Source organism: Pecten maximus, chromosome 5, assembly GCF_902652985.1.
Source record: "Pecten maximus chromosome 5, xPecMax1.1, whole genome shotgun sequence".
Taxonomy (NCBI): Eukaryota; Metazoa; Mollusca; class Bivalvia; order Pectinida; family Pectinidae; genus Pecten; species Pecten maximus.
Window position 1 is genome coordinate 18,480,919 of NC_047019.1, and position 65,478 is coordinate 18,546,396.

General features: G+C 35.6%; 3 protein-coding genes across 6 annotated transcripts; all 3 read right to left on the minus strand.

Annotated features, from left to right (window-relative positions):
* Positions 1-5,379: 5,379 nt before the first annotated feature.
* On the minus strand, positions 5,380-11,561 carry LOC117327399 (WW domain-containing oxidoreductase-like). Its single transcript, XM_033884353.1, has 8 exons — positions 11,461-11,561; positions 9,967-10,052; positions 9,568-9,775; positions 9,383-9,417; positions 8,910-9,110; positions 8,436-8,586; positions 8,011-8,137; positions 5,380-6,691 (listed from the first exon to the last, which is right to left on the minus strand). Exons 1-8 carry the CDS (start codon positions 11,534-11,536, stop codon positions 6,589-6,591), a joined length of 987 nt encoding a protein of 328 aa, XP_033740244.1. The 5' UTR covers positions 11,537-11,561; the 3' UTR covers positions 5,380-6,588.
* A 3,096-nt stretch (positions 11,562-14,657) lies between these two features.
* LOC117327400 (dehydrogenase/reductase SDR family member on chromosome X-like) lies at positions 14,658-28,387 on the minus strand. Its single transcript, XM_033884354.1, has 8 exons — positions 27,420-28,387; positions 22,407-22,492; positions 21,106-21,313; positions 19,188-19,222; positions 18,207-18,401; positions 17,340-17,493; positions 16,825-16,957; positions 14,658-16,172 (listed from the first exon to the last, which is right to left on the minus strand). Exons 1-8 carry the CDS (start codon positions 27,493-27,495, stop codon positions 16,037-16,039), a joined length of 1,023 nt encoding a protein of 340 aa, XP_033740245.1. The 5' UTR covers positions 27,496-28,387; the 3' UTR covers positions 14,658-16,036.
* Positions 28,388-30,462: 2,075 nt separating this feature from the next.
* LOC117327401 lies at positions 30,463-50,673 on the minus strand. Of its 4 annotated transcripts, XM_033884355.1 has the most exons (9): positions 43,906-43,994; positions 43,585-43,639; positions 42,691-42,793; positions 41,514-41,555; positions 37,785-37,925; positions 36,496-37,332; positions 34,579-34,662; positions 32,615-33,418; positions 30,463-31,304 (listed from the first exon to the last, which is right to left on the minus strand). In XM_033884355.1, exons 4-9 carry the CDS (start codon positions 41,521-41,523, stop codon positions 31,234-31,236), a joined length of 1,947 nt encoding a protein of 648 aa, XP_033740246.1. In that variant the 5' UTR covers positions 41,524-41,555; positions 42,691-42,793; positions 43,585-43,639; positions 43,906-43,994; the 3' UTR covers positions 30,463-31,233. The 4 variants fall into 4 exon arrangements, with proteins under 4 accessions (XP_033740246.1, XP_033740249.1, XP_033740248.1 ...); XM_033884358.1 differs by lacking the exons at positions 43,585-43,639; positions 43,906-43,994 and adding an exon at positions 50,409-50,673; XM_033884357.1 differs by lacking the exon at positions 43,585-43,639 and having other exon boundaries at positions 43,906-43,999.
* Positions 50,674-65,478: the final 14,805 nt, after the last annotated feature.

Sequence of the window (65,478 nt, forward strand, 5' to 3'; positions counted from 1 at the left end):
TCATCTTGACCAGTAACGCCACCTGTCGCGTCATTTCCGGGGACAAAAGAATATTATACGGCTATGCCGGAAAAAATATTTCAACGTTGGAACACAACTGTATTTGATACATATATCAATAGCATTTTAAGTACATGTTATGTTTTGTAATAAATTGCTTAGTGTACGTAAAAGTACACGTAACGATGTAGTTTATCTTGAAGTAGGTAGGTATCCATAAGGAGTGCTACGAAAAATTAGAATTATGAAATATTGGATAAAACTGAGAAACTCCCGAAATTATATTTCACAGTCTTGCTATGACGACATGTTAGAAAGTAATGAATACTTGAGAGAAATAACTAAAATTCGACTATCGTCACACACTCTAAATATTGAAAAGGGTAGAGAGTTTGTCATATATTTAGGTGACATGAACGATACTGAAGACGAGTTCCTTTTTGTATTACTGTGCCATTGTTTTGCAAATTTAAGAAATGCATTTGCCAAAAGTTAGTTTGTAACAAATTCAAGTGTGTACCAATGAGAGGAATTACTGTATACCCTTTATAGTCCTGAAGAAAGCTTGCTAATAACCTTTGACCTTCCAGTTACGCTGATACTTATTACATACCATATAGATAATCACATAATTAACATGACATTTTTATGTTTTATACAAAACATTTTAAACGGATGCGGTTTAATGTACATGTATATATGGAATTCACAGTTTCAAGGCAATTTGAATCCTAAATGGGTAAAAGTTAAAGTAAAGCAAACGGAGGTTGGAGATGTCGTCCATTTTCCGCACCAGGATCTTGCTGGACTGGATATGCAGTATTTTTATAGAAAATCCTTCCGTTATTTGTAGGTACATATGTATGATTATGCCGTGTTTGATATAGTGATAATTATGGCATACTGTTTCTGTATACTATGACTATATTGTCTGAAATATCAAATTATTTAGAATATTTCGGCGTCAATTATATTGTATATAGTACCTCTTGTTACAAGAGTTGAAATATTGAAAATAATAAATCTTATAAAACGAACAGCGACTGTTTCACACTCTTATCCTCATCCTTTCCTTACAGGACATCTTCAATGAATGAAAACACTCACTTGATAGTTAAGTAGGAACTCCAATGGCTGTCTTCATTTAATGGAGGATATGCAAAAGTAGATTGTAGATGATACGGTGTACTAACACTGTGATACAATGTACTAATACTGTATCACCTTACATTTGCATCACGTCAAGCATAGGAAAGGCCAATTGGTGCTTCGGGGACCTTTGATTACACAGTGGTACATATTCGCACCTGTGCTTGAAAATAAAAATGCAGTTGTTCTTGCAAAAACCTAGACATTTATACAAAAGGAAATCGCTTTTCCTTTATGTACATATATTTTCGATATATTTTTAAATCCCTGCAGCCGTTTCATGTTTAACAAATGTGTTTAAATACGTTTCAGAGTATTCTAAACATTCAAATATCAATTGTGTTTCAAGAAATAAAAGTGAAGTACTGGGATGAATTGAATTTTACTTCATTCCCTGAACAAAAATGTAGGAGGTAACTCTTGTTTTGTCCCCTCGGGTGGACTAAGTACAGTTCACCCCTCCCCAGTACTAATCCCTACCCAAGTCAGTACCTCTATATACTAATCCCGGCAAGTTATCTCCACCGGACACTCCAACCGCCCAGGTAAACGGTGACGAACTACAGTCAGCACTCAATGTATGTAGTATTGATTATTTCTATTCTTTTTACATTTTATTTGAATTAAGTAAAAACATGGCATCATCTTAAAATCACCAAAACCATAATTAAAACAATACCTTGATGTACATCGTACAAACCCTTCACCGACACAATATCTCTTCTTTTGCAAAATTATTTCGTTGGCATTTCCCATTTATATAGATATCAGTCAGGTTTCCAATCAGGGAATATTACTGTTAATCTGTAACAGAACGTGGGAAACCGCCTCTGTCTAGTTGTCTGTGACATTTACAAGACATTCAACAGAGTGTCAACTGTGGCATGGGGGATTGTATCACATTGCCTTTGCTACCTCCCGCATTGAACAATTCTAATTCAAATAATTTTGTATTTTTTCGAATATTCGTAAATTGCGTCTCAATTAATTTATTTTGTAAAATGTATAATTTCATGAAAAAAAAAAATTCCGAGAGGAACTTATGTTTTTGCGAAAGGAAATAACTGCTACGTATTTCTTAAGCGTGTGAATTTTTTTTTTTTTTTTTTTTTTTTAATTTATTTTCTTGCTGAAAGAAATCACATTAGAAGTATACGGTTAACTATATATACATATTGCTTTAAGTTTTATTGGTTTACTTAAAGAGGTAAATATTTCATTTTACAAAAACAATTAAATTGAAGCGCATGCACATCATCAAAGAAAAGAGAGAGAGAATAACAAGGCAGTAAGTCGTAACCTCAATGTCACGGAATTAATTACACAAAAACAACCGAGACCAAGATATGAACAAACTATAAATTAACGTAGAAATCATTAAGATGTAGAGGGCTAAGCACAGTTAAGAATTTTTCTTTTATTCGATGACACTCGCTATTTACCCTGGTCATCCCAAGAGTAACTCAGGTTCACTCATACGTAAACCAGGACCCGACATCGGCCATCTATTTTTTGTCCTACATCTTTAAGTGCAGTTCTATCCAGAACCGCGATTTAGGAAAAAAAGATAATTTCATCAAACTTCGTCTCTCAATTTACCATAAAATATTATACATATTAATTTGTTTATCTTATGTGCCTCATAACAATTATATAATAAAGTTTTACATGTATTTATAAATAAATCATACATATGAATTAATTTTCGATATAACTAACTTATTTATAGAAACTGATATTAATATAAATCATTTAAAGGTCAAATTTAAATCATATTATAATTATATTCAATAAATTATAGTTTGCTCCAAGGGAGGTTAAAAATACTATGGGCATCTGGTTTACAATTTGTGCATATGACATAAATGCTGCTCAGTCGTATTACACTAAGTAACTATATATTTTACTTCAATTACGGACTTAAATAGACTTTTCTGACGCCAATCAAAACAGAAGTAAAAGGGAGCTAACTCGTTACATGACATTCACTGTGAAGATGTTTTTCCCCTCTTTGGAATATTATTATGCTATCTATAAGAAATGTGGATATGTATGAGCAAGACAACACTCGCCATTTATCCCGGCCGTCAAATGCGCATAATGGAAAGGTCAATTTACGAAAGCAACACTGACGTTGACATCGCACATAAAGTCGAAATATCCATATTTCCATTTTTCTTAAACTTTTTAAAAGTGTTTTAAATGCAATTCTTTGCAGAATTGCGATTTTAACAAATACCGATTTTCAACAAAACTTGGTGGGCCGATAAGCCATCATATTTAATTCATTTGTTTATTTTTGTTTTTGATGTGCCTTGATATAATTGCATAATAGAATTTTGCATTTATTTACTAGCAATTTATAGATATAAAACGTTATTAATATTGCTATTCAATTCATAAAAACTGGTAATACTGTACATTATTTAATGGTCAATGATAATTTATATTGTAATTATTCAATTAAATTATAATTTATTCCAAGGGAGATAACTCTTGGAAAAATGTAAACTATCTTATTCGATTGAAAAATGAATAACAAAAAACTATAAGCATAAAGTTAACATTTTTTGTATCTGATACAAGTACAGCTTAGTCGTATTACACTAAGAAACTATATATTTTACTTCAACTACGGACTTAGATATACTTTCTTCCGCCCATGAAAATAGTAGTAGAAGGGAGCTAACTCGTAGCATGACTTTAACTGTGAAGTCTGAAGATATTGTTTATACGATAAGTAAGACTACATAGCAGTTTTAAATGACATTTTGTTTATGTTACTGGTCGTAAATACTTCAGGCAACAATGCAACCATTCAACGTACCATTATCTGCACAAGGAAATCTCGAACATGACATAATAAGATAGTGATTATAGGAATAACCAAAATTTATTTACAGAGTGAGGAGCCGCCTGGTACAGACGGGTCATTCGTATATCAAAATCTTATTGAAATTCAGCTCACAGACGACATTAGTTATCCGAGAAATATCTATAACAATACCACGGGTTTCAGTCTGTGGATAGTAAAAACCCATACAATATTAGATATGGATACTATAATGACTATAACATTGGTTCAGGGTACCGACATTAATTCGTCTCCTTAATTATTTATAATTAGCGTAAGGACGACACTGGCTAAGACTTCAAATATTATAATATACAAAACAAGACCGATAGGTCAATAACAGTCTCCCACTGAATGTTTATATGTCAATAATACACAGATGATACATTCGTGATAGTAAAGGTATACGTATCCCAAAGTATGAAGTTCCAGTGACAAATAAGTGTATAAGATATACAGCCCGGAGAAGAAAGTCGAAGGACGAACGGACGAGAAGGGCTCGGAGGGGGAGTTAATTGGGGATGCCGGGAGGATATGGAGAGGATGTGAGGAGGATGTGGAGAGTGTGGCGGGAGTATGTGGAGAGGATGCCGGGAGGATGTGGAGAGGATGTGAGGAGGATGTGGAGAGGGTGCCGGGAGGATATGGAGAGGATGTGAGGAGGATGTGGAGAGTGTGCCGGGAGTATGTGGAGAGGATGTGAGGAGGATGTGGAGAGTGGCCGGGAGGATATGGAGAGGATGTGAGGAGGATGTGGAGAGTGTGCCGGGAGGATATGGAGAGGATGTGAGGAGGATGTGGAGAGTGTGCCGGGAGTATGTGGAGAGGATGTGAGGAGGATGTGGAGAGTGTGCCGGGAGGATGTGGAGAGGATGCACCAGGAGGCTGGGGAGAGGATGCGCCAGGAGGCTGTGGAGAGGGTGCCGGGAGGATGTGGAGAGGATGTGAGAAGGATGTGGAGAGGGTGCCGGGAGGATGTGGAGAGGATGTGAGGAGGATGTGGAGAGGGTGCCGGGAGGATGTGGAGAGGATGTGAGGAGGATGTGGAGAGGATGCGCCAGGTAGCTGTGGAGAGGGTGCTGGGAGGATGTGGAGAGGATGCCGGGAGGATGTGGAGAGGGTGCCGGGAGGATATGGAGAGGATGTGAGGAGGATGTGGAGAGTGGCCGGGAGGATGTGGAGAGGGTGCCGGGAGGATGTGGAGAGGATGTGAGGAGGATGTGGAGAGTGGCCGGGAGGATGTGGAGGGTGCTTGTATGTAACGCCTACAAGTGAAAAATATCACTTTTAAAAAAAGGATGAATAATTTTTGATATCTCACTGAAAAATGTAGTTTCTTGAATACGTATAGCTGCGTTTTTTGTTTTTGTTTTTTTTTGTTTTTTTTTTTTTGTTTTTTTATATTTTATTGATAAAAGTCCGTATTCGCCAAATAAATATCTATTTTCTATGAATCCCAGAATTAGTAATTCTAAAAATTACAACCAATTAGGTAATTCACTTTAACGATTGTATTTCAGAATATCTTATATAAGTACATGTTTGTATATATATAAAAAGATTGGTTAACAGGAAACACTTATAAAATGATCCTCATAACGTATAATAGTTTATAGTACATACACATAACAATCATAATGCATTTAAAATATTGATCATGCAAGTATTTAATATATTTTGGACAAATAATTTGGTGACATAATGATAAATCATCGTCGAATTAAGATTTAAAATGGTTGCCCTTAATAGTTGCAGATAAACAGTACGACCTAGTTGTTAGCTAGAGCAGGACGTCAACATCAACCGAATCAATGATTATATAAACGCACGAGAAAGAAATTGAAAATGAACGTATACATTTATCCCATAATATCTGAAGATTTTTTTTTATCTTTTTAGTATCCAAACAACGTTTATTCTGTGGCTCATTGATATATACGTTGAGTTTAGTTGATCAATAATGCTCTATTCAGTTACACTTGTTCCGGTTACTGACTTACAGGTAGGGCATAAAAATGTCTTCTGTCCCCAGGTCGGGGCACACCAGTCTCTAATTTACCTAGTAAATTAGGTATCAGTTCCGCGCTATCACAAGAAGACAAACACGAACATACTGCAGCCTCTTCAAACACACATGGGTCAGTCAGGAGGCCAATAATATCAGCAGATGTCTAGCGTCAGATGAGTTAGACGTCAAAACTTCATTTAAATATCAGAAAGGCTCACGATTAATGCTAGATGAAAGTTAATGTTCTAAAGATGTCTTAAGTCTCATTAATGGATTGGAATACGCCACCATAATTAATACTGACTAACCATCAAGGAAGATAATGAAATATAATGTTTATACATGTATCACAGTTTTTTGGTTATCCAGAACCTTTTGGAAGTTCCCTTTGATTGATGTGTCTTGTTGAACAACGTACTATGTTTATCAAACTTCCTACCTCAGATACGGCCATAAACTTTAAAGAATGCTTCACGTTTGTCACAGTCTTTACGTTTTGCGATAGAGTTAACTAACTGAGGAGTTGTCTCCCTTATCCATGTAGAGATATACATGTAACGTGTACACTGTACACGATTTATTCTCCTTCTAAACACTGGATTATGTCATCAGGGAGAAAGTCGCCTTTCTTAAGACAGTCCTGTGTGTATGCCCATAAAGATTCTTGGTTTTGTTTATTCCTGTTGAAGAAAAAAACAACATTTTGAAACTAAAACAATAGAACAAACAGTGCGAACATTTTTAGTTCATTATACTCATATACATAATGTAGTACATGCATTGCCAGGCTACCAAATATAAACAGAACATTGGATTATCGTAATGTCTTCTAAGGGCCTTCTGACCTACTACCCTAAGTTGTGTCATTCTAACTCATCAGAATTTGAGAATGTTTAACCCAGATTCGACGAAGATTGCCATGGTCAGTGTTGTCGGTATGGCAGAAGACGCATTCCCTTCTGGAACACTTGACACTATCGTTGTAGTTAATCAGCGGTCTCCGTGCGAATGTATATATTTTGTTTGTGTTTTGCCCTTCGTTTGATTGATTATAAGTTTCGATCTCGTTTAAATGTCGGTTTTCTCTGTTGTTTTTGTTATTGTGAACATAACGTGAACAATTACGTTTTGTAATAAAATAAGTATCCTCGCCGCCTGTTTTTTATAGAATTTATAAGCAATATCAGCTAAAAGGTCTCGTATACTAACTACTGGAAATTGTCATGAGTTGATTGCACACATAAACAATTGAATAGTGACACAGGAATTTTTTTTTCTGACGAAAATATAATTGCACCATTCTAAAAAAGAATGCTATTAACACCGAAAATTATAAAAACAATACAATCACGAAGTAAAATTGAACTTCTTTGGGATGTAATTAATTAGTGATCAACTTTAAACTTAAAAGATAAGATTAGAAGCTCAAACTTGTTCATGGTGGATATAGTTGAAGTTGTAAATTTGATATTGTATAATATCCCCAGTAGCCTATTCTTGTTTTCAGTTTACCATAATATCTCATTGTCAGTGATGTAGTATATTTCAACAGAACTCCCTCACACAAATAGAGGGCACATTCATTTTAAATCAATTACTTCACTTAACGGGGTGGCAGCAGTTTTATGATAAAAATTGAATCATTATTCAATAAATTCAAAGGCAAAAGGCAAAAGGTGCCCTTCCATTTGTATTACACCACTGTAGAACCAGACGATTTTTTAATCAAACAATTATATGAACCGCTATACTGTACACAGAGTGTGGTATTCAAGGGGTCATCCGGATACTTTCTTTTTGTCATTTTTAATGTAGCTGCCGACAACATTGATGAAGCGACGGTAAAACATAATTATCAAGAAAAAAATACCGACAGCATATTAGCAGATCAATTAAATCAAGCACGTATTGTAGTAGTAGTTGCTATTTGAATGTACGGTTATGAATTTGTAAATGTAAAGTTCAAGACAGAGAATTTCACTTTGTTTGTAATTCGTACCTTGCTCTGCTGTGGATGCTGTCAGGTTTACAGTTATTATAATAAACATCACGGACGCCTTTCAGGGCCGGATTTACGGCCGCATTGATGGTGGTTTCAGCTCCTTCAAATGGTGTTTTCGATGCGCCTGTTAGAAATAGTTAGAATAACCAAAACTATGTTCTGTAAAATAGTGCTGTGTTTTGATTCGGGGATGACATCATTCATGATATCCATAAAGAATGCATTTCGAAAACATGCAAACTGCAATAAAGATACATCCTATTGCACGGCTCATGTTAATCTAAATTAAAAAACAAATTACTGACTATACATATACACATGTATAATCCTTAATGAAGATATTGTAATTGGGATAAAACTATTTAACAGTAGAAAGTCTCGCTAAAGTAATTAGTAACGTCTAGTTTCCCATTCAAACACACCTAATAGTTTTGATACACCAAACAACAATGCCCACGGTGCCAAATCAGTGAAGTTTCTCGTCACTTCCGTCTGTACGACACCCGGATGTAAGCTGACTACTGTGACGTTTGACTTTTGAAGTCTTCGGTTCATGCTGAACATCTGCATTATCTATGAAAAAATAAAAAAAAAATTAAAAAAAATACATGTACATAAAATAAAAACAAATAAATAAATCAAGCTATATTATCGCCGTCACTGACCTTTAACCATTTTCGGAACAAAAGAAGCACCACACACCTTTCGGTGTAGAAGTCTATACACTTTGCTGACCTGTCTTATTTACGATATCTATGTTTGTTTCTTAACTTAAACGTAACCAATATTACAAAATGTAATACAATGTCCCTAAAGTTGAGAAAAGCACAGGGCTTCAATCGGAATGGTAACGGTTTACCAGGTTCTTCTATTTTGGACCCATTTCCATACACTACCTGGAATGCTTTAGAATTTCCGTAGAACAGTGTTCGTTTAAAGTTTCGCTCATTGAATTGTCTCCCCTGTATTCTGTCCAAATTAAACTCGGAGTAGCGGTGAACTTCACTCGATACAAGTACGATACGACAATCTTCTCCAGAAGTCTTCATGATAGGTAACAGGTGTGCAGATAATAGGTATTGGCTCAGGTAATTCACCTATACGAAACACAGAATTAGTTCGCATACAATTAATCCAATATAAACATAAATGGATATTTAGGAGGGCACATGCTATTACGTTACAAAAAGATACTTCATTGACATTACATTGTATTATTAAGATTCGATGTACAGCAGGAACCTTATATATGTCCCTACAGTGGAACCATGTCGTGAGAAAACCGGTCGTTATTGTTTAAATTCAAGACAGGTTGCATCTCCACAATATTGAAATCGAATACATATTTTATAATGAGTTGTTCACTAACCTGAAACATTAGTTCATACCCATCCTCTGTGTATGCTGCGGAAGAAAATAATCACAAAATATTACATACGTAATATGGCTGATTGGGCTTTATCTAACACAATATAATGAATATGGTGCTAGTATTTTGGACGCGAGTAATATAAATGTTTCCTGAATTTTAAAGAGCTTGGAGTAAAATGTTACCCTGTTTGCTCATTCCGATTCCCGCGTTGCACACGAGAACATGTAATTGTCGACCAGAATTTTTGAATTCTTTCACAAAGTCCATCACCGACTGGAGACTGGCGCAGTCTAATTTCATGAACTCTATCTTGAGTTCCGGATAATCAACCACTCTTTCATTTTTTCTGTCTTTCTCTGTCTGGAATTCTGCATTCATCTTTGTCATTGCCTGGGTAGATAAAGACATAAAATATCAAATGATCTACGAAATCATCATTGATTAATAAAAAATGCGATTATCGTATTGCTTACTTTGATAAACATACATTTATACGTGTAAAACCACCACTAATAATACAAATCAGGAGATAAAACATGTACTGGAGAGAAAACATTATGGTTTAGATAGAGAGGCTATACCTGGTTTGCCTTCTCCTCCGACCGACAGGCCAGTATGACCGTAGCCCCCATCATGGCTATACATTTGGCTGTCTCGTATCCGATACCTGTTGACAAAGTAATTTTGTTTTATGAATACCAAGTGTTTAAATTTTAGATAAAACAATGTAGCACGTTTATTCTTGCCTAATGTATGTGCAGGTTGATGAAAACCTTGTGGAAAATGTATGGTCGATATCATGCTTTCATTTGCTTGTCGATATGCCTTCCATTGTCATTACCTGGTCTATTGATGCTATTACGTTTCAAAAGTCGCCATCCAAATCTGTATTTTTTCCAGGTTGATGAATACTTTGGAACAGTCTATGATCGATATCATGATTTCATTTGAAAATATGTTTTTCAAACAAGCTTTTTTGAAGCCAATCGTGTTTGATGCTTGTCGATATGCTTTCCATTGTCATAATCTGGTCTATTGATGCTTGTATGTTTCAATGGTTTCCATCCAAATCTATTTTTAGTTCGAATATTGCCCTCCTTTTATTTTGAGTTAGAATTACAGTTTCGTTATCACGTTGGTATTCTTTGTCTTTTTCCTTTGTAAGTATGTCTACCTCATATGCGTCGATGTACACTGAAGAATGTTTCATGGTTTTTAGTTGGTCAAAATTGTACGTTATAGCTAACTCACGATCGGATGAATTGTCTCCCATGCTCAGCTAGAAACATAACCCCATGAAAAATAAATAGCGTGATTGTTTTCAGAATACAATGTAAATGGATGTACTCATTTACGATTTTGAAGATAAACGTGCACTGTTTAATATCCATACTGAACCCATAAATCATGAGCTACAAAATAAGATTTGTGATCATTTTTTTTTGTGATTGTGGTCAATTTATATTTTCTTCCAATCTTCATATATTGTAATGAAAAATTACTTATTACAAAGAGAAAACTAACATTATATGTATGGCAGATACGTCTGTGCATGATACTACATCAGTCAGTTCATAGAGACTACAACAGTATTATAGACAACATAAAGATAAAAACCATGTCACAATGTTTAAGCTGTCCTTTACAGCATAAATGAGCAAGGATGTTAATTTCACCTCTTTTCAGTCAGTTTTGATAGTTTTTGTGATATGTCATATTTTAATGCATGTCATCATTCTGGGCATTTGAAGTATTTCCGTACATTTTCATATTCAGTATCAATACCCAGCTGTGTAAATAATGTATAACAAACACACACACATGCCAGCACGCACGCATACACACATATACCATAAAATAATAGCACCAAACATTGAACAAGTAATAATGCAAGCATAAGCACTGTAATGACATAAATGGCATCAAACAGCGTTTTATGTCTTCCGGGGTTCCTGAAGCTTGACTTAGAAATTGACGTTACAGTTATTGATTAATAGGTGAAATGTAAGTTGTTGTTGTTGTATGATAGTTGGATTAATGTACATGTATCTTACTCATGCGTGCCGATAACTTGCCTGTGTTTGCACCGGTTACTATGACAACTCTCTCCTTAGGCAGGGTAACCCTGGGGAAAGACTGGTGGCCTCCCATATTCGGTTGTACTGTAACGAGTGATTCCGTTTGACCACTAGTCTACATTTTGACCCCAGGTTGCTGATAACAAGGGGAACACATTTAAATATAGGTAGAGTGTGGTAAACATAGCATATCTATGTTTGGTTAGACAAAATCATTACTGATAATATTGTCACTGACTTCATAACTTATCTAACTTAGTCAGCCGAACCCTGTATCCTGTCAACGGGGAATTGTTAGAATAAGCAGATAAAGTAATCAAAATTTTAGAGATCGTACTGCAGGTTTATCGCTATGTTTATAAATATTATTGTATATATGCCGGTATCGCTAATGATCGGTCAAATGGTATTGTGATATATCAGACAATGCGAATTTAAAACTGACACGGTCATCCGATTCGCTCCATTCCCTTTGCTCTGAAACTTCACCAGAGTAAATTCTCAACCTTGGTCATCTTCATATAAATAGATAACACAAAACCTTCGTGAAACTAACGAAAATGAAAAACAAACTTGCCGGGAATTGTCGCAAATCTGGAGTTGTGATTAGAGTATATAAGGAAATGGAGGGTAGAGAGTGACATTCTTGTAGTTTATAGAGTATATAAGGAAATGGAGGGTAGAGAGTGACATTCTTGTAGTTTATAGAGTATATAAGGAATTGGAGGGTAGAGAGTGACATTCTTGTAGTTTATAGAGTATATAAGGAAATGAAGGACAGAGAGTGACATTCTTGTAGTTTATAGAGTATATAAGGAAATGGAGGGTAGAGAGTGACATTCTTGTAGTTTATAGAGTATATAAGGAATTGGAGGGTAGAGAGTGACATTCTTGTAGTTTATAGAGTATATAAGGAAATGGAGGGTAGAGAGTGACATTCTTGTAGTTTATAGAGTATATAAGGAAATGAAGGACAGAGAGTGACATTCTTGTAGTTTATAGAGTATATAAGGAAATGGAGGGTAGAGAGTGACATTCTTGTAGTTTATAGAGTATATAAGGAAATGGAGGGTAGAGAGTGACATTCTTGTAGTTTATAGAGTATATAAGGAATTGAAGTGTAGAGAGTGACATTCTTGTAGTTTATAGAGTATATAAGGAAATGGAGGGTAGAGAGTGACATTCTTGTAGTTTATAGAGTATATAAGGAAATGGAGGGCAGATAGTGACATTCTTGTAGTTTATAGAGTATATAAGGAAATGGAGGGTAGAGAGTGACATTCTTGTAGTTTATAGAGTATATAAGGAAATGGAGGGCAGATAGTGACATTCTTGTAGTTTATAGAGTATATAAGGAAATGAAGGGTAGAGAGTGACATTCTTGTAGTTTATAGAGTATATAAGGAAATGAAGGGCAGAGAGTGACATTCTTGTAGTTTATAGAGTATATAAGGAAATGAAGGGTAGAGAGTGACATTCTTGTAGTTTATAGAGTATATAAAGAAATGAAGGGTAGAGAGTGACATTCTTGTAGTTTATAGAGTATATAAGGAAATGGAGGGTAGAGAGTGACATTCTTGTAGTTTATAGAGTATATAAGGAAATGGAGGGTAGAGAGTGACATTCTTGTAGTTTATAGAGTATATAAGGAAATGAAGGACAGAGAGTGACATTCTTGTAGTTTATAGAGTATATAAAGAAATGGAGGGTAGAGAGTGACATTCTTGTAGTTTATAGAGTATATAAGGAAATGGAGGGTAGAGAGTGACATTCTTGTAGTTTATAGAGTATATAAGGAAATGAAGGGCAGAGAGTGACATTCTTGTAGTTTATAGAGTATATAAGGAAATGAAGGGTAGAGAGTGACATTCTTGTAGTTTATAGAGTACATAAAGAAATGAAGGGTAGAGAGTGACATTCTTGTAGTTTATAGAGTATATAAGGAAATGAAGGGTAGAGAGTGACATTCTTGTAGTTTATAGAGTACATAAAGAAATGAAGGGTAGAGAGTGACATTCTTGTAGTTTATAGAGTATATAAGGAAATGAAGGGTAGAGAGTGACATTCTTGTAGTTTATAGAGTACATAAAGAAATGAAGGGTAGAGAGTGACATTCTTGTAGTTTATAGAGTACATAAAGAAATGAAGGGTAGAGAGTGACATTCTTGTAGTTTATAGAGTATATAAAGAAATGAGGTGTAGAGAGTAATATTTGTATAGCGATAGAGTATATCGGGAAATGAACGACAGAGAGTGAAATTCGTATAGTGATGTAATTTGAAATGAACTTGGTATTGCGATCTGCGCGAGTTATATCCCTTTCAATACCATACACAAACAAACGTCAAACTCACAATAAGATATGTACATAGTACATGCATTCATGCGACTTAAGATATGTGTGTCCATCTGAAAGCTGAAAATAGTTAAACTGAATTGTCTGAGTGATATACAATAGCATACCCTGGTAAATATAAATATACATGATTATGCACGACATACTTTGATCATTGACATATTTGTATTGTTGCTGTGTTATTTGATCAAACATAGAATAGCATTAGTATATAACCTTTCCAAATACGTAAGAATAATGCGCATGGTATGTTTATTGTATGTGGATGTCTGCCTCGTCTCTGGGACACATGTGACATTTACCCTGAACTTGGCACTCTCGTGTCTCATTTACATTTGATAAATGTCTCTTGAGTTTTACCAAGCTTCTTTAGTCGAGCAAAAAAATTCAACTTAATTTGCTTTACGTGTAAATTTGAATTTTGAATTGTCTGTTTTACTTAAGCTTTCATAAGTTTACTTAATTAAGGAAGATTGTGTAGGTATGATCCGGGAACTTTTTACGTGTGTTAAGATGTGCAAAGTAAGAAAATTCGCAACTTAAGGTTAGCTGTAGGCTGTCCTAAGTTACGATTTGTTTTATGCATAGCTTATGATACAGAGTTTTCTTAGGACGGTTGTTTAAAGTAACTTAAAGTAACGATGGAAATCGTAACATAAAAGGCTTGGCTAAACCCAGTCCTGACGATTTAACAACCTACTTAGTATATTGTCGGACATGTAACTTTGCTCGATCACTCATTACTCCAGTGAAAACTTGATTCTTTAGAACTTGAAGATGAACTTGTGTTCAATTTGTACATTTCTTCATGGATAAAAAATTATATGAACTCAACATATTCAGCAGAGGTTTTATTCCTTTTGCAAAAATACTCCAATTACATTAAGTTCGAAAAATCACAGCCTGTTTGGTACACATTGTTTTTGCAGTATCATGTCTTATGTGTTGCAATATACAATATTACAAAAAGCGTCATGTTATAAAATTATTATGATATATGATTATTATGCTATGTAATGAATTATACTTCAAAGTTATTATGCCATACAATATGATATATCATACCACGTATCAAGTAGATTATTATATCGCTACCATTGTTTTTAAATGTGATATCTTGCCAATGAGATATAATACAAGACTTTCTATTGTTCAATACTTTGTTAAATTGACACTTTTACAATAGGAAAATATGCTTTTATCGCAACTGTAAATTTTGTAGAAGAAACAGGATTGCGTTGGTGACTTTGAAAAAAGATTGAATGTGTAATCTATCTAAATCAAATAAAACAATGGAATAGAAAATATTTTAATGTAATACATGTACAAATCTTAAATAAATTATATGATCAATGAAAATGGCGGGAGAAATAATGATTTAATATTTTACTTTTGCATTAAACATGTAGATAGTCGGGAATTAAAACAATGTTAATACAATAACACAGATGATAAATACATCTAAGGTTAACTTTGTAAACTGCCACGTGATCATATTAACTGAATTTCAACCGAGCTGAAATGACATTCGCTTTAAGATGGTCCTGATAGAACAAACAAATGCTTCGATGATGTAACAGTGGGGTTATTTCAAAAATATGACCAGATATGACGTAATAATGACCTATATCTTGATATTCTCATTAGGAAGCACTCACGTGACACATTCGTATGACAAAAAGTAGAAAAAATATTAAGAGATAATTTCACGTGCATATAATGAGATATGTTTGAAACATCGCAATGTATCAATATGTATTGATCTTAAATATGTTTGAAACATCGTAATGTCTCAGTATGTATTGATCTTTCATTGCATTATGCCATCATCTTGTGAAAGTCGGTAGAAGGTAAAGAATTGGAAATGGTGAAGTCACAAGACATAATGTTGTTGACGATGTTGACAAAATGACATAGCACTAATATATGAACTTTTGTAATTATGCACAGTTATAGTGTTAGATTACAGCAAACATGTGGAATGACAGCGTCAAAACCATACACAGAAAGTTAATATCCCCTTTGTGTTTCATGAGTATAATCTGAACTGTATATTTCAACTACAGTATTAATGGAACAAATCACACACAGGATATAACCATTTCGTATTGCAAATGACATCGACGCACTTCCATGATAAGGTTATATAAATCACTTCCTTCCTTACGGCTTCAGTTCAGTGCTAGTATGTTCAATATCATAATGGTACCCGCTAATTCAGTGATTTGATGACCCTGATTTTGTATTCGCCTTTTTCACTGTACTGAGGGCTTCCCGAGTAAATTCATCAGGAAGTAGGTCTCTCAGATTGTCTAATGTGCATTGCAGCAGATAGTCCTGCAACTCTCTGTCTCTGAAAAACCAGCAAAACATCAAATATAATATGATAAATCAGGCAATGATCCTTCATAAAAGAATAATACTATGCCATTATACATTACAAAATGGACCTAATTACAAACATTATAGTATTTTATATCTTTATCATGTGGCACAGATGTCAACCATTCTTACTTTTGTTAGTTGACTGGAAACAGGAAGTTCGATGTAAGTCACATGGATGTTTATTTGTAAGAGTTAACTAGAAGTAATTTAAGTTAGTTACCACCAATATTTATTAGTAAATAATGAAATCAGTATTTAGATCATATTTGTGTCATCATACACAAACACGCAGCCAACTTGTAATTTATAATCCTGATGACAAGAAAGAGAAGTGATTGGCGTATGGAAAGACATTTAGATGACGGATTTAACGCGGTAAACAGGCCTTATTTAGATCCAGAAATAGAGAGTTTACAATTTACAATAAAAGAAATAAAGCGATGTCTGGAGACATATGTATGCTTGTATTATGGATAAAGTAGTCACATCCCCGTTCACAGCAGTGGCTTTATGAATAAACGTTTGTGTATACTGAATCTGCAATACGTCGGTAAAACTAAATTATCGGGTATGAAAGGTAATGTTCTTTATCAAACGATTGCCTTCATTAGTACACGTACCTGGCGGTGCGACTAGGGAATTCGGCGGCGTCACGTGAATGTGTGAAGTAGGCCCGACTCAGCCCCTTTAGTTCGGGACTCACAGCAGCGTATATTGTCGTTGCCGATCCTTTTCTAGGTGTTTTTATCATACCTATAAAACGTAAAGGATTAGACACTCAGTATGTAATGAAATTACAAGATGTTCCTAAAAATTCTCAATATATGTATATTGAAACTTCGAGGATGAAGGGAGATTACTCTTCGGTAACCATTATTTCAAAAATCTACAGGCAATTCGCTTCACTTAGAGTTAAGATCTGCAAAGGTCAAGGTTATCGCTCAAAGGATTCTAACTATGGGAATTTGGAGGAAAAAAATGGAAAATGTATCCTATGAGATTTAGGCAGTCAGTTTATCTTGATAAAAATAGTTTTTAATGCAATCTATATTATTTCATATACTTCTAAAAATCTCACCTTGTTAAAGAAATTACTCGTTCAATTGTTTAAAACGTATTAACGTATGTAACTCACATAAACATTTCAGACAACACCGGTAGCAGTTGAACTTGGATCCAAAGTGACGATTCCGCCGGTAGAGATCCTTGGACACATAACCCGGATGTACACTATACAACTCGACATGTGTCTTCTCCAACATCCGGTCAATGCTATACATCTGCATTATCTGCAGGGAAAACAAATACTCACGTGTCAACAGGAGATGAAAGAATACCACGAAAATGTGTTCTGAATGAGTAATTGTCAGAAATATGTAGATATGGCAAATTCTACATGAATATTCCACTCTATGATTATCCTCAGATTTTTCATTATAATGTAAATTTCACGCTAATTGTTATTATGTAATTGCTGATATTGTGGCTCACATTTCTTTGCTTTTACTATTTTTGCATTCGAAAGATACTTAGGATATTTTATTCTTGTCGTCACGTGATTTCTCTCGAGATAATCATATTTTGACCTCGGCATTGTGGTTGTAATAGTAATGAACGCTGCCATTTTCTCTTGGAGATTTAAAACATCAAAACAAAGAGAATAGTTTTATTACACTGTGATCAGATGCTACATTTTATTATACAGTGTATTATGTTTAAAAGTAGCAGAGGTTAAACGTTAAACTATAGTCACTATTTAATGCATTAATACTTCCTAAAATTGTCGATGCACTAATATCTAGGCGAACGATTAGTACGATTATATTATCATAGTCATACTTTGATTTATTGCAAAACTGTTCATCCTCAAATCACTGGAATGATTAAATAATTCTAAAGAATATTTATGACGCCAAACGTAATGCAAATTTAAATATGTATATATATATTTATAATGATGACATTATTCCATAGAAAGTAAATTGTGTGTTTGATATTTTACCTGATACAACTTTGTATTACTGTAACATTGTAGGGGATCATGATTCTTCATCCTTTCACCAGCCGCGTAGTTCGGATCATAGTGACAGTGCTTATGTGCCGCACTCGACACCAGTACAATTCTGACGTCATTTCCGGACGTTTTCATGATCGGGAGAAAATGTGCCATAATCAGAAACTGGCTGAGGTAATTGACCTAAAATTGAAAACGTACAACATGAAATTTTCAAATTTGATTCAACAGAAAAAAGTGATTCTAAAGTTATGGGTAAACCATTTATAATTTGTGCAAATAAACAGAAAATAAATAAATAAAAAGATAAATACTGGTTTGTATATGACATAAAGGACCTTGCAAATATCATATTTGCTAGAGCAAGACATACTGACACTGTCCAAGATGATAGCAGTCTAGATAATGATTCATTCGTTTATTTTTTGTCAATTGAAGAGTGAACTTTAAATGCAGCTTAACGTAAGTTGGTTATTTACCTAGTATAATAGGAAATTGAAATAGTTTGATATTCTTTTTGGTAATTTCATGAACTCAAATGAACCTACTGTTATAATGGGAATGACTTGGAAAAAAGAAGCCAGCTTGCTTCAATAAATTGTCTCGTATTATCTATATTTGATTACCATCGTCACATCGCCATTCAGCCATTTTTCTAATCAATATTGACTCACGTTTTATAGTACATGTCCTATCAGGTATGAACATAAATATTTATCAGTAAACGTCATAAACACACGCATCAGGACGGTGTTTATCAAGCATACCGCTAAATGAAAATTGATACCTTTTATTCATTATTGATAGTTCTTTTGATGCTTTAAAAAGACTAGATATTGATATTCGAAACATCGGACGTATTTGTTTTCCTCTGTTAAATAAGGTGATATAGGTCGTCTGCGTATGAGTCACTAAATTTCCATACTTTAAAAATTTTATTCTAAAAACAAACAAAGTGAATTGTCTTACCTGGTATGTCAACTCGTAATTATCTTCTGTCACAACTACAAAACAAAAGTATTGTCTGTAAGATCATATTGAAAAAAAGTACCCAGCATCAAAATGTATAAAACAGTGTTCAAGCTATAACCCACCTCTCATAGAGGTTAACATTTCTCCAGTTTTTCATCAATTCCTTTCGGAATTCCCATACAATTGGTCACCAATTTGTAGCTTTATCAAATGTTCGGGATTTATAATGTATTTATAGCTTAACTAAAAAAACTCAAGAGTTATTTACGTGTGTGTTCTCTATACAATCTTATGATAACATTACCTATGTGTACTGCATCCATTATGACCAGAACCGTACAAACATGCAATATAATCAATCGGGACAAAAAGCATATATAAATTAAATATGGCACGGTTAGTAGTATAAATTGCCCATTTCAAATTTTTTTAAATCTGGATCGAATCCAAATTCATCCCAATAAAAGGATGTTGAAATTACACCCCACCATCTGATTAACAAACTGAACTCTATACTTATTTGTGTAATCAGTACATTTGTACAGTATGAACCAGTCAGGTTTCGACATCAGTATGCGCATTCTGTACGTGAATTATTTAGAGCCTTCCATCAAAATGAATAGATATGTAGTGTCGTATTCCGTTAGTGTCGACGTTCGAGTATTGTAGTACATATGTTATTGCCCACTGCTTGTCTAGTAAAAATACCGATATTGATAAAACTCTAAGCATCAGTCATCCGTAGTCTTCAATTGTAAAATAATTCACCATATCCATATGGATATAATGTATCAAAACTATTCGCGTATAGTTCGCACTTGTTTTCAAAAATTTACAAGTAAAATATCCACTGTGCACTACACACAGGAACAAGCATTTGAATATTCAAACATATCCTCGTCGTCTAGCAATCTGAAGGCTTAGTTTGAAATATGTTTTTTTTTATATCTTTTATGAAGTTTGTTCTTCAGTGACGCTTCAGCGATAATTATATTTGTTTCCTTGAAAGCAAAAATTGTTTGTCTCATAGATCATACACATCATGAAAATGCCTTATATATCATTGATAATGCATAGCTACATTTCATGACATCTTAAAGCGGAAGTATTAATGTTTAATGAATTCAACCTTTTGTATCATATATCAGTCATCACATGCCCATGTACGAATGATATTAACAACTTTTACTTTGATTCGAAAATATGACGTCATATTGTCACCATGTTACCATGTTAACAAAATAAAATGCTGTATTACGGGTACATCACACAAAAAACAAAGAATTTAAAATAGAATGGCCACCACAAACAGGAACTGAATTGTATTCATGTGGAAACAGAAAATTCAAGAACAATAACGAAATATACGAATAATAATTTCGTACCTTTATAGACATTTTGTACATTTTTAAAGTAGACCATTCGTACCTTTTAAACTATACATATCGTATGTTTCAAACTTGACATATCGTACCTTTCTAAAGAAGACATTCCGTACCTTTTTAATGCAGACATCTCGTACATTTTAAACTATACAACTCGTATGCTTTAAACAAGACATTTCGTACCTTTTAAAATATACATATTGTCGTACATTTTCATGTAGACATTTCGTACCTTTTAAAATATACATATTGTCGTACATTTTCATGTAGACATTTCGTACCTTTTAAAATAGACATGTCCTACCCGGCTACTACTAGGATACCCCTACCTGATAATAATAATGACCTTACATGGGTCAATACATTAAATAAACAAACAAACAAACATTTAAACTCCTTAACACGATCTCGCACAAGGTATTATGGAATTTGACAATATAACGAAACAATTCATATATCCTCCAATACATCACTGAAAACTATTCATGTATATAATTAACCTGACCCTCAGGTTTTAATCCGATACTTACTCTCTTCTGACATCATAACCCCTGCGTTACAGATAAGCACGTGCAGTTTTCTACCGGATGCTTTAAAGTTCTCCACAAAATCCATTGTTGATTTAAGACTAGCTAGGTCCAACTTTGCAAACTCCAGACTCAGACGATCATCGCTGATGATATTCTGTGTTAAGTTTTCTTTTTCTTGCTGGAATTCCTCATTCATTTGTTCGAATGCCTATGTAAAATATTACAGTAGAAATACAATAAAGCTTTTTAAAGTAGCGTGTGATTAACACTCCTCCGATGAAAATGATCTTTGTTTAAAAAAATAGCAAATAAAAATAAATTAATAAATAAATAAAATGATTGAGTGCTCTTAACTAAATGCACGAAAACACATCTTATAGTCATATTCAATTTAACTACTGTATGTGAATGCAAGAAGTTGACAACTATTTCAGAAATATATGAATGTACATGTAAGTGCGACACAATATATTTATATTCATAAATCATATTACTATATACAGTAGAGTTCAGTAAGGCGCAATTGTATCGACATTTCTTACTTGGACAAAAGCATCATATATCATAATTAGTATTATTGGTGATATTAGAAACGCCTATATCTGAAGATACAAAATCATCGTTCTTTGTGTTCATTCAAATTGTAGATATAGTTATCAAATATGAATTATTCTTGGATCACTAATCAGATACAATGTAACTGAGACTAACACAACTAGACCACGTATTGCGTAATGGATGCCGGTTTTCATGGAATCCAGATTGATTTCGTGGAATTGTTTTTTATTTAGTTGTTCTTTGATTTGTCATTCTCTTTCAATAAATAATCTGGAATTTTGATCAAAATGTATTGTACAAGTTCTAAGGTATATTAGTATAACTTGATACAATCATGAAATAATGAATGATATTTGATAATACTTTGCATCTTGAATTCGCGCTGAAGTCCGGGTTATTTATCTGAAATATCTGGGTTGTAAAAGATTTCCTGGTATCCTCGCGGAAACATTCCAGTTATATTTATCTCCAATCTACCTATGACCATAAGTATTCTAGCAGAATGGAATGTTGATGCGCTGGACAATGAATGACAGTATCAATACAGGATAAGTGCATGAATGCACATGGAACAGATATATTGATACCATATTCGTGGAATAACCATTTTTTATGTAATTAAATGCAAATTATTTAACATGACCGTAACAAAGGGTACTGTGTTGAAACAGGTGATTAATACACACAGTCCTGTAATGGCAAGAGCAATGCACATGACAGTGCCAAACTTTATCAAGAGTTACCCTTTCAGCCTTGTCTTTTGAACGGCACGCTACAATAACCGTTGGCCCCATCATGGCGATAAACTTGGCAGTCTCATAGCCGATACCTGTCAAATAAATAGATAAATTAATTAATAATCAATAAAAAAAGATCAAAGATCATGAGAAGGTTACTTAAGCTTCATTGCATAATAATGCCTATAATACCGCCATATTACCCTCCAACGAAGCAAGTCTGCCTCATTGGGGAAAGTCCATGTTAATGAATTATTTTCATGTTAAAAATGCGGCATTATAAGAAATAGATTTAAATCGAATATTGACACTGTGGAGATATCAAAATCTGAAATAAGGCATTGAGAATTCATATGTAATGAACATTTTGAAATTTCCGTTATTTTCGCTGTTACATGATTAACAACGTACAGGTGATCTGTGTGTCTTTTTTTGTTTTGTTCTTCGTATAACAGTAATTTCAATACTAACAATTCAAATATTTAGTTAAGGATTAAACTGTCTTTTTTGGTGTCTATGGTCGATATAGATGCCAGAGCTTTGCAAACAAACGTCATATTGTGCGCTAGCACAATATGACATGTTTGTTTGCAAAGCTCTGGCATCTACATGTACATTGTATATCGACCAAAGACACCAAAAAAGACAGTTTAATGCTTATATTTACATTCTAGACATATTCGTTTTGTTATTTTTGAAAATTAGAATTGAGTTAGCATAAAAAATACCAATATTCAGCGATTTCGTCAATGGGGCTCGACAAATAGAACAGCCTATTTTTTCAAAATTCAATTGTCACGTTCAGATTGGCAAACAAAAAAGTGCATTGAAATAATACGAAAAAAAAACACAGTCTGTTCAATTTTTGTTTTATTATTTGTGTAACTATATTGTATAAAATGTCTTTTTGATACTTTTTAATTAACATGAAAAACGATTTACGTTAGTTACATTGTAGTTCCGGTGGGTGAATATATTCATGTGCGGCATGGATTGATGTCACGTTTTGGGTGTCAATTACGGTCACATAGACTGCAAATCTTTTTACTTAGTGTATATCGTGGCTTTGCCACCAAAATGTAAATATTGTGGAATAAGTATGTAATGAATTGTAACAGTGAAGCATATTTAAAGCGCAATACCACGCGTTCTATTTCACTCGCCGATATATCACGGAACACGGTACGTCGAACATGTACGTTTATTATTGATTTTGAACATTAAACATTGAGAAGTATAAAAGGCACTTTAGGATTTATCAGGCGACGGATCACTCAACAAGATGTATCCGCTCAATGAATTCAGCTTATCGAAACACTTCAAAAACATTATTGCAAATGCATGTTGATAGAATTAGTTTGTTTCCCGAAATCAATACTGTTATTTAGTTTCCGACACAGCGTTGAACTGCACGTAAACGTAGCTAGATATCGATTAGAATAACAGCCCGGAAACCCAGAGAATTTGGTTTTTACATTCATTTTAGCGTCTGTATAGCATGCAGTGTGGATATTGAATACTATTTGATATGACTGTTTTCCGTCACCAGTGTGTATTTGTAAAGGAATGGACATCAGATGGACATTGAAATGATAATTTAAGGGGAAAAGCCTCAAATATATGTATCAAATATACCATAGCAGTAACAGACAGAACACAAATTATGGATGAAAATGAACCATAGCTCAACACGTATGTCAAAGAAACTACACAAGACAAAATGTAACGTAGTTCAACACACAAGTCAAAATAAACCGCACAAGATAAAATATACCATTGTGGCAAATCATATACACTACAATAGTAGTACCACAAATTAGAATGAAAAACCAAACCAGTATGTTAAACCACAAGGACAAAAGATACTCTATAACAGCTAACACACAAGATAGTGCACTGTAAACGCTTAGACTAAAGACACTACCATGTCAATATACAAGTTACCAGTGTTAGAAAATTACTAACCGTACAAGTATAATGCACAACACATTATTTCAATATACCACAGCATCAGATATACCACATAATCAACGAACAAGGACAACATATACCATATTAACGCGATCTACAATTATACATCAACTAAACAATGACACTGCATACCACATATCCCTAAGAGCATACAAAGGCGGATTTAACCACAGAGACGACGAAATATAGCACAGTTGCAACTCAAATGATGGGGATCTTCTACAGTGAGATAACGTAACAAAATGCATCAACTAAAATGATTAACTATACACTATATCAATGACACAGCACAAAGAATAATAAAACAGTTCACACAGTTATAATGTTTTCATATCAGAAAAATATAGCTCGGAGTTTCTTATAAGGAACGCTACATTGGCGATAAGAATAGAAATGGTCGTTAGGTATACGAAACAGTTTGAAAGTAAACTGACAATTATTTTGTGTTACATTGTAAGAAAGAAGTTCGTTATAGTCATCTTATTGACACTATATATAGTCTCTTTAAACAAAATGTTTGGCGTACCAATATACGTCATGAAATGCCTTAATGTTTACTTGTATTCATTGGCAGTACAGGGGTCACTGAACAGGCATTAGAAGGGTTTTGTATTTATAGCTGGTCTTTGTTAGTTGGGAACACAGTGTACGTGTACGAATATCCTCAAGTAGTTTTGTCCGTTTCAGTCCATTGGTGAATATGTATATCATGAGGTTTGGTGTTCAGAGTATACCTAAAGCTGCCTTCCATTTATTTTTATTTATTTACTTTTTTTTCTTTTCATTTATTTATTTTTGTTGTTGTTTGTTTTTAATGTGTATAAATTATGAGACGATCAGTTCGAAACTGTCAAATGAATACAATTTAGTAATTTAATCATATATCAATACATTAATATGTCAGCTTTAATAAGATTTTTGCGAAAGCATGATTTTGAAAATAATCATGATACATCATGAATAATTCATATTTGTATTGTGTTTTGCTTTTGAATATTACTGACAGAATAGTTTATTGTAATCGAGACATACAGTCAAATGGAACTTTGCCATAATATAGGCAGCATTACGAAAACACGAACAAATACATTAAGAGTGATTTGGAATGTAAATACTTTAAAATCTACTTGAGTCATATGAAAATCTTTAAAGGCAGTGGCAATGGATTAAGTTCATATTTCATTCACCTTTCACATAAAGGATAAATATAAGCCACGGTCACCCTTCGCCTCCATTAAAACCCACAGTAATTGACTGGTCTAAGTGTAAAATATATTGTACGAACTGGACATTATCTCAAATTGAAACAGAAAGATGATCTTCATGTGTTCATTGTATAGCCTCTTTTTATCGATTTCATGTTAGAATTACGGTTTGGTTAGCATGTCCCATACTCTAGGTTTGTTTGTATGCCATTCCTATGTAGAAAATAGTTTTAATCGGTATGTTTTAAATCTATAAAGGAGCTTCAAAAATGTTTTTGTCTCTCCAACATATTCCAAATTTGTTTATTTATTTTTAATTTCTACTGACTATGCGTCCTTAATACAATAAGAAACAATAATATTTTAGAACTGGAGAAAGGCTTTCGACTTGTCAGTGTTGTAAAGGATCTCAATTGTTGCGGATGTTTGTCGGTCCATGTATGGATAGCTGATTTAAAGATGATATATTTATGTTCAAATACCATATATGATAGTACGTTTATGTCACGTATACTGTTTTGTTGATAATGGGTCCCTCACCAAACTTTTGTTCCCCATTTATATACGATTAATACTTACTATTATACCATATTGAATACGTTTTACAAGATTTTTCGTATTTCTAAGATTGTCCTTACTGTTATTCTTGATTTAAAAAACTTTTATAATTTGTAGCATTAACAAGATGATCTATTGGAACGAAAGAACTGAACAAAAAACAATATGATATACAGTCTTTTCCAAAAAGGCTAGTGAAGATAGAAAACATTAAAAGATTTAATATGATGATATTGCCAGTCATGCGTCTTTAAAAAGGATTGTCCTAATAGGAGCATTCTTTCTATAAGTAAAGGAATGTAATAACAGGACATTCTGAGTTAGTTCTGTTGATAGATATGAGGATTTTCATTTTTATACCTTTCATGAAATTAACCTTTCTTTATCACGATGGTCGCTGTCAAAAAGAATACACAAATGTATTTAAATAGATGCCAAGTGATGAAAATTACGCTACGTTGCATTATAGTCTCTAATATGTATATCAAATTGCGATTTTAAATTTAAGACTGATTAATGAACACCATAATCAAGTGTAAGCTTGACTTTTGAATATTCATGGCAGTATTGGAACCTATTGCAAAACTACTACGATTCAGGTTGTGGGGTAGATTATTTATTGAACAATTCACGTGGAAGAAATGTTATAAGGCTTGTCAACTTTTGATAATATACACATTGATCTTTTGATTTACACGTTCGTGAACATGGCTAATTGCTATTGAGGACTCCTTGAACTCTATAGTAGAACCTGTCACATTATCGAAACATCACTAAAAGTAGGCGAGAATTGTAACAATACACATGACTAGCACAATTGACATACTTGTATGTAGGGAATACATTGTCATTTTTGGTTCCTAATAATATATCAGTAACAACTTTAGATTAAACAGTATTTCCCTACAGTTTACATATGAATAGACCGGGGACGTATACAGGTCACGTAAGGTTTGTCTGTTACAACACTCTAGATAAAGGCACACACCAAGGTATTGAAATCTTCATGGGTATTTAGGTTCTAGTAATTAAATAGACACAAGCTTGACAAGACGTGTCAAGGAGAAGTCTATGGTCTTGATTTGACATTTTCAGCTGTTTCCTGACAATGAACTTTCGAAATGTAAAGTAAATATTGATGCATGATTTAACAAACCGAATATATCTCTTAATGTAAACTGTATAAACTGTATTGATGTACAACTATTTAAAGTCAGTAGTATACGTATAAATCGTGACCATTGTAAGGGGTAACTATATCAATGTCACAGGTAAACAGACTTACCTGTGTCTCCTCCGGTCACGATCACCACATAGTCCCTTGGGAGGGCAACTAATGGGATACTGGCCCGGGGCCCCATGTCGATTTCCTTATTAGCGAACTCCTTAGTCCCGATGTCACCTGTGTTCCATCCTCTCTCACCTCCTGTATTATATATGTTCCAATATACACCTGGGATACCAGCAGTAAACACAGAGCTTTACACGGAAGGCAATACACTGTTCATTGGCACACTGTACAGGTGGGTCTAATACGCCGATCACAAATGTGTTCAGTCAACTGCTATAACGGATTATTAAGAAGAGATCCCATTGGAGGTTTAACCAGCGCCACGGAACATTCATTCGTCTAATACCACTTGGATCCGTGGTCTTGTAGCTATGGGTCAATGCATAGTTTATGGCCACAATAATTAGAGACCACTTCAGGTATTGACCGGTGAGTTGATTCGGTAGCAATACAAGCTCTTCTGCTATTAATAAAACCAGCTTGACGATTTAACATAGCAATATCGAACAGTCTTCAAATATGTTCGTTTGCCCATTAACAAAGCAGCATCACACTTCAGACGGGCTATAAGAAATACCTGATTACTCTCAACGCGTAATGTCAGTTCGATCAATGCCAGATAATGTGTCCTTCAGTTTGACCAGGGTTGGGACTGATTGACTTGGAGGAAATAATGCATTTTGAATATACTTTCTTTTACCTTTGTATTATTTCATCTTTGACCTTTAATAATGATTATGTCTGTTCAGTCGGATGTGTGATACAAGATACGAGTATCACATAGGCATTGTTTTCATAAGAAATGCCATGCACGGCAGGTTTAGATACGTAACAGATGATCAAAAATGTGTATCTTCAAAACCTTTAGAACAGTGGTGTAAAGTATATATAAGGTACCCTTTCCTTATATTTCCATATAGGTGTTGTGCGTTGGATTCATCTCTAGCCTCTCACTAAAGTAATATTAGTCTTTAACACTATCAGTGTACATAGAAAACCTACCACCACCACCACCACCACCACACATCATTCCCGAGGGCCCCCCCCCCCCCCCCCCCCCCCCCCCCCCCCCCCCTCCAACCAACAATACTATACAATATCGCCGTATCATTCACGGAAACGTTATATATAACATATCCGCCTGGCACAAAATGACATCAATTCTTTGACATGAAATATTAAAATGTAATCGTGTAATTCATGGTCCGTGACGAATCTTTTAGTTGTATAATTGGTTCCTGCTTGCTCATTGTTATTGTATTCCATAGTTGTGAACAGCATTGTTTAGGCTGTACGTTTATATCAACATACATGTCAATTACAATATGCAAATGTTTCTTTGTTATTATCCTGTTTGTTTCTGGAATAAATTGAATTTGTACAGCAACGTGCTGTTCGGGTAACACAATTAAAAGATAATGGTTCAAACTGTAGCAAATCAATATGTCCTTTCGACAAAACCAAAGCCCGTGAAATATAAATACATCTAGTAAGCGTGCATGATTTTAACGTCTGCTTATTAACATAGATCTATACGTTTTCTTAACGCTACACAGAACTTTTGGTATGTACGCGTGGTCAAAGATATACCTTGCATAGATACAATAATGCAATGTTTCTATTTATTATTTTGTTATCATTATATGTATACATATAATTATATATATGTACTTGTATGATACATTGCTATTAGAATGGCGTATTACACAAGAAACGGTACACCAGATGAATTCATTCACTGCTTTATGAACATAAATTAAGCATTGTATTACTAGTTAAGATTAAAGTTAATTAAATTGAAACATTTTGCAATTTCAGATTCTAGACTTTAGATTAAAGAACATTGACTATAGACCATTATTTTGTTTATCAGATTGTCATTATTTTATACAGATTTTAACACTTGGAATAGATGTTGTTATTGATTTGCATGAGCTACATAAGTGACCTAGACTCAATTTCGATAATGTATAAAAAGCTATATTAGTAATGGATTATCATAAGCATCCCCATTAAGACTCAGTAATACTACACTGGCGTCATCTGGCATCTTGACAATTAGTTCATCAGAAAAACATACACTTTTATATAAATACACAATAATACTTAAAGGGTTTTTTATCACTTCATTCATCACACCGCGAGCCTTTAAATTAGAAAAAAAAATCAAATTAGAAACCGATATCCAACGATGATAAGTAATTCATATTTAAATGTCGAAGTTAAAAAAAATATTAATCCCATTAAATTATTCGTTAAAATCTTTTTTTTTAAATGGTAATACATTTCCAGTAGTCCGATGTTAGACATTGTATACAAGAAGCTAACCATACATTATGACAAGGTTTTGCTTTCTGACTGAAATGAAGTATATAGACACACTACTTCAAATTACACCGTGTTAAATATTTTAACTTATCACTCATACAAAACTGCAACATCGCTTGAAAAAGGTCCCTAAATGATGATCAATATGTGAGTTTCAAACTGGCACGTAGAGGAGGGGATGACACCGATATTAGTATTAAAATCTAGTTTATCAAGTATTGTTATCTCAAATTAGCACTTCAATACAATTTGTTGAAGTGATTTTTGGTTTTAATCCCACACTGATAGATCGTAATACACATAGAATAGCTTTATCTGACGATGATGATTTTGAATAGATAAGATTGCTTTGCGTTTGATATTCATAGGTAAGTTGAACTTAAATTAAAATCCTATATGTATATCATTCATGGGTTGGCCATACTTTGTAAAGCTGGGGCTTTATGGTAAATAGCTAAGGACACAGACATGTAATGCGTTTTTCTGTTAATACTTTGATGAAAACACTTCAACCATATTCACGCCATGTAAAGAGTGTTTTATAAACGGGACTATTAACTGTTTAACCTGTGTAGACCACTTAGGGAATAACGCAATCGATAGCACAAAGAAGAAACCGATTGTATGATATTGTAGGAGGTTTAAATCTATATTTTGATGTACAAATGTAAGAAGAAGAAGAAGAAAAAGAAGAAACAAACACTCTACAAGTTGTTTCATTACAGCAGTTTAATACAAATACAAAATTCCAGTTATATTGCACTTACAGTATTTTCCCCATAAATACAATTGGTATATATGTTCATATTGTTTGTAAGCTCCCACAGCAATGTCGAGCTCTTAAGTAAGACGTGTAATGGATGATGATGATGATGATGATGATGATGATGATGATGATGATGATGATGATAGTAAAACACGTCAGAGTAACTATGGAGACGCAAAACCAGAAGTACAAAAATGAAAAAGATGCAAACTCAAAACGATAACGTTGGACATCTGATGTTCTTAACTTCATATCAACAATCGCATTAACAACCATTGATATTCTAATTTACAGCATTTTTTTCTTTCTCTTGACATAACAAAAACAGAATTCATTAGGATACGTATACTTATCATCATCATAAATTTCCTGTTTTGATCGTTAATCGATAGCTGATATTGACAAATTTGCATAGAAATATTATACATTAAAATTATCATTCTCTCCTTGACCATGGTATTATGCATTGCAGTAAACATAGATGTAAGAAACATGTTAGACATATATAAAGTGTAAGTACCTGTAATAATATTGTAACAGAGATAGGATCGTGGAAACGACGGTGTGGCAACAACCCCATCTAATAAGGTTATCAATTGTCAACAGTTTGTAGTTCCTAATGAATCGTTATGAATTAAAGTTACAAAGCATGATTATATGTATTACTGTTTTTTTAATATATAAACATGCCTTGAACAAAGCGTATTTCCGTGTTTACATGTAAACAATAGTTGTTGTCTGGCCGTCTCCAGATTTTCCAACATTCTGTTCTTTCAAAGGCTCACCTATAACAAAAGTTCAAAATATCAGATTAACCAAATGTAACAATGAACCTACATAAACTCGTTAAAATGTTATGCGGTATCAACAATGACCTCTCTGTCAATTTAAATTACCCATTTCATGAAAAAAATCTTGAAAGGTAAACCAAATAAGAAATGTAATCTATGATATAGTTTCAAACAATTATGCTAGGATCTGCGTGTTGTCTAAGGCTTCAATAAAGGTTTTATGTGAATACATGTCAGCTCATCGTGACACATACGTTATCATGATGTGCATTGTTCTTTTTTGTACGTTTCAAAACGACTGCTAACTGATCACTATTTTATGCCGAATATACATGTATCAAATTAATGCGAGACCAATAAATTAATCTCGGGGACTCGAAGAGACATTCACTGGGAAGGCAATTTGAACGTAATAACAAACCTGCTAAAACAATTTTAACTGTGTGTCGACAAAACCTAATTAGGCATATCCAGGGATTCAGTGATATTTGCAGATGTTCTTACACCTTTGATGGATCAGGATTGCTCTTTAAATGCCGGAACGTAAATCGATTGACCGGATTTAAACAGGTCATATCGTTCATGTCCGTACGTCATACTTTAGCTTAGTTTACATTAATGTACTTACACCAGGGATTTGTATTTAAATTTGGCTTCCGTCATAACCAGAGTTGAGGGTCTTCCACAATTATTTTAAATGTCAAAACACAATATTGCATAAGATAATATATTACCATCGGGTATAAATGGTGACCTGGGATTTGTATTTGATATTAACACAGATCGAAGGCCAATGTACAGTCTGTTTTACGTAATAGTCTTTTAATAAAACATCAAACTCATCGAACTGAATTTACGTTAAATGCGTCTTAATTGTACTTTAATTAAGAGGTTAAAACGCTTTTAGCGTTTACCAGCGTTAAATATGTATGCTATTTCTATTCGACTAGTTTTACAGAAATGCATTCAAAAAATATACCAGTATACGCTATTTACATGACATGTTTTATTGACCGAATTTTCAATTCTTCAAACTTTCGCAAGTTTGAGGTTTTTCGAAAAGTACAGCGCCTAAAAATAATAAAATTTCCAATACATTGGTCTGTAATATAGTAATGAAATGAAATAATCTTACATTGTCTGTATCTCAGTTGTGTCTTCATCGCGTAATGCATCAGAAATGATAAGCATTATACATGAAAACATACAAAATAATGAAGTTGGGTATATATATATATATGTATACCAAACTTCCTTATTTCATATATAGGTGTGTGCGATATGTATCAAGTAATAAATTTTACCTTTATTTTCTGATTTTCTTCGTTGGTGAGTAAAGGCGTTTGTAGATTTTTTCAACATTTCAGAAAAAGAGTTTTGTCGCCTTTTAGATGGTTTCGATGATAGGGACGAAGATGATGATGATGATGGATAATCGAACGACAACGGTCTGGTTAATATAACTCGTCTGGGATAGTCGTGTACGTCATCATCAGATTCCTGTTGACGGAAGGAATTAGATATTCTGGTTCTGGTGACGTTCTCAGAATACTGTCTCCGTATTGGACGATGCAGCTTACCTCCTTCTGAAGGAGACATGGAATGAGAATGACCGATACGTCGTACGCCATTTTTATATCTGTCTGTGAGAGTCTCCTGAGGGGCACATTCATACTCACGTGATACTTTGGCCACGATCTGATCAACCAATGAAAAATTGCCTAACATATCATCGACAGTCTCGTCAACATCCTCATCCTCGCTACTGTAATTGATGCTGATTTGATTTAAAGCGTCTGTTTTACTATCTTTGTGAGTTATTTCGTCTTTTGTTTCGACTTCATAATTATTATTCGGTTCGCCTGTCTCGATATTGTTCTTTTCTGATAAAACCGGTTCGTGAGTAATGATAGTAATTTTTCTTTCGTACACGACCCGATTTTCTACACTTTCAGCTGATTCATCTTCTTCAATGGATGCATCATTAAAAGTAAGGTTGTACTCCGACACGTTCCGAGATTTGACGATTTCCTCGCGTTGGTCCTGTTGATCAACCGTCTCTTGTGTGTCTTTCCTGTCGTCATTTTCCACCTCGACATTTCCTTCAACTGTTACACAAGATGCTTTTTGATTTGACAATCGTCACATATTATGTTAATTTGTAGAATTATTTTTGACACCGACAACATTATTTCATTTATCAAAAGAACCGCTTGTATGTGTATGTGTGTTCATTATACTCACGCAATGATTGGTTTCGTTCTCATTTAACAGCTATACAGTTTATAGAGCGAAAGAGTATGATATACAAATAGTTTTCACTTAAATTCTTAAATGTTTGCAGCTATTATTTTACTTTCTTTTTATAATTTTCATTAAATGGTATCATCTGTTCTAAATAAGATTAGCAAATTATCATAATAGAGGCATAGCAAAGCTTAATGATGAATTCCCTTTGATAACAAATGAGTCTGGAAATTAACATTAAAATTAATCATAAAACGTTTGAATCCTTTCCATATCGATAAGACGGATGAATATCAATACAACATTTAATGTATAGTCGAATACTTCAGGCAACATAATACAATTTGTATTCAACATAAATTTATGAATGTCTCGAAAATCATTTCTAATCTTATTTCTAAACTTTTTATGAATTATTTCTAATGTACATTAATGATATCGGAAACTTGCTTCCTATGGTAGATTACATCAAATCACAGTAACATAGTTGATATCGCAGCGAAAGACATGCAGCTATATTTATTTCACTAAAAGTCAACAATACAGTTTAGTAGCACATTAATTTTGAATCAATATAACAAGTGGGAATTGTAACGCACATTGACACGCACTGTCACAATATGTGTGTACCATTGTTAGTATGATGTAACAGTACGTTCACTATACCCGTGACTGGTGACCGGTGTGCATGGGGTTAGTCTATTACTACACAATGGCGGTTACACTAACAACATTCCGTAGCGACATTTTACGAGGTATCAGGATAAAAACAAGTGCACAAGGGTTAGTCAACAAATAGAAACAACCATTATCCCCGAAAACAATTGTTCACATGGACGTCCGAACACTAGACACGTGAATTCAAATATCAGACGTGACAGATGACAGGTCCTGTATCCATGGCAACACATCAAACAGGAAGTATTAGTCAACAATACAAAGCCAGCACCAACACAACAACCCGTATCCATGGGCGCTCAACTCGCCGTCTGCACCGGAAGTGGAGAGCACAAGGACTCACCGGAAGACAGGGAAGACAGTGATACAACGTCCAAATTATCTTCTCCGAGACCAAGTTCCACCGTAAAGTCCTCCTCGAAAATACCTGTAATATCAACATGACTATTGAAGTACAATGCATTTAAACAAAACATTTGATTAATTTTGATCTTTAAATGCTGCAGCGTCCCCTAAAAACCTATACTATTCAATTCTGCACATACAATTATTTTTTGACATCATGAGCATCTTCTTTATCTTAAAGAAATATTCCCTTGAATAGTAATTATGCAGCTCCATTTCGTGTTAATATCCAAGTATATATATTACAAAGACAATAATAAAAATAATCCTCCAATAGAGTTACAAAAGTTGTATTATAGTATGGAAAAGATATGTTTTAATCTCCATTTGGTAGTATGTACTTGCTATAAAAGACGATGGATTTATACCTAATTGTACACTGAAGGGTTGTGCAAAAGGAAGTTGTTGACACTAGCACTAGTTGGTGGTATTGTTAATATAGGACTTGCTTAAATACACTCTAAAATTATACACTCCTAAACGTCAAGGCTTCAAAACTGCATTGAAGAAATTTAAAAGCGGCTATCAGTATTCAAGCCTCTTTTGAAACCCCAAAATTGACTATTATGGTATATCAATTCAGCTTGCGAACCATACCGATATATCATGCCTAGTATAAAGAGGTACGTGCCAGATCATCACGAATTTGTTGACATAGAGAAATAATTGTGAATGTAGCTGACACATACTTCAAACGACATATACGCTACCTTGGAACGTCACATTGGGAAAAATAGATAGCTTGATAGAAATATCTTTCATTCACGAATGGCAATGGGTACATATTTTGGCACCAATGTATTCAAACACTTGTGATTATTAGGTACGCTGTTCATTACTCAAATATTACGTTCAATTAAATGTCATCGGATTTTTAAGTAACCGTTTTGGGGGTTTGTTTTGATTACGGGAGTTAGGTTTTCACATTTTAATCAGGTGGAATTGATGGACTGTGGAATACAATTAAATTGCTACAATTTAAATAGCATCAAACGTATATAATAGTAGTTTTCATTGTTCTTACGACAGATTAACAAGATAAGAAAAGAAACCTTCAGATGTTATGTATATCAAAATCAGTCTTTTCCTTGACTGTTATCTCTATGCATTAATAGCTTATAGATGAGATGACTCGTACAATAACAATAATGAAATACAATGGACAAAGCGGAATTCATGTTTAATACTCCAGGCATGCCAAATTAATGTTGAGATCTATCGATAGAGATCTATACAGGAAATACATATCTATAATGTGTATACGCAAACTCTATCTTTTAAAAGTGGAACATTGACTCTCTAGACGCCTCACAAAAATTAACTGACGACAAAGATATTTCATTTTTATTTCTTTAATTGAATCTCAATGGTGCTTTAAATGTTCACCAAAGATGTTTTCAAAAATATATAGTCCATTAACGTTTGCGACACATTAATACACGAATTTGCATTACATAAAGGATCACGAACGAACGATGAAGTGATAAATAAGCTAGTGAAAATATATATCGACAAGTGTCATAGAGTGGTCTCCCTTATGTAAACATATAAAACTCCTTTACTTGCGTTTTAAGTAATTCGAAACTTTTTAATCAAGTTTCATATACTTGCCTCATAAAATATATGTTAGAATAATATTTAATCGTATAAGAGATTATCTTAAATTCTTTTTTACTGTGAAATGAAGTTTCCGAATATTACCCTACAAACTCTAACATGTCACTTCTTCTTTTATCATTAACTTTTAAGATGGGATTTGCATCAGAAGGAAAATAGCTCAATATACCCAAATATTTCACAGTATATACAGTGAGAAAAATTGAGAAATTTGCTCTATTATCAGTAGTTTACTTACTTCTCCGTTTTTCTTTATTTGTATTTTCAACCGGCACGGGTATCGGAGCAATTGTACTTGACTTTTTCTTGTCCGTTTTCTTTTTCTTCTTCTTTTCCTTTTGCTGTTCAATGTCACTGAACGACTTACTGAGGGGACGCCGGGGATTTTTGTTTTCCTTTGAATTCACCACCACGAAACCTGGCTCTATGGAACTGACAGAACGTTCGAGTGTACCGCGTCCAGCGTCAGAGCTAACACCACTGACGTTAAGACCAGATGACATCGATACCGTTGACGTCATACCTACGTCACTTACGGTGCTATTTTGTTTAGAAATTTTCTTCTTTGGTTTCTTTTTCTTATCCTTTTTTAATGAAATCACTTCATCATTGATAGATTCTTCAATGTTAAGTTCTTTTGATTTATTTGCTTTCTTACTATTGTCAGATTTCTTAGATTTTTTATTGGCCTTCGATTTAGTGCTGGAATCTTTGGATCCACCTCCAGACCCACTGACTTGCACAATGTCACTAGAGCTTTCTACACCACTATCATCCTTTCCTGGGGTTGTCGGTGTGTCTTTTCGCGAAGTTGTTGATGGTGTGTCGGTGTGATCGACGACTTCCCCACTAGGGGACGCATGTGTGTCTGTCTGACCGTCCGTTGACGACTCTTTGACATCGTCCGTAATTGCACTACTAGAAACCTCATTATCCTGTAGCTTTAATACCGAGTTGTCCACGACCTCGCTTGCTGTAATACTACTGACATTGTCCGTAACGTGGAGGTCATTAGCAACTTGTAATAATGTTTTAACCGTCGCTGATGTGTTTTCTGTGTCTGATTGTAGGATATCTGCATAATGATAAGACATGATAACGTCACACTGATTTAGGCTCAGAAACATTAGAAAGGTTTCAAATACATATGCATAGCATCATATTAATATTGAAAGATATATATTACATATGAATTTATATTTGTTTGTCAAGGCAGCAATGGGCTTATGAGGACAATATCCTCGGACGATGAAGTTATCAAAGGGCCATTATTACCCATTGCTAAAAATGATGTTAAATGATACTTTATAATAAAATGTTTTATTAGAACCACGAACATTTATATGGAAAAAACGGACTTAGGAGGAGCACTAAATAAAAAATGTAGATTTAAACTATCTATTATTCTGCGCACAAGAATGAAGCATGTTTGATGGTTAGAATCAAGACAGCATTGTTATTATGTTTACTTAAAATATATGCATCGTAAATATGTTTAATATGCTTTCAATTTAAAACAAGCTATACCTATTTTCCCCAAATCTTCATGGTCACCATGGATACCAGAAAGTTCCGTTGACTCGTCATGTGATTTCCTGTGGACATGTTGACCGTTGCTGGAATGTGTATCGTGAATCCCCGTCTTCGACGATGGCCGCTTGGAGGGTTCTGGAACCATAACGTTCGCAGTTGATGACAATACCATTACAATGTACAATATAATTTGAAATAACGCTCGCTTTTGAACGTCTAGACCTTTCGTATGCGTTACTATTTGTAAGTGTGGGATTTGGTGTCAATGAAACATGGAGGTCTATAATTACTTATAAAGCCCATATACACCTATTTCATTATATTATGGGTGGAATTATTCGTAATGTGCATGTACATGTCGGCATGTTGGGTTCGTGCTGACCTTTGAGGGCTGGTTGTAGGGTAATTAGCTTCTACCAATCACAAGTAATATTTTTACATTCTTAATTTCGTTAGTTATGTTACGTATTTTAAAGCTAAGGTTAAGAAACTTAATTAAATTAAAATTTGGACACTGGTGATTTTTAAGAGAATATCCCAGACGCTGATGTTTCGCAATTAAGCTAAAGTGAGTGACATTTATGTTTAGAGGTAAAATTCAATTTAACAGACAACTTAGGCAAAATACTTAATTCAACTGGTTTAACCTTTTGACTCTACTGTTGGGAAAACTAGTTTACTTGAAGTGACATTAAATAAAACCATGAAAAGTGTATTTGATAAAACTCTTCATATTAGTTTGTTGCCCAAGACCTGGCGACAACAGATACAAGAGAAGCAGTATCTGCTTTACCAGTCTACCCATTCAGGCACAATACTAAACAGTATAAAGTTCAACGCGAAATGTTTTGATATAAACTTACGGACATTCGTAATACCTCCCAACAAATACAATATAGCTTTCAAAAATATACATATGGTTTACGTTTCTCGATACTAGGTATTAAAAAATGACATGTTTATGCTGAGTTGAGGATATGATGTATCTGGTCGATTTCTGATAGTGTAATTGATCACTTAAGTGAACAAATCCGTCATTTTACCGGGTATTTGTGTTTAATGATCCGTGTCAGTGATAATGAATATGTTATCAACACCATGGCCGAATGGTTACGAGCACCCTTAGCTCAAATACGTAGAATCGCATTTCGTATTTAGCTGTGTTCATTTCGTGAACCCCGACTTTTTAAATAGACATTTAAATATAAACCAAATGTCACAGCCTGCAATCAATTTCTTGTTATGTTAAGCTGCCATTCACTAGGTCAAGGTAAGAAATGTTTGGACATATACATGTGTTATATACACCTATGTCTAGAGGAGTTATAGCTGTCGAATTGTCCAATTCACTGTCCTTTGTCTAAAAGGGGCCAACTGGAGGTCTTGTCAGGATCCAAAGGGACCTGTGAGAGGTAGAGACTGTCTATTCTCCGTTCTTTATGTCCTAATTGACAGGTTATTTACACTGGTGAGTCAATTTAATAGTTTAATGTCTGTGTCTATATCACTGTCGTATTGGGCCGTCGCGATAAACGTTGCCAACGGCACTCGGAGTCAAAATATGTCTAATAGAATTACCGTCGTGCATGTAAGCCTACATTGAAGTCTCTCATGGTCGGTACCACAGACGGTCTGGTACGCTTCTTCTTGTGATCAGATACCGAGTCCTGAATATGGCAGTAGTCATCGAAAACAAATACGGGCCAAAACAGGACCGCGGTTTATAGAGTAACCGATGAGTGTACTTCATTGGTATCTACCACAGAGATCGTCCAGAGATCAAATTAAGTAGCCAAACGGTCATGATTTTAATCCAACCTCTATAAGACAAGGAATTTAATCTGTCCAATATAAAAATCAACCGATAATAAAATGTATGAGTCGTTGAAAGCCTAGGGTGATATTTTGACAAATACTGTGTAAAGATCACTGCACCGTCGCAGAGTTTATGGTGCAACGGAATCAGATATCAGCCCGCTCTAACGCCTACAGGGTACGGCAACATTTGAACTCCTGTCGCCTGGTTCACAGGTCGAGAACGACTGGATGAGGACAACGAGAAAAGCTATGAAAATCGATTGGGATTAATAGTAGTACACTAACATCGTACTGTATAACATAAAACGCTCGTTGTATATCAACTTTTAAACTGGCCCCCTGTCTCTAGAATATTAAAATCATAAATGAAATTGAGCTTCATGATTTTGATCCCTAGGATATGTCTGATTCTAGAACCTAAGTTTTTTTTCAAACTAGGGGCAGATAATCTAATATTAAAATTAAGCTTGGAAATTCTTAACAAAAAATGACTTAGGGTCTGGTGGCCAGTCTAATACATTTTCGTTATTTCGTGGTTTCTATGGATTGCATGGACTAACCACGAAAGATTGTACCCACAAAATAATTTAAATAATTTGAAAGTTCCAATCAACGAATGAAAGTACACACGAACATTTCATGTCATACAATATAGTTTTGTTTGTGTTTTGCTGCTTTTTATACATTTTGTTTTGTTTTTTAATTTCCTTTCAGATTGACGAACGCGGGAGAGTGCATACGTTTAATGAAAATTCAAATGCTGGGGGCCATAGCGTCTCCGCTAATTATCATTCACCAACGTTTTATTACGACAAAACAGTGTTATCGCGATTTATTTATATCCAAGTAATATGATTTGACGGTTTTCCCAATTGTACGTAAACTAAGACCTCAACATAGCTTGGTCGTAGCAGACATTATGGTGGTAAAGTGACACTTTCATCCTTGTCATCACAGTAAAGAAGGAATTAGCATAACATTTCTGTCAAGTTGTCGGTCTGTCTAGAACACCTCTAAATACATTGATCTGATATTTCCGTTTAGAAAGTGCAGAAGTGTCAAACCTCTGTATGTCTACCATGGCAATACAATGTACTCAGGTCCGATATAAAGTTAACATTGTCAAGGTCACAAGGAACAAAACCAATAACTTGTAACGATAATACGTTCACACCTATCATAAATGCCATATGCAAGAAAACGTCACATCACAAAAAAGGTCATACCTAAGTCATTCACTATTATATTCATTATAATTACAATGGTTTTTTTACAATTTCAAAAGCAATAGCGTGAAGAAATGTCATACAATTGTTTCATCGAAATAGATGTCATATCAACCACAGTCAAATCCATTGCACAGGTCATTTCTTCTGCCAAGGTCATACGAATCACAAAGGTCATACCGGGTACTCAATAACTTTCAGAAAACGTCATATACACCTCAAATGACTGATCACTCATAAGGTCTACATCAAATAACTAGTCAGTCACAAAGTCATATCCACCATAAAGGTCATATCGGTCACAAGGTCATATCCCCTTCACAGTTCATATCAGTCAAAAGGTCATATCTTCTTTAAAGTCATAACAGTCATAAGATCATATCCACCTAAATGTCATATCCATCACAGATTTGCATACTATCATGAACAGACTAAGTTTCCTTTATAACAAAATACATATTTACGGACATGACAAGTTCCATTCAACTGGTTTAAATACCGATGCCTGTTTTACATATATAGCCTGTTGAAAATTAATTTGCATGTACATGAAAGGCTGCTATGTCTAATCGCTCTGTTACTGTACTGTAAATTACCTTCTGAATCATAATGACAAAGGTTTAATTATTAATGAGTTACAATGAAAGTAATTATAGAAGTATATACACATTACACTTACCGTTCCCCATACCGTTGTATCGCCCTAGCTCAAAGTACACCCCTGTAATAGAAAATAATGTGTGTAATGTCTAACGTGACAAACCCTGTGTAATATTCAGTCATAAAACACAAGGTCTTCTGTACGTTTACGTATGCACAGCTCTACAGCGTAGGTATAAGGCTTGCGAGACCTAAGAAAGTAGAGGCTCTAAATCAAAATTAGAAATGTAACAATATGGTAATTGTATATCTTTATGAGTGGTGGTTGGTTACAAATGTCGAGATGTCTTGGTTAGATAAAGGTCATACATTACTCTACATGTAAATGAGTGATGAAATTGCCTTTCTACAAAATTAATTACGAACATGGACTAGACAGATTTTAACGTTGCGTATCACAAGGCCAAATTTCCTAATTCAATTATGTTTATATTTTAATACCCCCCCCCCCCCCCCTCCCCTCCAATCCCTTATGATCCTTAATACGTAATTTTATATACATACATTTGGACCTTGCGTTGGAGAAGTGTCCATGTGCTTATTACCTGTCTAACTATACTGTATGAATTGAGTAACTGTATCATATGTACCCCGTATACTAAATTGACGTTTCAGCTCTACTTGTACCTGTGGTTGCTTGCCTCTGTGATAAATTATAGTGCTGGTAGAGATCTAAATATAAGATTAAAGGTGTGTGGTACAGCATGCAATGAGGAAGGTAAACCGTAAGGATAGATAAGTAATGGTGGGTATATCACAAATAAACACACAAGAAAGTGAGGCAAACTCGTCGTATCCGTGAGAACATGTGTGTTTTTCTCTCGTATATTTGCTTAACACTGAAACACAATACTTACATGGACGGATACCCTATTGATCAAGAACAGAAGTGTGTATTTAGAATGCGAATTGTGTAAACTTAACAAAATCACTTTTCAGGTGAAATTCTGATAAATATTTGGGCAGGATCTGTTAATTTTCGAAAATGATGTGACATTCTAATCTATTATATAGACATCAAAATGCAGAAATATGATAGAACTGCATGTAACGTAACATACACCAATACTAACTATATCAGTGATGTCGAATACAAACTCTGTCTGACACATGTTTACAGTGAATGTTCTTTTGAAAAGGTAAACATTATGTTAATGACCTAACGGTACAGAATGTTTACTAATGGCGGCACTTACTTTGCTGATGTCTGCAGGATAGTTAACGTTTGTTGTCTATATAGTCCACTATATATCTCCTCCCAATTAATCCGTATTAGGGGTGCACACAAACTGACTCATTCTGTATGGGAAATAAGATTTTAAACAGTAACACATATATGTACTCCAGTACGCATATATATATTTATGAACACTATCCTGAAGAAATGGTCATTAAGCTAGAACAGACATCTCCAACACTCCCATCACAGGCTCTCGTGTGACCTTTACGAGTATACGTGAAATCTTCATATGTAGGTGTGATGCGGAGCAATGGACAGAGGTGATTGATGGGGACGAGTTGTCGCCAACTCGGTCATCTGTAGCGATACGCCTGGCCACACACTATTGGCGATACATTTTGAGCCCCGGGGGACACTTCGCCACATAAATAAGTAAATATCAACAAATCGATACACACTATATTCGTGCTATCGTGCAGCCTACCTGTCTGATATGCGTGTGTGTATATTTACAGTACCTGATTCGCTTCCAAATGAATTTGCAATAAATAGAGAAAACAAATATCAAAGACGATAGATAGCGAAAGTGCCATTACAATTCGCTAATCGCATATACCACTCAGAAATCGTATTCCTATAATGACAATGGCAGATTTAAAGTTATCCAATTGAAACCTTCCGATCAATACACACTGACCAGTCATCCAGAACTACTATAACTACCTTGGCCTGTTCACTGAAGCAACACACACAAATATCATGCATCGATAATTAAGATTTTATCATAACATATCACTAAAAGTGATCATATTCCTTTTACATTAAATCTGTTGACACAGAAACACTGGAACACTGGAAATGCAATATGATTTGCTATATATAAAGACAAATATGACGAAAATGTTTTTACCTTATATTTTTGGTTCATAGAACAGAAGTCAGTTCATGAAAAACACAAGTTAACCCTGAAAAAGCAGAAAACAATGAATTATATATCCATATATCGACTTCTCCTGGTTCTGTTGGGAGCCACTAACACATAGCCGTAGACTACAATCACAATGCACTTTTAACACTATAAACTACCATCTGTACCCGAGATATACAGGCATTTTAAGTCACAACTCGATATCAAATATCCCTCGCGTGATAACCGGGCCGACACATTCGACCGTCAATTGTCGAATCGGTTATATATCTTAAAGTGTTATTTATGAGGAGAGCATTTTACCGGTGTGTGAAGTAGCAGAGGTCTCCAAGTGTAATTGGTAGATTCTCTCAGAACCTCTGTAGTTTTACTGTCACTGGGACTATACGCATAGAAGTGTTACAGGAAAGTTGAATTATTTATCATTACTTGGAAAAATCCAACAATCATAGAACAAATATGTTTAGTTTGTGGTTCTGTCTATAAGTATGCGATATATAATTTACTATCACTTCAGTTAAGCAAATCCTACAATCATAGAACAGACATTTTAAGTTTGTGGTTCTGTCTATAAGTATGCGATATATAATTAATCATCACTTCAGTTAGGCTAATCCTACCATCATAGAACAGACATTTTAAGTTTGTGATTCTGTCCATAAGTATGCGATAGATAATTTACCATCACTTCAGTTAGGCAAATCCTACAATCACAGGACAAACATTTTAAGTTTGTGGTTTTACTTATTATGAACAAAAGCATCTATGAAACATGCAATTCTTTGTCTATCGTGTTTATATATGTTTCACTTGGACCAACAGAGCGCAACACATCTAATGCTGAATCATACAAATAACACACGCAATAGTGTACCTACAAAATAGCTGTGGTTTAGATATACCGTGGGAACTTATTTACACGCATCTATGAATGAGAACACACATTATTTACAAACAATTTGAGTATTTTTGTTAAAATCCCATTCTCCTAATCATACACCCAGATGAACAATTTAGACATATGGGTCATTTAAAAATTTTAATCGGGTCAAACATCTCTTACAAAAAATGCCTCGATGTATTACGTTAATGGCGGGTTCGTGTATACTACAGAAGCATATCGTTATGGAGATATCATAAATTCTTCAGATATCGGGAACAATTGTGACGTCATGAAAAAACTGATACCGGTCAGCCCTTGGGATGTTTGTTGATTAAATCCAAAGATAGGTATATGTTTTATTATTCACTAGGCCCAGCCTGAAGCGTTAGCTATCGACACGCTACAGGTCCTTAAACATAAGGCATCTGCAATACATCTCTACCGACAATAACATCCATTGAAACTTCATTCGATGCTGAAGCAGACACACAAAAGACAATTAAATTAAAATCCCTCTATTGCAATCTCTTATATATTTTTATCTAAAATTCTTTGTTCTAACTTGTTGTTTATTACATGTCTTCCCATGGTATGTATTCATCAGCGATCGATATGTCCGTGATCCCGGTAAAATCAATAGATAAGAAGATTAGCCCTTATTGCCTGGTGTACTGTTGATTTCTTGCCCTATTGATTCCATTTCTTATACCTTACACTTTTTATATTTTGCAGTTAGTCGATTTTTACATTATTTTATGTTAGTTTCACGGATTTCGGTATGATGCATTTCAAAGAAAATGCTGTGACAGAAAACCCGCATTATGCTCTCTAGGCAGCATACTTAAAATGGCAATCAAAATAAAGTCATCTCTGGTAGCAATTTCTCCAATATAAAATGCATTTGATCATTAGATTGCAAACCAAAATGCAATATAAATGTTTAACATTAAAGACAATACATAATGGAACAAAAACCTTTTAAGTAAGCATGTACGATCCCTAAACATACAACACATATCCCTGTACACGTGGGAAATATAGCCTGGACTGTCACACGTAAAGGTTCTACGGTAAATTACTGTCGTGTGCTGGGATAGTAATGATTTGCTCGCAGCGACAGTGCTAGCTCTGAATAAACGCATAAATTATAAACTATGTCAAAATAACGACACATGACGGAGATTTCCATAACTAGTCTAACTACCTACAATCTCTACAGTATTGTATAGGTAATCCCGCTAGACCAGGTGTGGATTTACAGTAATCCCTCTAGACCAGGTGTGGATTTACAGTAGTCCCGCTAAACCAGGTGTGGATTTACAGTAGTCCCTCTAGACCAGGTGTGGATTTACAGTAGTCCCTCTAGACCAGGTGTGGATTTACAGTAGTCCCGCTAGACCAGGTGTGGATTTACAGTAGTCCCGCTAGACCAGGTGTGGATTTACAGTAGTCCCTCTAGACCAGGTGTGGATTTACAGTAGTCCCTCTAGACCAGGTGTGGATTTACAGTAGTCCCTCTAGACCAGGTGTGGATTTACAGTAGTCCCGCTAGACCAGGTGTGGATTTACAGTAGTCCTGCAGGGGATATTGACACGGGCTATCATAAATATTCTACAAAGATATTCAAAATCAAGGCACTGACTTTGTACATTAAATCATATGCAGTGATCGTCCTTGAATAAGATTTAGCATTTCACTGAACCAGTTTAATTACTCATAAATTACTTTGTAGAAGATGAAAATAATACTTACTTTGTTCATTTTACAAAATAATTAGCTGCACTAAATGTTAGTTTGGATTTTAACGTAAGATTTATATAAACAGAGTATTTCAGCTTGATATCTGCAACATTTATATTTAGTGTGATTCGAGCGTTAAATCATCGATAAAAACAACAATCAATGATATGTATTGTTTGTTTATTTTACGCAGAGTAACGAACTTGGAACAGCATTGAAATAGGACTGGTATCAAGGAGATACCGATAGATAAGGATTTCAAATGTTGCTATTGCGTCAGGATATCAAAACAACTTTCCGGAAATAAACAGAATGGGTTTTGTTTTTATTCCACATTAAGTAACAGCCTATGAGTAACATGACATTGAAATACAACAGACATACAATTACAATCTGTCCCCGCTACTGGTTAAATAATGAAGTTATGAAATTGTGGAGTTGAATATTTTACTTGAGAAGATTACTCGTTTGTAATAAAATTAATGTTGATCGAATTGTAGACTTCATATCAGTTGACTTTACATTTTACATGGAATATTATATTATCAAACTATACATTAGAAAGCGAAGAACTGGGCAAGTAAGTACATTTTTGTACTTAAATGTCAGGTTAAATGTCATAAGACATACTACTAAATATCACGGAAACAATACAACTTAATATAATAAGACAGGGTCTTCAAGTGTCGCGCAAACAAGTAGTTCAGGGCTGTAATGAAGTATAATCAAAACGACGCTTCATTGTAGATAAAATGAAATAAAACAACACCTTTTATGTAAATTGGAAGTATTAATATAACAATATAAAAATATCAAAGATTCAAGTAAGCATAAGGAAACCATATGTTTATACAGAGACTTCAGGAAACCGTAATGCAGACATATAGTTATACAGAGACTTCAAGTAAATGTAAGGAAACCATATATTGATACAGAGACTTCAAGTAACCGTAAGGAAACCATCTATTTATATTGAGACTTCAAGTAACCGTAAGGAAACCATCTACATGTATTTATACAGAGACTTCAAGTAAACGTAAGGTAACCATATATGTGTACTGTGACTTCAAGTAAATGTCAGGAAATCCCATATTCATACCGAAATGGAAGGAAATAATATCATGACAAGTACATGTTAGGGTACGGAAACAGACAAAAGCTGAAAACATATATAAGGTAATCGGCATAGTCCGTCAGACTGAATATAGGATGAATAGAGAAAGACGAGTTAACGAAAAATAACGGAACGAAAATAAGTATCTGTAGTATTTATTCATATTGATACCAATATTTATTCATTGATAATTCAGATAACAGCATGCTGAATTAAAATATGTATTACAGTTTTATTTTGATTTTATGTTCCTTTTGTTAACCACTGGTTTTTGACCACATGTTTGTGGTATAATTCCTGTCCGAAGCTCGAAGGTAACCTTTGACAGGCAAACGTAAATAATCCAAATAGAGTACATTGTATCTCTATAACAATGCTGTGACGTAAAACAAAATTATCATTTTTTCTCGATCTAATATTGTAATCGTGACACATTAACAAGTGACCGACATTTCAATTACAAGAAAATAATTTTGTCAAAACAATTAAAATTTCCATAAACATGCCGTGACTGCCGGGAGTAATATCTTAAGTAAAGAAACGTCACGTGACTTAACATTCTCCGTGAATACCAATGTTTGACGCATCCCTCGGGGGACTCAATAAATTAGGACATAAAAAGTCAGTTAAGTAAGGCTCGAAGGTAACCGGTGACAGGGAAGGGTTAATAAGCCGACAAGTAGAGATCACTGTAGCTTAGAAAACTAAGAATTTAAAATATATTGTAGCATATAAATTGTATTTGGACGTAAAGATTAAAAGGCGATTTGATGGGCAACAAATATGTGATAATTAAATGTCAAGATGTGTGTGTCTAAGAGCATACCAGTGTTACGATTAGTTTTAAAAGTTATTTGTTATCAGAAATCAGTGTGTATGGTACATTTACCAACGGTACTTCAAACAAATTGGTATATAATACAGGGACGATTCCAGTCGTTTATTTAAACAAAAAATACTGTCTCTTTTTTGTGTTTTAATCGCCGGTACAATTTATATGCTAATCTAAATTTTAAATCCTCAATTATCTACGATTTTTAATAAGAATACAATAAATACAACGAAAACCCTTCACACGTTATATTGATCAAAATAGCAAGTATCATCGAAAGCAAGTGTTGAATGCATGTCAGTCATAACATATAGGAAAACCATCGATTCCACAATATTACCATAAAAATGAAAGCCTATGTGATACTGGAAAACTGTTCTTTACCGGAACAAGAAACGGATGATTCAACAAAGGGATGTTACACATGGAAGCTTAAGTCTGTATCTCTATACTAGTGATATAATTCAGATACATGGTTTGTTAAAAGTGTATATTGCGGACCAGTAAAACGTAAAAAGCTGAATCAACAGTAACGATTTATCGGTATTTTAAAACAATTGATAAAACTGCGAATAGCCTATAACCATATTTTCAACAACTGGGCCCTAGTCTTTAGTTTGCCTAAAAGGCAGAATTAGCGAGACTGGCTACCGTTGTCGTAGCCGTTATAAACATTAAGATACAAAACGAGTTTAAGAACCCTAGTCAGATAAAGATAAATACTAGAAATATTATAGGTATATAAATACACACAAAAGTGTGGTATTCCGTGTTCCATAGTTATAATCATTAATTGGTGGTATATATCAAAGTAGCTTTAACTTACATGTTGTGTTGCGCACACCGACTGATAATGATTAAAACACTGATCATGGGTTGATGTTGGAAGGGTAAAGCAAATTCGCCTTCTCCACAATTAGGACATGAAAATAAATTCCGATTTCTGCAGGTAGTCCATTCATTAGTTATTTATTATTACCACACACTGACATTGGTGTGAAACGCCATACATTCTCGATAAAGAAATCGTACAAATGTATTTTAGCCTAAAATTGACCACTGATGGTATCACTTAAACAACTTATGAAAGGTGTTAGCAGATTCAGTGGTTGATGCCCGTATCTAATAGATTATCTCTGACTAGGTAGCTGTGTGTCCACGATACCGGCTTCCAGTTACAATTGTTTCGTAATAAAGACATACTTATCAATCAATACTATACAATATTGTCTGAAAACAGAATTCGTTGTTATTTCCAATACAAATATGCATAGTTTCAATTTTTGCTTTGTCAATAAGGAGATGACGTAATTGAATGGCTTTGAGATTGTTTTTATCTTTGAGCGAAAGTCATACGAAGACAAAGGGGGAATTATAAAACGTGTCCTTCTCATCGCATACCATTCCATATCTATGATACAGAACTGATTCATTTCAACAATATGAATAATAGAATACATGTGTCATATATGTTCATTTGTTTCCTTCAAAAATAGAATGGTGACGCTACTGGAAACTATCTCGTTTGGCATATTATGTAAATATATTTCATGTCCAAAACCACAGAGACACCGGGGAAAACCTTTAAAGCAAACACTTTCTTGTGTCCTAGTAGTCACCATTTACACGTCAACATAGCCTTCATGTAGGGCTCAATTAGCGAATTGCGCAAGGAGTCAGAAGCACTTACAATTTGCATTAGTTAACAAGTGGTTCGTCTAATTGACATTTAACGTTACAGAATAAGTGGGTTTACATCATGTCGCGCACACACATGTATATATGTATGTAATTAGCATGATGTTGAAACATGTGTAAAGCTGTAATAATATGTGTATTAACTTGTATCTTCTCGCTCATAATTATGCAAATCACTTAACATTAAGTGTGTCGTCTATCATTACGTTGGTCCTGGCTCCAAGTTACACTGAGGAAAACACAAATCCACTTGAAAATATCCCCAATAAACCCGCTTATATCCAGTATATTCGATTATAGAATTACAAGTTATCGAAAACTTATACATCTAGATTATATCTCAATGTTTTAGTAAGTTGACGTATTTTACAATATAACTTTGTTTGTGTAAATTACATAAAGAAATTAATCAATGATTCATAACAATAGTAAAATGCCAGATGTTCATAAATCTATACTATTCTTATTGTGTGACGTACCTAAGCGAATCCTAACATATAAAACGTATTGAAGTATTTACAAAACGCCAAATACATACGTTATTTAGGTAGTCAACTTTCTTCTTTAGTGTCACACAGCTTCGGGCAAAATATCAATCTTCAACTGTCAAAGTCCAAGCGCGCACCTGTAGCATAACACTCCGCTTTTTGCACGAAGGTTTTGTTGGAACACATCACTTAGATATACTTTTGGACGTCAAACTACCTTATATAACCGGATGTAAACCAAAACCTGTCGTATATATTGCAATTTACTTCAACAGTCAAACATTCCCGTTGCTGAAGTCGTCCAAACGTTCAAGATTGATGACGTCATCAAAAAGTCATCACCTGGAGTCTTCCGAACGACGCCGCATAGCATACATAGCTTCCCGCGCACTCACCAGCTGATAGAAGTAGCGGAGTAACTGTGATGGTGGAGTTTGCCCACGTGTTTGGGTTTTCTACAGTTAACGAAGTTTTATGTCCCTAGTTAGGGAAATATCTACCTTGTATACATATATACACATCTATTAATCTCCTAGTATGTAATGCATCTTAAAGTACATTTAGATTTTACATGTACATTGCAGTAGACTTAAACGCTTAAATATACAAACATGCCTTTTAGGTATGTTTTAATGTTTTAATTAGTTATCATCCGTATAGTTATTTTAAAGAAATAAAAACTTCGGTAAGTAAATAAAAGCCAACATCATCACTATTACAGTATACTTTTTCTGCTGATTCGCCATTTTTCGCCTCGCGGAAATGTATCGTCATTGACAAAATCCTCTCGGTGTTTAATTTGGAGCCGTCAGAATAACGACCAAGGCACTAGTAGAATAAAGAATGGAGCTCCGAAAAACAGTTTATCATTTCAAAAGAATAATTACATTTTAACATGGTTAACCTGTAACAATGTCACCTATTTGGTTTATTCAAATTTTATCAGCATTCTTTCTCTCTGTTTAATGTTCTTTCGTAATAATCCAATAATTGATATATACATGTACATTTAATTTTGAGTTTTCATATACCGCTATATCACAGCAAAAAAGCCGTCTCAAAGCGTTTCATAAATAATTATCCTTGGTTGTTGGGCCTTTCGGTATCAGCCAATGTCTTTCTCAACTCCCTGGGGAGCATATAGCCGGAGATGCCATTTCGGCGCGAATAGCTTACACACGACATGTATTGTACTGCCCTACCACGTACATATGTACTCATTTACAGTCGTGTCGACTGGAACACAACAGAGCATCCATGCCGGGACTCGAACTAGCGACCCTTCGGTCACGTAGCTCTGCGTCCTAACACTAGACCACAGTACCTCCAGATTAATATGTTTGGTAACCTATTATTGGTATCTGATTTTATCTAAATACAGTCGGTAGTATAGTATACAAGTGTATATTAATACACTATATCAAACCTGCAATGTTTAGGTATCGAGATATAATCACAGATTTTCGGACCATTTTTAGTTTCATTTGAATTTTAAGCAGCCCTTTTCTACTTTTTTCCCCCAAAAATATTTGTCCCCTCATGGATCAATATACCTTAGTATCAAGTTATTCGTTATTACAATGAGTCGTCTTTTTCTTAAAACAAAAACCACATTGTAATAAGGAAAATATAATACATTACCACTAAATACTTGTAGAAAGTACACAGGTGCTTGTCATCGAGGTAAAATAAATCCACGGATTTTATACAATAAGTATGTAGACTGATTTAGACACCCTATACCGTTCGATTGTTAAAACCTCCGGGGGTTTAAACAAATCGCCCTTCTGTAAATAGTAAACCGGTACTTTAAATCATTATTACTCAGTTTATAGTTAGCTGGTTAAACATGGTGATGTTACCAAGATGTAGATTCCCACCATTGCAGAATACCCAGCATCCAGGAGACAATGGTACCGCTCTAAAATCTCACACACTTGTTTACATTCATATAAAAGGTATTCAAAATTAAATACAATATATATTGACAATTACTACATGTATATGGAGTAGGTGTATAGTACAACTAATTAGACAACAACTCATTATGCCAACATTTAATATAAAGTACAAATAATCGAGCTCGATTTCAACATCATTCAGCAACAATGACAGCATGAACTTGAAACATTATTGTATTAATTGGGAAAATCGGCTCTATTCCATATTAATTATTCTACTAAGACGTGTAAAATGCTTGGTACTGTTGTACATATAGCTATCAATATAATCAATGTACAGTATATGTAGTGTCTATAACAAACAGATCATCCACGTGTTTAACACACTATCTTTCACAATGTATATATTGTGGGAATTTGACTATTTTTATTCAATATTTAGATTTGTTTTATATCAATGTTTGTTGTTTCCAATAATGTTGTTGCCAAGATCAGCTTCCTCAAAACTGTATGCACACGATTTAGACACCAGGGCCGACGAATCATATCGTGAAAAGCGTACCGTACGTTTCCGTCATTACTTTAAAATATTGTAGAAACCTCCAGAATACTGCTTCTTATACAACCTACACAATGAGAGAATTAACAACTGGTAAAGGATAAACTGGACCTTATTTGCCGATATGGCATGTCGCTTGCCCATAAAAGTTTCAAATGAAAGCTTATACATGTACATGTATATTATATATCTTCACAAACATTGGTTACTGCCTTAACAACTTAGAAATTTCTATGTACTGTCGCATTAAAAATAACAATGTACCCGTTCTAAATGTAAATGTTTAGCAACTGGAATATACAGCAATGAAGCAGTAGAAAAACTACGAGAATCGGCAGAAATGTTCTATTTTAGACGGTATGATAGGATTTAAGGCGCGCAGAAATAAGTAAAGACAAAAAAAAAAAAAAAAAAAAAAAAACGGGGGATGTATGGAGGGCATACAAAGTACCATTTTGATCCTATGTTTTATTGTATACAAATTACAATGTCGACATTAAAACGAGAAAAGCATATGGAAGTCCTCTAAACGGCAAGGTTTTATCTATAGTTATATTGGAGAACTTTCTCTACAGTGGATAAAGAATGGGATAAATCTAGAACAATATGCCCATGGGGCTTCATGGTCGCCTGAGTTTTGAAATACATACTGATTTTTGCTTTTGAATTCAAAATTTTAACACATTTGACCAGAGTGACCTTGAGCGTATGTCATGGTCACTCAACCGAACAAAATATTCAGTCTGTTATCAAAGCCTGTCCCTATATCATGATCCTGACCCTATTGATCATCGAGAAGTCGTTTAGAGATCTTAACACGTCTGACCTTTGTGACCTTGAGAGTAGGTGAAGGTCTTCATTGGAACACATGTGTTGTCCTCAGCGTGGACCTAGCGCAATAGCAAGGTATCGACCTCTCGGTTATAAAGGAGCAGTCGTTTACAGATTCTAACACATTTGATACATGTGACCTTGAAAGTAGGCCAAGGTAATTCTTTTGAATGAATTTGGTAGGCTTTCATCACAGATTGCTTCTGGTTCAGCATCATCAGTATGGGCCTCAAGGTTATTGATAAGAAGATTTTAACATAGTTGACCCATGTGACATTGAAAGTAAGTAAAGGTCATTCATGTCAACGCCGGACAAAATTTGATCGCAATAGGTCACTTGAGATTCGTCTCAGGTAAACCTGAGATTCGTCTAAGGTGACCTAAAACCCCAAAATAGCATTTGAAAGATCATTTCGTAAATAGGAGCTCCTAGAAATTGTGCCTACAATGCAGCAACATGTCGCAATGTTTGGGCGACCTAATCAAACATGACAGCAGGTGGTAGAGAATTGAAGAAAGACTGACCATCCTCGTACAAACGAAGCAGCTGGTACTACACAAATAAACAAGCGATTCCCCATAACTGAACTGGGAACGGCTGCAAAAACTAGCCGAACGTTCATCGTTTGTAATTTTTACTGAAAGCTTTACACTTACTTGACCATGTATCATATCGAAAATATAAGTTTTGTAGAGCTATTCTGCTATTTGAATTAGTGTTTAAATAATTTACTTATTTTATACCAACGTAATGTCGAGGCACTTTACAGCCAAGTTCAAAGATCACATACTTTCTAATAGATTTTTTCCTGAACTAAAGGAACAGACGAATAAGCACATATATCTAATTCGAATACGTAGAATGGCATTTAGTTTGGTTTACTATTTTTTAACGTCCCATCAACAGCTAAGGTTGTTAAGGACGCAGAGTAATAATAGTATTGGGAGAATTATGACCTACATGCATACCGACATTGTAACTCCTGTCACCTTTTGTGTTACACTGTGGCAGATTTCAAAAAACACTCTGATGAATAAAATATAATCTTACAAGATATAAATATACACGTAAACACAGGAACTGTATTCAAGTACATCTATCATTTCAAAAGACATGTTCTTACATTAATTACGAATTGAACCTAAGTCCTAGATCTGGCAACTCCATCTTGAATTTAATTATGTCATGATTCGAGTGGATAACAGTTACGAAATACCTCGAGAGATATCCACAACAAATAACAATACTGAGTGGATTTAATTCCGTATCTCATCCGTCACCTATTACGAAATAACACTAAATTGTAAGAATACATCAATTAGGCCTTATCTACGTGTACTTACATGTACTATAATTACCGTGCGTTCATTAGTCCTCATTTACATATAAATACGGTACGTAATAATGGATTCACAGGGGCATGTTAACCGGCACCGTCCGTTCATTAGTCCTCATTTACATACAAATACGGTACGTAATAATGAATTCACAGGGGCATGCTAACCGGCACCGTCCGTTCATTCGTCCTCATTTACATACAAATACGGTACGTAATAATGAATTCACAGGGGCATGCTAACCGGCACCGTCCGTTCATTAGTCCTCATTTACATACAAAAACGGTACGTAATAATGAATTCACAGGGGCATGCTAACCGGCACCGTTCGTTCATTCGTCCTCATTTACATACAAATACGGTACGTAATAATGGATTCACAGGGGCATGTTAACCGGCACCGTCCGTTCATTAGTCCTCATTTACATACAAATACGGTACGTAATAATGGATTCACAGGGGCATGTTAACCGGAAGATATCATTACGGACACATTTAGATATGTTTTCCTTCGGTTAAAGTCGGGATTGCTCAGTGTCCTATTTCTTATTTTTAATATGCGCACAGTATGTATTAGTTACAATGTACCTAGTCTTGCAATGATACTATATCTATCATTAAATTATACAAATGTACATTTAGAATATTTTTCCTCGTGAAGGGTATATATCTTCTTTTAAGACCATCTATTTGACCCAAAGGCTGAAATTCGCAAATGGAAAAATTGATATACTAAAGAATTAGCCAACGCGCTGTCCTCTTTGACAGTCTGGTGAGGCCAGTCCTCAAGACCCTATGTCAGGTACTGTATTGTGGACAATCTAGTGAGACCAGTCCTCAAGACCCTATGTCGGGTACTGTATTGTGGACAGTCTAGTGAGGCCAGTCCTCAATACCCTATGTCGGGTACTGTATTGTGGACAGTCTAGTGAGGCCAGTCGGGTACTGAATTTTGGACAGTCTAGTGAGGCCAGTTCTCAATAACCTATGTCGGGGACAGTCTAGTAATACTAGCCATCAAGACCCTGTGTCGGGTACTGTATTGAGTACCCAGACAGACAACAAACCCAGGTGTGTAGGAGTGATCGTGTTACACAACCAACGCCACTAGTTACGTCTGTAGACACACACATTGATAACATCTACTACATTTAATTCAGTGAGTAGATCAATGCACTGTCGATACCATCTCCGATGTCTATCTCCCTATAGTAACACTGACGTGCTGATAGCGTCTTCACTGTATACAGTCAACTTATTGAGTAGGGTGAGTAGTTCAGACAGAAATATAGAATAGTGTTTTATCAGAATCATAATGTTACTACTCCTGAAGTCAGATATATACCCCCGATCAGACATGTAACCTCCTATACTACTGTACATGTTTGTTCTACCTGGCAAACAAAGAATATTATAGTCACGTGATGTTACTGTATTAGAACAGCCACAATTGCACACACGCGTAGCATTCTCCTCAAAACATAATTTTGTAGCAAAATTGTACATACATTGTACATTGGTACATAACTTTAGGCAGTGATAATCATTAACTGAAATCGCAAAATAGCCATTCCCTGCCATACAAAAAGTATGCATTTAAATAGATTTCTGTTAAGTTGTTAAGTTTTCTTTTGAACACTAAATGTGAGAAAACATGCTGCCTGTTTTTTTTTATAATGTTATCAAAACCTCGACAAACCAATCAGTAACAAGATCTGTGACAAATTTCAATTCAATAGTAATCAACGCGTCCCCTATATTAGCATAATTATAACTATAGTAGTAATTTGATAGCAGTATATTTTAGACATATTTTTTCCATCTGCTTACTTCCAATAACCTTTCACACTGTACATGTTTTGACATATTTACATGCTGTACATGCAGGAGCCAAACACTTCAATGTGTCACCTTACCGAGATGTCTCTACTGGATACTACAGTAGTATTACACTACATGCACTTGATCGCATTATTCTGACATGAGGTGTCTAAACAGTTAAATAACAGCTCAATGTAAAATATACATGGCTAGCCCTTCATTTTACAAGGTTCTTCAACTTAGTATCATTGTGTATAAGAAATAAAATATATAGAGGATATTGAATGGTTTCCCGTTTAATATAACATATATTTTACGAGTATGACAGAATATCGATATTTTCACGAGAGCGAAGCACGAGTGAAAAATATCGAAATATTCTGTCATACTCGTGAAATGTATGTTATATTTAACGGGAAACCATTCAATTTTCTTTTTATTACATTTCATAAATTTCAAAACAAAAATATTTACTTTCTGTGTGACAGTCTCCCATTACTCCTAGCTGTGTTAAACCAGATAGTATTAAATTAATCACCGTATATTTACCATTGTATGGCACTGCCACTATATTACCCTACCAATTCAGTTGCGAGTTCACCAACTTATGAACTGCCAACTGAAATTTGAATTTGAAAATTTCAAAAAAAAATCGCACGACAAAAAAAAAATTGCAGATGGTAAATATAAGCATTGAACGGCTTTCAGTTGGCATTCATAGTCAATATGAATGCCAACTGAAAGCCGTTCAATGCTTAAATAAATACAGCACAGATCACATGACGTCACTTACGTCAGCGTCAAAAAATGTTTGGCAATGCGTTGCGGGTGAATCAAACCTAGCAAAGATTTCGACTTAGAACAATCGCGTAATTATGACGTCATTTTGGTGCTTTGTTGATCGTAGTCACACCGAGGGTTTGCATTACACATCAATTTGAATGCAAACCAAGCACTACAATGAAATCGATTTCACACGTGCCGTTCTTTCAATTGAACAAACAGAGGGATAGCTGAACTTAAACCCCATGGCAGATTTAGCAAAGAAAAAGTGAAGTTTAACGTGTCTTAATGTAAATATAACAAGAGGCCCATGGGGCCTGTATCGCTCACCTGGTTAGATTAGACCAAATGTCAAAATAATGTTCATGTTCAATTCGTTTTATTTGTCAATCTCAAACAATACTATATATGGTTATGGTGTAGGGATCCCAACTGCTTTAAAGAAATGACGAAGTCCAGACTCTCTAAGGGTCTGAAAGATCTCAAGAATTGATTTTAGAACATCCATTCATAACTTCGCCCCTTTGGCCCCTCGGAAGTCAGAGTCCCCATTTATGCAAAATCTGTTCCCCTTCCCTCAATGATAATTCTGACCCAATTGGGTTCAAATCCTTTAATAACTTTATGACAAGTAGCGATTTGAAGGAATTACCTCTATTTCCCCTATGGGGCCCCGCCAGAGTCACCATTTATGCAAAAACCGTTCCCCTTCCCCCAAGAATGTTTCTAACCAAATTGGGTTCAAATCCATTCATAACTTTATGACTAGTAGCGATTTAAAAGAATTGCCTCAATTTCCCCTATTGGGCCCCACCTCTCAGGCCCCTTGGGGGTCAGAGTCACCATTTATGCAAAATCTGATTCCCTTCCCCAAAGGATGTTTCTGACCAAATTGGGTTCAAATCCATTCATAACGTTATGACTAGTAGCGATTTAAAGGAATTGCCTCAATTTCCCCTATTGGGCCCTGCCCCTCAGGCCCCTTGGGGGTCAGAGTCACCATTTATGCAAAATCTGATCCCCTTCTGCCAAGGAGGTTTCTGACCAAATTTGGTCAAAATCCAATAGGAACTTTTTGACTAGTAGTGATTTGAAGGAATTATCTCTATTTCCCCTATGGAGCCCCGGACCCTTGGCCCCTCGGGGGTCAGAGTCACCATTTATGCAAAATCTGATCCCCTTCCCCAAAGGATGTTTCTGACCAAATCGGGTTCAAATCCATTCATAACGTTATGACTAGTAGCGATTTAAAGGAATTACCTCAATTTCCCCTATTGGGCCCCGCCCCTCAGGCCCCTTAGCGGTCAGAGTCACCATTTATGCAAAATCTGATCCCCTTCTGCCAAGGAGGTTTCTGACCAAATTTGGTCAAAATCCAATAGAAACTTTTTGACTAGTAGCGATTTGAAGGAATTATCTCTATTTCCCCTATGGAGCCCCACCCCCTTGGCCCCTCGGGGGTCAGAGTCATCATTTATGCTAAATCTGTTTCCCTTCCCCCAATGATGTTTCTGACTAAATTGGGTTCAAATCCATTCATAACTTTATGACAAGTAGCGATTTAAAGGAATTATCTCTATTTTCCCTATTGGGCCCCGCCCCTTTGGCCCTCGGGAGTCAGAGTCACCATTTATGCAAAATATGTTCCCCTTCCTCCAAGAATGTTTCTGACCAAATTGGGTTCAAATCCATTCATAACTTTATGACTAGTAGCGATTTAAAGGAATTGCCTCAATTTCCCCTATTGGGCCCCGCCCCTCAGGCCCCTTGGGGTCAGAGTCACCATTTATGCAAAATCTGATCCCCTTCCCCAAAGGATGTTTCCGACCAAATTGGGTTCAAATCCATTCATAACTTTATGATAAGTAGCGATTTAAAGGAATTGCCTCAATTTCCCCTATTGGGCCCCGCCCCTCAGGCCCCTTGGGGGTCAGAGTCACCATTTATGCAAAATCTAATCCCCTTCTGCCAAGGATGTTTCTGACCAAATTTGGTCAAAATACAATAGGAACACTTTGACTTGTAGCGATTTGAAGGAATTATCTCTATTTCCCCTATGGAGCCCCACCCCTTTGGCCCCTTGGGGGTTAGAGTCACCATTTATGCAAAATCTGATCCCCTTCCCCAAAGGATGTTTCTGACCAAATCGGGTTCAAATCCATTCATAACGTTATGACTAGTAGCGATTTAAAGGAATTGCCTCAATTTCCCCTATTGGGCCCCGCCCCTCAGGCCCCTTAGCGGTCAGAGTCACCATTTATGCAAAATCTGATCCCCTTCTGCCAAGGAGGTTTCTGACCAAATTTGGTCAAAATCCAATAGAAACTTTTTGACTAGTAGCGATTTGAAGGAATTATCTCTATTTCCCCTATGGAGCCCCGCCCCCTTGGCCCCTCGGGGGTCAGAGTCATCATTTATGCTAAATCTGTTTCCCTTCCCCCAATGATGTTTCTGACTAAATTGGGTTCAAATCCATTCATAACTTTATGACAAGTAGCGATTTAAAGGAATTATCTCTATTTCCCGTATTGGGCCCCGCCCCTTTGGCCCTCGGGAGTCAGAGTCACCATTTATGCAAAATATGTTCCCCTTCCTCCAAGAATGTTTCTGACCAAATTGGCTTCAAATCCATTCATAACTTTATGACTAGTAGCGATTTAAAGGAATTGCCTCAATTTCCCCTATTGAGCCCCGCCCCTCAGGCCCCTTCGGGGGTCAGAGTCATCATTTATGCTAAATCTAGTTCCCCTTCTCCCAATGATGTTTCTGACCAAATTGGTTCAAATACAATCATACACTTTATGACTAGTAGCGATTTGAAGGAATTATCTCTATTTCCCGTATTGGAGCCCGCCCCTTTGGCCCTCGGGGAGTCAGAGTCACCATTTATGCAAATATGTTCCCCTTCCCCAATGAATGTTTCTGACTAAATTGGGTTTCAAATCCATTCATAACTTTATGACTAGTAGTGATTTAAAGGAATTGCCTCAATTTCCCCTATCTGGGCCCCGCCCCTCAGGCCCCTTGGGGTCAGAGTCACCATTTATGCAAAATCTGATCCCCTTCCGCAAAGGATGTTTCTGGCCAAATTGGGTTTAAATCCATTCATAACGTTATGACTGGTAGCGATTTAAAGGAATTGCCTCAATTTCCCCTATCGGGCCCCACGCCTCAGGCCCCCTAGGGGTCAGAGTCACCATTTATGCAAAATCTGATCCCTTTCTGCCAAGAATGTCTCTGAACAAATTGGGTTCAAATCCATTCATAACTTTATGACAAGTAGCGATTTAAAGGAATTACCTCTATTTCCCCTATTGGGCCCTGCCCCTCAGGCCCTTCAGGGGGTCAGTCAACATTTATGCAAAATCTGATCCCCTTCCCCAAAGGATGTTTCCGACCAAATTGGGTTCAAATCCATTCATAACTTCATGACAAGTAGCGATTTAAAGGAATTGCCTCAATTTCCCCTATTGGGCCCCGCCCCTCAGGCCCCTTGGGGGACAGAGTCACCATTTATGCAAAATCTGATCCCCTTCCCTAAAGGATGTTTCTGACCAAATTGGGTTCAATTTCATTCATAACTTTATGACAAGTAGCGATTTAAAGGAATTGCCTTAATTTCCCCTATTGGGCCCCGCCCCTCAGGCCCCTTGGGGGTCAGAGTCACCATTTATGCAAAATCTGATCCCTTTCTGCCAAGAATGTTTCTGACCAAATTGGGTTCAAATCCATTCATAACTTTATGACAAGTAGCGATTTAAAGGAATTATCTCTATTTCCCGTATTGGGCCCCGCCCCTTTGGCCCTCGGGAGTCAGAGTCACCATTTATGCAAAATATGTTCCCCTTCCTCCAAGAATGTTTCTGACCAAATTGGCTTCAAATCCATTCATAACTTTATGACTAGTAGCGATTTAAAGGAATTGCCTCAATTTCCCCTATTGGGCCCCGCCCCTCAGGCCCCTTGGGGTCAGAGTCACCATTTATGCAAAATCTGATCCCCTTCCCCAAAGGATGTTTCCGACCAAATTGGGTTCAAATCCATTCATAAATTTATGATAAGTAGCGATTTAAAGGAATTGCCTCAATTTCCCCTATTGGGCCCCGCCCCTCAGGCCCCTTGGGGGTCAGAGTCACCATTTATGCAAAATCTAATCCCCTTCTGCCAAGGATGTTTCTGACCAAATTTGGTCAAAATACAATAGGAACACTTTGACTTGTAGCGATTTGAAGGAATTATCTCTATTTCCCCTATGGAGCCCTACCCCTTTGGCCCCTTGGGGGTCAGAGTCACCATTTATGCAAAATATGTTCCCCTTCCCCCAATGATGTTTCTGACTAAATTGGGTTCAAATCCATTCATAACTTTATGACTAGTAGTGATTTAAAAGAATTGCCTCAATTTCCCCTATCGGGCCCCGCCCCTCAGGCCCCTTGGGGGTCAGAGTCACCATTTATGCAAAATCTGATCCCCTTCCGCAAAGGATGTTTCTGGCCAAATTGGGTTTAAATCCATTCATAACGTTATGACTGGTAGCGATTTAAAGGAATTGCCTCAATTTCCCCTATCGGGCCCCACGCCTCAGGCCCCCTAGGGGTCAGAGTCACCATTTATGCAAAATCTGATCCCTTTCTGCCAAGAATGTCTCTGAACAAATTGGGTTCAAATCCATTCATAACTTTATGACAAGTAGCGATTTAAAGGAATTACCTCTATTTCCCCTATTGGGCCCTGCCCCTCAGGCCCTTCAGGGGGTCAGTCAACATTTATGCAAAATCTGATCCCCTTCCCCAAAGGATGTTTCCGACCAAATTGGGTTCAAATCCATTCATAACTTCATGACAAGTAGCGATTTAAAGGAATTGCCTCAATTTCCCCTATTGGGCCCCGCCCCTCAGGCCCCTTGGGGGACAGAGTCACCATTTATGCAAAATCTGATCCCCTTCCCTAAAGGATGTTTCTGACCAAATTGGGTTCAATTTCATTCATAACTTTATGACTAGTAGCGATTTAAAGGAATTGCCTTAATTTCCCCTATTGGGCCCCGCCCCTCAGGCCCCTTGGGGGTCAGAGTCACCATTTATGCAAAATCTGATCCCTTTCTGCCAAGAATGTTTCTGACCAAATTGGGTTCAAATCCATTAATAACTTTATGACAAGTAGCGATTTAAAGGAATTACCTCTATTTCCCCTATAGGGCCCTGCCCCTTTGGCCCCACGGGGGTCAGTCACCATTTATGCAAAATCTGATCCCCTTCCCCAAAGGATGTTTCCGACCAAATTGGGTTCAAATCCATTCATAACTTTATGACAAGTAGCGATTTAAAGGAATTGCCTCAATTTCCCCTATTGGGCCCCGCCCCTCAGGCCCCTTGGGGGTCAGAGTCACCATTTATGCAAATCTGATCCCCTTCCCTAAAGGATGTTTCTGACCAAATTGGGTTCAATTTCATTCATAACTTTATGACTAGTAGCGATTTAAAGGAATTGCCTTAATTTCCCCTATTGGGCCCCGCCCCTCAGGCCCCTTGGGGGTCAGAGTCACCATTTATGCAAAATCTGATCCTCTTCTGCCAAGGAGGTTTCTGACCAAATTTGGTCAAAATACAATAGGAACTTTTTGACTAGTAGCGATTTGAAGCAAATGTTGACGGACGCCGCACCATGGCATAAGCTCACCGGACCTTTGGTCCAGGTGAGCTAAAAATTAAACGCTTGTTAGATTGTATTTATTGTCAATGTCAATGTAATCTGGGTGGCAGATAAATATTCATGATAACGGGCGTCATTCTATTTATCTGTCACACAGATTGCATTGATCTTGCCAATAAATACAATCTACCAAGCGTTTAATTGTTTTAAAATTAAAAACATAAAAAATTAATAGTGTCAAAAAGTGCGGGAATCAGTAATGACGTCATCTCTTTGTGACGTTACTCCACGTCAACTTGACGGCGCCATTTTGAAAGGACTGATCAGCGCAATTTAAGCGTTTTCTGCTGTTATCGGCGAATCTGTGCATGAATAGCTAACGTCAAGTGAGTATTTTGTCAAAAACAAGTCTGAAAATTTCAGAAAAACAGCAAAATAACTGATTTATCTATCTCCCCTTCGATTGGAAAAATTGGCAAGTTCAACGAGGTGAATACAAAGGTCCGCTCTGATTGGTTAAAAACGGAAAACTTATTTTTTCACTGCAAAATCTTATATTTTCACTGCTCATCGCTGCAGTGAAAATATAAGTTGTATTAGTTTGATAAATTTCCATATTTCACTGGCAAACAAGAGGCCCATGGGGCCTGTATCGCTCACCTGGTTGGATTAGACCAAATGTCAAAATAATGTTCATATTGAATTTGTTTTATTTGTAAATCTAACAATGCTATATATGGTTATAGTGTGGGAATCCGAACTGCTTTAAAGATTAATGAAGTCCAGACTCTCTAAAGGTCTGAAAGACCAAGAATTGTTTTTAGAACATGCATGCATTAATCACTTTATAACTAGTAGCGATTTAAAGGAATTACCTCTATTTCCCCTATTGGGCCCCACCCTTTTGGCCCCTCGGAGGGTCAGAGTCACCATTTATGCAAAATCTGTTCCCCTTCCCCCAAGGATGTTTCCGACCAAATTGGGTTCAAATCCATTCATAACTTTATGACTAGTAGCGATTTAAAGGAATTACCTCTATTTCCCCTATTGGGCCCCGCCCCTTTGGCCCATTTGGGGTCAGAGCCACCATTTATGCAAAATCTGTTCCCCTTCCTCCAAGGATGTTCCTGACCAAATTGGGTTCAAATCCATTCATAACTTTATGACAAATAGCGATTTAAAGGAATTACCTCTATTTCCCCTATTAGGCCCCGCCCCTCAGGCCCCTTTGGGGTCAGAGCCACCATTTATGCAAAATCTGTTCCCCTTCTTCCAAGGATGTTCCTGACCAAATTGGGTTCAAATCCATTCATAAGTTTATGACAAATAGCGATTTGAAAGAATTACCTCTATTTCCCCTATTGGGCCCCGCCCCTTTGGCCCCTTTGGGGTCAGAGCCACCATTTATGCAAAACCTGTTCCCCTTCCTCCAAGGATGTTCCTGATCAAATTGGGTTCAAATCCATTCATAACTTTATGACAAATAGCGATTTGAAGGAATTACCTCTATTTCCCATATTAGGCCCCGCCATTTTGGCCCCTTTGGGGTCAGAGCCACCATTTATGCAAAATCTGTTCCCCTTCTGCCAAGGATGTTTCTGACCAAATTGGGTTCAAATCCATTCATAACTTTATGACAAGTAGCGATTTGAAGGAATTACCTCTATTTCCCCTATTGAGCCCCGCCCTTTTGGCCCCTTTGGGGTCAGAGCCACCATTTATGCAAAATCTGTTCCACTTCCCCCAGGGATGTTTCTGACCAAATTGGATTAAAATCCAATAAGAACTTCTTGACTAGTAACGATTTGAAGGAATTACCTCTATTTCCCCTATTGGGCCCCGCCCCTTTGGCCCCTTTGGGGTCAGAGGCACCATTTATGCAAAATCTGTTCCCTTTCCTCCAAGGATGTTCCTGACCAAATTGGGTTCAAATCCATTCATAACTTTATGACTAGTAGCGATTTAAAGGAATTACCTCTATTTCCCCTATTGGGCCCCGCCCCTTTGGCTCCTCGGGGGTCAGAGCCACCATTTATGCAAAATCTGTTCCCCTTCCTCCAAGGATGTCTCTGACCAAGTTGGGTTCAAATCCATTCATAACTTTATGACAAGTAGCGATTTAAAGGAATTACCTCTTTATCCCCTATTGGGCCCCGCCCTTTTGGCCCCTGGAAGGTCAGAGTCACCATTTATGCAAAATCTGTTCCCCTAACCCCAAGGATGTTTCTGACCAAG

Excerpts from the sequence above, each read along its gene's own strand:
- LOC117327399 (XM_033884353.1), bottom strand. The coding sequence starts at position 11,536 with ATGGGAGGCCACCAGTCTTTCCCCAGGGTTACCCTGCCTAAGGAGAGA. Across the intron at positions 9,418-9,567 it reads AATCGGAATGAGCAAACAGG|CATACACAGAGGATGGGTAT; the intron begins GTAACATTTTAC and ends TTTCTTCCGCAG. Across the intron at positions 6,692-8,010 it reads AGCATCCACAGCAGAGCAAG|GAATAAACAAAACCAAGAAT; the intron begins GTACGAATTACA and ends TTTCTTCAACAG.
- LOC117327400 (XM_033884354.1), bottom strand. The coding sequence starts at position 27,495 with ATGGGGCCCCGGGCCAGTATCCCATTAGTTGCCCTCCCAAGGGACTAT. Across the intron at positions 22,493-27,419 it reads CGTGACCGGAGGAGACACAG|GTATCGGCTATGAGACTGCC; the intron begins GTAAGTCTGTTT and ends TTTATTTGACAG. Across the intron at positions 16,958-17,339 it reads GTGTTGTCTGAAATGTTTAT|GTATGATAAAAACACCTAGA; the intron begins GTGAGTTACATA and ends TACGTTTTATAG.
- LOC117327401 (XM_033884358.1), bottom strand. Across the intron at positions 37,333-37,784 it reads TGAAGATTTGGGGAAAATAG|ATATCCTACAATCAGACACA; the intron begins GTATAGCTTGTT and ends ATCATTATGCAG. Across the intron at positions 33,419-34,578 it reads ACTGTCTTCCCTGTCTTCCG|TTGAAGGAAATGTCGAGGTG; the intron begins GTGAGTCCTTGT and ends CTTGTGTAACAG.